The following is a 68309-nucleotide window of genomic DNA, read 5'->3' on the forward strand; positions in this document are numbered from 1 at the left end:
ATCATATGAATTTATAAAAATTGATAACCATCTGATGAGAAAAATCAAGTATTTGAACCCCTGGACAAACAGCAAGTATTCTGGCTCCTACAAGCCTGTTAGTCTTTCTTTAAGACACAGCCCCAATCCCAACCAATTATCTACATCAAATACACCTGCCTCACCTCGTTACCTGTATAAAAGACACCTGTCAACACCCAAACAACCAGCGTCCAACATCACCACCATGGGCAAGACCAAAGAGCTTTCTTCGGACATCAGGGACAAGATTGTTGATCTGCACAAGGCTGGGATGGGCTACAAGAGAATCGGAAAGCAACTTGGAGAGGTCAAAGAACACCGAGTACAACCCAAAGAACACCATCCCCACCGTAAAGCATGGTGGTGGCAACATCATGCTTTGGGGGTGCTTTTCAGCCAAGGGGACGGGACAACTCCATCGTATTGAGGGGAGGATGGAATGGGCCATGTATCGTAGAATTCTGGACCAACATCTCCTTCCCTCAGTGAGAGAGCTGAAGATGGGTCGAGGATGGGTGTTTCAGCACGACAACGATCCTAAGCACACCGCCAAAGCAACAGAAGAGTGGCTGAAGAAGAAGCACATCAAGGTTCTGGAGTGGCCTAGCCAGTCTCCAGACCTGAATCCAATTGAAAATCTTTGGGGGGAGCTTAAAATTCGAGTTGCCAGGCGACAACCTCGGAACTGAATGATTTGGAGGCTGTCTGCAGGGAGGAGTAGGCCAACATCCCTGCCGAAATGTGCACAAAGCTTGTTGTTAGGGTTTTCCAGGTTATCTTTATCATAGGATTATGTTGGAATGCAACAGGTAATAAATACCTTACCTTGTCCTCCTTATCACAAGGTCGTAAAACATCCCCTGAGATGTTTAGACTAGAGGACAAGGGCTTCCTATTCAGTCTACTCTTGCCCCCACTCTTTCTCTTAATAAATATGTCCTTGCAGTTGGGAGAGTTTCAGACTTCACTCCTTCAACGTGTGAGCTCTCCACCTGCAGGTGTCTAAAAGGACTTACTTGTCTCCCGTCTGGTTCTTGCAAAATAAGTTGGAGTGAGCAAATCTCTAACACTTGTCACCAACTATAAAAACCGTTTGACATCTGTGCTGGCCAATAATGGCTTTTCTACAAAATATTAACATGCTGTTTGTCCAGGGGTTCAAATACTTGTTTTTCCTCATCAGACGGTTATCAATTTTTATAAATTCATATGATGTGATTTTCCGGAATTTTCTTTGGGATTCCGTCTTTCACTGTTAGAATGTACATATGATTAAAATTATAGATCGTTGCATTCTTTGCAAGTGGGCAAACCTGCAAAATCAGCAAGGGGTCAATATGTACGTATGTATTTCGTTATTTGTTTATGTATTTTTCTCTCACATTTTCTTTCTCATCTTCCACTTCTTTCGGCTGCTCCTGCTAGGGGCCGCGACTGCAGAGCAATCGTTTCCATATCTTTCTGTCCTGTCACACCAACCATCTGCATGTCCTGCAACATCTTCATCTCTGCCACACTCTCCATTGTTTTAGCCAGTAGAGATTTCCAAGCCTCGCTTCTAACATTCTTTCCCATAACTTCATGCTTTGCTGAATCAACATAACAACACCTCTGTAGCTACTACACTTCTGCACATCGCCATGGCCTGAAATAAAGAATAGGAATCAGCACTTTTCCAGAAATCTTCTCGCTTTTTAAGAATCTCCCCTGCCATCTCTCCTTGATAGTTCCATGCTGTCACTGGAATGTCGTCTAGGGCAATTGCCTTTCCACTCTCCATCTTTTACAAATGTCTGGGTATGAATTTTATCTATATTTATTTTTCTCACTCTTTCGCGGCCCCACAGAGGGACTTGAAGCGGCTCCACAGAGGGACGTGGTGTGCCAACAGAGGGACCCTGGTGGTATCAATGGTTTTGGTGACCTCAGTTAAACTGAGGTCAACAGAGGGAGTGAAGGAATGAGGTCGAACAAAGAAAAGATATGGTTGAAAGCATGATTAAACTAAGAATGTGATGACGTAAGCAAGTACATGGAGTATCAAAAGAATAAACAAACAAAAACATGGTAAGTGGTGAGTACAAACTTTGCATAGTCAGGGAACATCAATAAATTGATGATGACACAGCCAAAAACTCACATAATTCCGTACAAAATGACAAAATTGAAAGAATGATGAATGGATGAGGTGCGACAGTGTATGTGCAAGAATGGAGGAGAATGTTTACAGGAAGGTCATTTGGAGATAAAACCAGCAGAGGTGCCAGAGGGAGAATGCCAGGCGGAAAACAGCCAAGGTGATCGCCAAAGCCGAAAGATAGGATGGAAAACAACAGCTCCCACACACATCGAATCGCCCATAATCAGCATCCAACCCCACAAAACCAGCTCTCACCGAACCAGCACCCACTCCCATGGAATCAAACTCTGCTGCGAACTTGCCCCACCCCAAAGACTCATCACCCATCAAACTCGGCCCACAATGTGCAACTGAATATAAGCTGACCAACGAACCTTGAACGTTGCCTTTCTGAATGGAGACTTTCTGCCCTTGAGCATGGTCGCACGAAGGGCCCAGCGCTGTATTGTACTTCCCTGAAAACAGAGCTTTCTCAACAAGAATTGTGATTGAACTCAACCAACCTGTTTAAGTCTAATTTCTGCTTCAGTGTCTTAGCATTTTCCTAAATCTGAAGAAATCAAACGAGCACGCAGTGAGTAAATTGGATAACAGGTGATCGGCAATGGCTTTTTCCGTGAGGCGCAGATAGCGCGCTCCCTAAATTGTAGACAAAATCCAACAAGTGCCAACAGCCTTTAAAACCGCTATCATTAAACCAATACTTAAGAGACCAAATCTCGACCTGGACTGTCTCAGTAATTATAGGCCAGGTTCAAACCTCCCATTCATAGCAAAACTTCTTGAAAAAGTAGTAGCGCAGCAGCTTATTTATTACATGGTCGCCAATAATCGATATGAATCTTTTCAGTCTGGTTTTAGAGCTAATTATTCCACTGAGACAGCACTTGCTAAAGTGACTAATGATCTCCTCATAGCTATGAATTTAAACACTTCATCGGTATTGTTATTACTCAATCTTAGTGCTGCCTTCGACACTGTAGTCAAGTCAAGTCAAGTTTATTTGTATAGCCCTAAATCACAAGCAGTCTCAAAGGGCTTCACATCGACAAAAAATGACAATTATTCTCCAAGCATCCCCTGATCTTAAGCTCCCAAAAGAGCAAGGAAAAACTGAAAAAAACCCTACCAGGGGAAAATGAGAAACCTTGAGAAGGGACCAGAGATGGAAGGATCCCCCTTTCAGGATCACACAGGTTGTAATGGATGCAGAGAGGGCACAAATAATACATAAAATGAAAATCAATGAAAAAGTGGATGTCCAAGTCAAAGCGAAGAGCTGCCGGAGGTGCCCTCTATTGACCTGGCAGTGTCTTCGAGGAGGTTGAGCTGCAGTTCCCTCATCCTGAATTGGTCCACGAGAATCCAGATAGCCACTGTCAGCTTGGGTGCCACCTAACCACCTCCCCATTCGGGGAAGGGTGGGGGGAGGGGGGTTGGGGAGAGGGAGCGAAAACAAACTCCAGCCGAATCGGCCACTACAGGTGAATTAAGGGCCATATCATAGAAATGTGTCTTTAAACGTGTCTTGAATGTTTCTACTGAGCAGTTCTAATAGCCCATTGGTAGGGCATTCCAAAGCTCTGGAGCCCGAATAGAAAATGCTCTAGACCCTGCAGACATTTTCTTGGCCCTCGGAAGGTCCATTAGAGCGTCTTAAAAGTTGTGTTGGTATTTCAGGGTCAGCACTAGGCTAGTTCTATTCTTATGTATCAGAAAGGACGCACCGAGTGGTCCATGGCAATGCGTCATCTGAGTTCTGTAATGTTACGTGTGGTGCCCCACAGGGATCGGTACTCAGACCAATTCTATTTAATATTTATATGATTCCGCTTGGAGACATAATACGTATGTAAATATGATATTAGTTTTCAATGTTACGCGGATGACACCCGATTATATATGCCTATCGATGACAGATCCGCGGGACTGTTGTAATCTTGAGGCTTGCCTTGCGGAGATCAAGCAATGGTTGTCTCTCAACTTCCTTCGTCTTAACCCAGAATAAACTGAGATGTTGATAATTGGTCCAGCTCGTTATCAACACTTATTTAAGGAAACCACTATAACTATAGATAACCGTACTATCACTCAGAGCGATACTGTGACTAATCTCGGGGTAATATTAGATCAAACACTCTCCTTTCAAAAGCACATTAAGAATATAACCAGAATTGCGTTTTTTCACCTTCGTAATATTGCTAAGATTCGTCCGATCCTCTCGACCGGTGATGCGGAAACTATTGTACATGCGTTTATCACGTCGCGCCTGGACTCCTGTAACGCATTATTCTCTGGTCTTCCTAAGTCCAGCATCAAAAGTCTACAGTTAGTACAAAATGCTGCTGCAAGGCTGCTCTCACGGACAAGAAAATTTGATCACATTACCCCAATATTAGCCAACTTACATTGGCTCCCGGTCCATTTAAGATGTGACTTCAAGGTTCTTCTATTAACCTATAAATCATTGCATGGCTTAGCGCCTTCATATTTCGTCGACCTAGTTGTTCCTTACGCCCTTTGAGACTGTTTGTGATTTAGGGCTATACAAATAAACTTGACTTGACTTGACTTGACTTACGTTCCGTCTCGTAACCTTCGTTCGCAAAACGCTAGCCTTTTAGTGACACCGAGGACCAAAAAAAATGTCTGCAGGGTCTAGAGCATTTTCTATTCGTGCTCCAGAGCTTTGGAATGCCCAACCAATGGGCTATTAGAACTGCTACCTCAGTAGAAACATTTAAGACTCGTTTAAAGACACATTTCCATGATATAGCCTTTAATTAACCTGTAGTGGCCGATTCGGCTGGTGTTTGTTTTCGCTCCCCCACCCCCCCACCCTTCCGGGCTGGGGAGGTGGTTAGGTGACACCCAAGCTGACAGCGGCTGTCTGGATTCTCATGGACCAAATCAAGATGAGGGAACTGCAGCGGATTACCCTCCTCGAAGACACTGCCAGGACAACCGAGGGCACCTCCGGCAGCTCTTCACTTTGACTTGGACATCCACTTTTTCATTGATTTTTATATTACGTATTTTATGTGCCCTCTCTGCATCCATTGCAGCCTGGTGATCCTGAAAGGGAGATCCTTCCATCTGTGGTCCCTTCTCAAGGTTTCTCACTTTTCCTCTGGCAGGGTTTTTTCGAGTTTTTCCTTGCCCTTTTGGGAGCTTAAGATCAGGGGATGCTTTGAGAATAAATGTCAGTTTGTTTGTCTATGTAAAGCCCTTTGAGACTGCTTGTGATTTAGGGCTATACAAATAAACTTGACTTGACTTGACATAACTAGGGCTGGGTTGACGACCTTGGAGATGGGAAATGGTCCAACATGGTCTCCTGACCAACAGGAGACAACGTGTGAGGCTCGGGAGCATCACATCTGACACCCGGACCACCAATACTGGCGCCCCTCAGGGGTGCGTCCTCTTCCCACTGCTCTTCTCGCTCTACACCAACGATTTCTCCTCAGGTGACTCTCCTGTGAAGCTCCTGAAGTATGCAGACGACACCACTCTCATTGGACTGATCCGGGACGGTGATGAGACTGCGTACAGACAGGAGGTGGAGCGGCTGATCCACTGGTGCAGCCAAAACCACCTGGAGCTGAACCCGCTCAAGACCTTGGAGATGACAGTGGATTTCAGGCGAGACCCTTCACCACTTTCACCCCTCACTATCCGCAGTAATACTATTCTCTCCACAGACACCTTCAAGTTCCTGGGAACCGCAATCTCTCAGGACCTGAAATGGACCGGCCACATAGACTCTGTCCGGAAGAAGGCCCAGCATGGGCTGTACTTCCTGAGACAGCTCAAGAAGTTCAACCTGCCGCGGGAGCTGCTGAAGATCTTCTACACTGCCGTCATTCAGTCTGTCCTCTGCACCTCCATCACTGTCTGGTTTGGATCGGCCTCCAAACAAGACAAGCATAGACTGCAACGGACAATCAGGACTGCAGAAAAGATAATTGTGATCAAGCTCCCATCATCTATCCAAGACTTGTACCTGATCAGGACCAGGAACATGCAAGTAACATCTCTACAGACCCCTCTCACCCAGATTGCAGTCTGTTTGAACTACTCCCTTCCAGACAGCGTTATAAAGCTCTGTATGCCAAAACCAGCAGACACAGAGACAGCTTCTTCCCCCAGGCTGTTGCACTGATGAACTCACACCACTCTTAGAATCTCAGAGTCACTGCTGTGCAAAACCATCCTACTCCCCACACCCTTTTTAAATTGTCTACACTATTTGTACTATGTGTCCTCTCTGCATCCATTGCACCCTGGTCATCCTGGAAGAGGGATCCTCCCATCTGTGGTCTCTTCTCAAGGTTTCTCATTTCCCCTAGTTGGAGTTTTGAGTTTTTCCTTGCCCTCCTGGGAGTTTAAGATCAGGGGATGCCTGAGAATATTTGTCATTTTTCACACGTCCTGAGTGTTGTTGGTCACCTAAATGTTGAACAGAGGTTGTGATGTACGGAAGTCAAATTCCTTGTTTGGCACGCCCAAACATGGCGAATAAAAATTCTTGAATCTTGAAAAAACGAGGTGCCAACTTTCTGGATTCCACCTGGAGGGGAAGGTCCTTCATAGACAGCCAGACTCGTTGGCCCTGCTGGTAGACTGGTGCCGGTCGTCTCCTGCGGTCTGCCATCCTCTTGACCCTGTCTCCTTGGCGGATCAAGGTGCCTCGTGCTGCAGACCAAATGCGACGACAGCGGCGCACCAAGGCGTGCGCCGAGGGAACGGAAACCTCTTGCTCAGTTTCAGGGTAGACCGGAGGCTGGTAACCAAACACGCACTGGAAGGGAGACATCCAGGTAGCAGTGATAGGGTTCCAGGGGCCGTAAAAAAACCTTCTCGCGGGCCGGATGTTGCCCGCGGGCCTTGACTCTGACATATGTGCCTTACGTGATCGCTAGTACTCCTGACAAGACAAGACGCACTGGCACAAGACAAGGGGAAGACGCTGACTAAATACACACAGAAGGGTAAAGGCACAGGTGCACACAATTAGGATCAAGGGCGCAGGTGCACACAATTAGGATCAGGGAAGACAATCAGACTGACGCACAGAGGAAGGGCCCACGAACTGAAACGAGAGGAGAGTTAATTATCAAAATAAAACAGGAAGTGACAATACAACAAAAATACAAGACAATAACAACCCACAAATCTTAACAGGATGACAGTCATTGCATAAAAGGTTTTGGCCTTTAGTAGGTAGTAAAGCATGGATATTCAATAAAAACTTTTTGAAAACAAATGCATTTATTAACAGCATTAAAAATACATATTTCACCAAAAAAACTACTATCACTAATTCTCATTAGATACGAGACTGTTATTATAAATAACTGTTTCCATCACTTCAGCGCCTGCAGGTCAGATTTATGAAAGATGTTTATCGTATGAGGCGAAATCACATCCATCCATCCATCTTCTTCCGCTTATCCGGGGTCGGGTCGCGGGGGCAGCAGCTATAGGAGCGACTTCCAGACTTCTGTTTCCCCAGCCACTTCATCCAGGTCATCCCAGGGGATCCCAAGGCGTTCCCAGGCCAGCTGAGAGACATAGTCTCTCCAGCGTGTCCTGGGTCGTCCCCGGGGTCTCCTACCGGTGGGACATGCCCGGAACACCTCCCCAGGGAAGCGTCCAGGAGGCAGCCTGATGAGATGCCCGAGCCACCTCATCTGGCTCTACTCCTAGTCTCTACCGGATGACCGAGCTTCTCACCTTATCTCTAAGGGAGAGCCCGGACACCCTGCAGAGGAAACTCATTTCGGCCGCTTGTATCCTGAATCTCGTTCTTTCGGTCACGACCCATAGCTCGTGACCATAGGTTAGAGTAGGAACATAGATTGACCGGTAAATCGAAAGCTTTGCCTTTTGGCTCAGCTCTCTCTTCACCACAACGGACCGGTACAGAGTCCACATTACTGCCGACGCTGCACCGATCCTTCTGTCAATCTCGCGCTCCATCCTGCCCTCACTCGTGAACAAGACCCCAAGATACTTGAACTCCTCCACTTGGGGCAGGATCTCATCCCCAATCCGGAGAGGGCATTCCACCCTTTTCCTACCGAGGAGCATAGTCTCGGATTTGGAGGTGCTGACCCTCATCCCAAACCCTCAGACTCGGCTGCGAACCGCTCCAGTGAGAGCTGGAGATCACGGCCTGAAGAAGCCAACAGCACCACGTCGTCTGCAAAAAGCAGAGACATGATGCTGAGGTCCCCAAAGCGGACCCCCTCAACACCTTGGCTGCGTCTAGAAATTCTGTTCATAAAAATTATGTACAGAATCGATGACAAAGGGCAGCCTTGGCGGAGTCAAACCCTCACTGGGAACGAATCCGACTTACTGCCGGAAATGCGGACCAAACTCTGGCATCGGTGATACAGGGCCGAACCGCCCTTATCAGTTGGCTCGGCACCCCGTACTCCCGAAGCACCCTCCACAGAACCTTCCGAGGGACACGATCGAACGCCTTCTCAAAGTCCACAAAGCACATGTGGACTGGTTGGGCGAATGACCATGCACCCTCGAGGATCCTGCCGAGGGTGTAGAGCTGGTCCAATGTTCCAGGCCAGGACGAAAGCCACACTGCTCCTCCTGAATCCAAGGTTCGACCTCCCGACGGACCCTCCTCTCCAGCACCCCTGAATAGACCTTACCAGGGAGGCTTAGGAGTGTGATTCCCCTGTAATTGAAACACACCCTCCGGTCACCCTTCTTAAAGAGGGTAACCACCACCCCAGTCTGCCAATCCAGAGGCACCGTCCCCGATGTCCACGCAATGTTGTAGAGACTTGTCAGCCATGATAGCCCCACAACATCCAGAGCCTTTAAGAACTCCGGGCGGATCTCATCCACCCCTGGTGCTTTGCCACCGAGGAGTTTTTTTAACTACTTCAGTGACTTCGACCCCAGAGATTGGAGAGTTCGCCTCAGAATCTCCAGGACCTGCTTCCACAATGGAAGGCGTGTAGGTGGAATTAATAATAATAATAATAATAATAATAATAATAATAATAATAATAATAATAATAATAATAAATCGGTTTCATATAGCGCTTTTCTAAACACTCAAAGCCGCTTTACGTAGAAAATTCACACACACACACACACACACACACACACACACACACACACACACACACACACACACACACACACACACGAAGTTAGGGGTTATATGCAGAGTTGAAGAGGTGGGTCTTGAGATGGTGCTTGAAGGAGTGCAGGGAATCAGCATTATGGATGGTCAGGGGGAAAGAGTTCCAGAGAGTGGGGGCAGCAATGGCAAAGGCTCTATCCCCAATAGTCCAGTATTTGGGCGAGGTAATGGGGGTGAGCAAGTTGGTGTCAGCAGAGCGGAGTTGGCGGGTGGGGGTATAGCGGAGCAGGAGTTCATATAGGTAGGGGGGGGGGACAAGGTTGTTTAGGGCCTTATATGTGGTGACTAGAATCTTGAAATGTATGCGCTGTTTTATGGGGAGCCAGTGAAGATGACGGAGGATAGGGGTGATGAGCTGTCTGCTGGGTGAGCAATCGGGGTGGAGAGAAAGGGACGTAGGCGTGCAATGTTTCGTAGATGGAAGAAGGATGCTTTGATGACGTGGTTGATATGTGGTTTGAAACAGAGTGTGGGATCCATATAAAGTCCAAGATTTCTGACTAGAGGGGCGGGAGTGACAGAGTGGCCATCAATGCAGAGTGTGAAGTTGTGGTAGGTGGGGAGGCTGGATTTAGGACTGAAGATGATGAATTCCGTTTTGTTACTATTTAGTTTGAGAAAGTTTTGGGTCCTCCAGTCTTTAATGTCTGTGAGGCAGCAAGTGAGGGTGGAGAGAATGGCAGGGGAGATGGTTTTGGTGGAGATGTAGTGTTGAGTATCATCAGCGTAACAGTGGAAGTTGAAACCATGGCGGCGGATGATGTATCCAATGGGAAGCATGTACAGAGTGAAAAGAATGGGGCCCAGAACTGATCCTTGAGGTACTCCGTGTGCAACAGGGGTGGTGTAGGATTTGTGTTGGTCAATGGTGATGTCGTGAAATCTGTCAGACAGGTAGGATTTGAACCAGGAGAGGGTGGTGTTGGTGATGCCGATGGATTCTAGGTGGTTGAGAAGAATGGAATGGTTTACTGTGTCGAAGGCAGCACTGAGGTCAAGGAGGAGAAGGATAGTGAGAGAACCAGAGTCAGAGGAAAGCAGGAGATCATTAGTGACTTCAAGTAGGGCCGTTTCAGTGCTGTGGTGTGTATGGAAACCAGATTGGAATGGTTCATACAGGTTATTTGAAAGGAGGTGGGTCTTGAGTTGAGATGTGACGGCTCTTTCCAGTAATTTTGATATAAATGTGAGATTGGAGATGGATTTGTAGTTGTTGGGGTCCTCAGGGTCGAGGCCAGGTTTTTTTGAAGAGAGGAGTGATGGCTGCAAGCTTAAGAGGTGAGGGGACTGTGCCAGAGGTGAGGGAGGAATTGATGATGTCTATGATGAGTGGGGCAATGGGGGTGAGGCAGTCTTTAACTAGTTGGGATGGCATGGGGTCCAGGGGGGAGTTAGAGGAATTCATGGTGGAGAGTATTTGGGAGAGGTCAGCAGAAGTTATGGGAGAAAAAGTTGATAGCCGGAGGACGGATGATGAAAAGAATGTGGGTTCAGGTTGTGGGGTACTAGAGGGGGAGGATAAGAGCTGGTGGTAGATGTGTTCTATTTTAGAGTTGAAAAAAGACAAGAGTGTCGCATTTCTCTGGGGTGAATGATGATGAAGTATTGTCGTGGGGTTTGAGGAGTTTGTTTATGGTCGAAAACAGGGAACGTGGGTATGAAGAACCAGAGTGGATGATACCAGAGTAGTAAGATGAGCGGGCTTTGTTAAGGGCTGATTTATAGTGATGCATAAGGTCTTTGAAAGCGAGGGCATGGACTGTGAGGCCGGTTTTCTTGCATAATCGTTCTCGCTGTCGAAGTTGTTTCTTAGGTTTATGGAGTTCCGGGTTGAACCAGGATGCGGAGTGAGTAAAGGTGACTGTTTGGGTTTTCAGAGTTTTCACTGTATTGAAGGAGGTAGACATAATGTTGTTGTAAGTGTTGACAAGGTCCGTGGGCGTTGGGTTTTCCGGGGGGGGGGGGGGGTGAGGTCAGAAAGGGTTTCTGATATGCAGGTGGAGAGAGTCTCTGAGCAGATGGACTTAAGGTTGCGAAAGATGATTGTGCGGTTTTGTTTTGGTTCGGGGGTGGGGGTGTTAATATCAAATAAGATGACTAGGTGGTCAAACATGGTGAGGTCAAAGCTAGAAATGTTGTGGATATGGAGGCCAGTGCTGTAGGGAAGGTAATGTGTTGAGTGAAGCTGGAGCAGTTGAGGAAATCCAGGAAGTCCATAGAATGTTTGCAGTCAGGGTAATCAATGTGCAGGTTAAAATCACCAAGAAGCAGGAGGGATGATGAAACAGAGAAAAGTGGAGTGATGAATTCTGAGAGGTCAGATAGGAAAGATGGGCTTGGTTTGGTGGGGCAGTAAATAATAACAGTAATGAGGGGTTTAGGTCCTGGAAGTTTAAAAGCCAGATGTTCGAATGATGGGGTAGAGGGTAGGGACAGGGCGCGTGGTTTGAGGTTTTGATTAAAAATAGCAGCGATGCCACCCCCTCTGCCCTTAATGTGTGGGTTGTGCAAGTAAGAGTATCCTGAAGGGGTGGTTTGATTTAGTGAGAAATAGTCCAGGGTTTTTTGCCATGTTTCATTTAGGCAGAGCAGATCAAGTTTGTTGTCTATGATGAATTCGTTGAGAATAAGGCTTTTATTGTTGAGGGAACATGTGTTGAAGGGGGCAATTTTCAGGGGCTTTAGTTTTAAAGCCGGTGGGGAGGTGGTTGGGATTGTCAGGAGGTTGAAAAGGTTCACAGAGGACGAGTTCTGATGACGTGGGTTGTGTGAGCTGCGGTCAGTCCAAATTGTTGGAATACAGTTTTCGGTATTTGAAGAGTAAATGAATTTTCGGCGAGATCAGCGGTGGATATAGGGGGGTGGGCGAAGAGGGGCAAGGTCTCGGAGTGCGCTGACCAACTCCCCGGAAGGAGGAAGCGCGGGAACGAGGCGGGGAAGCTCGGCGGGCATGTAATGGAGTACCATGACGGATGTGGAGAAGTGGCGGATCCTGGAGATGAGTGGAGGCGTCAGCCGCAGCCGAAAGCCAGAAGTGAAGTGCGAGTGGCGACAGCTTCGTCCTCGACAGTGTCGTCCTCGACGGTGTCATCCTCGACGGTGTCGTCCTCGACGGCGGCGAGCTGGGCAAAGCCCTGGCAGGAAGCTGCGGCAGCGCCGGACGGCAATGCAGCGCCGCCAAGGAGCCCACCACGTCCAGGTAGCGTGGATGGCTTCCACGCCAAGCCTCATGGTACCAACAAGTCCAGCCAGCACACAGCGCACACAGATCACACCGAGGTTTTTGAAGCTGTAACCTTGGTATTTTGGCAGGTAATCCGTCTTGAGATCGAGGTAAAAATCTGTTGGAGTCGGAGCAGCGAGAAGCGGCAGCCAGGTGCACCCGCGTCCTCACGCATGCTCCGTAATAACTTACTTGAATTGAATTGAGGAGGTCTTTGAAGTGTTCTCCCCACCGACTCACGACGTCCCAAGTCGAGGTCAGCAGCACGCCATCCCCACTGTAAACAGTGTTGACGGTGCACTGCTTCCCCCTCCTGAGACGCCGGATGGTGGACCAGAATTTCCTTGAAGTCATCCGGAAGTCATTTTCCATGGCCTCGCCAAACTTCTCCCACGCCCGGGTTTTTGCCTCAGCAACCGCCGAAGCTGCGTTCCGCTTGGCTATCCGGTACCTGTCAGCTGCCTCCGGAGTCCCGCAGGCTAAAACGGCCCGATAGGACTCCTTCTTCAGCTTGACGGCATCCCTTACCGCCGGTGTCCACCAGCGGGTTCGGGGATTGCCGCCACAACAGGCACCAACGACCTTACGGCCACAGCTGCCTCAACAATGGAGGTGCGGAACATGGTCCACTCGGACTCAATGTCCCCCGCCTCCCCCGGGATGTGGGAAAAGCTCTGCCGGAGGTGGGATTTGAAGCTCTTCCTGACAGGGGACTCTGCCAGACGTTCCGAGCAGACCCTCACAGAGCGTTTGGGTCTGCCAGGCCTGACCTGCTGGTTTGGACTGGCATCTTCCCCCAGGTGGTGATCAGTTGACAGCTCCGCCCCTCTCTTCACCCGAGTGTCCAAAACATGCGGCCGCAAATCCGATGACACGACTACAAAGTCAATCATCGAACTGCGGCCTAGGGTGTCCTGGTGCCAAGTGCACACATGGACACCCTTATGTTTGAACATGGTGTTCATTATAGAAAATCCGTGTCAAGCACAGAAGTCCAATAATAGAACACCGCTCGGATTCAGATCGGGGGGCCGTTCCTCCCAATCACGCCCTTCCAGGTCTCACTGTCATTGCCCACGTGAGCATTAAAGTCACCCAGTAGAACGATGGAGTCCCCAGAATGAGTGCTCTCCAGCACTTCCTCCAGGGACTCCAAGACGGGTTGGTACTCTGAGCTGTCGTTTGGTGCATAGACACAAACAACAGTCAGGACCCGTCCCCTCACCCGAAGGCGGAGGGAGGCTACCCTCTCGTTCACCGGGGTGAACCCCAATGTGCAGGCGCCCAGCCGGGGGGCAATAAGTATGCCCACACCTGCTCGACGCCTCTCACTGTGGGCAACTCCAGAGTGGAAGAGAGTCCAGCTCCTCTCGAGAGGGCTTGTACCAGAGTCCAAACTATGTGTGGAGGCATGTGTGTCTAGTCGGAACTTTTCTGCCTCACACACCAGCTTGGGCTCCTTTCCAGCCAGAGAGCTGACATTGCATGTCCCAAGAGCCAGCCTCTGGATCGGACCGCCAAGGTCCCCGCCTTTGGCCGCCGCCCAGCTCACTTTGCACCCGACCCCTTTGGCCCCTCCTACAGGTGGTGAGCCCATGGCAAGGGGGACCCTCGTTTTCTTTTTGGGCTATGCCCGGCCAGGCCCCATGGGCGAAGGCCCGGCCACCAGGCGCTCGCCTTCGAGCCCACCTCCAGGCCTGGCTCCAGAGGGGGGCCCCGGTGACCTGCGTCCGGGCAAGGGAAAACGAAGTCCATTTATGTTTTTCGTCATAAGGGGCTTGGGTGAGCCGTGCTTTGTCTGGCCCCTCACCTAGGACCCTTTTGCCATGGGTGACCCTACCAGGGACATGAAGCCCCAGACAACATGGCTCCTAGGATCATAGGGGCACGCAAACCCCTCCACCACGATAAGGTGACTACTCACGGAGGCAAAATCACATCAAACGGCAAACATTCTGACCAAATACAACATCTTGAAGAATCAGTGAAAGAATACATCTAAATAAAGTAATAAAGAAATCAAAACGGCAACACGGTGACAGATATCTGAAAATCAGAGCAGAGCTTTAACTCACAAACACCTCGTGACAGAGGTGGGGAAACGGGAAACACTTCCTTAAAGTCGGCCTTAAAAACTTTAAAAGTTAAGATTAGTCGAAAACAGGTGGTGCATCAAAAACCTGCCTCTGTACTTGAGTTTGTCTCGCTGTAGCCGCCCGTTCATGTGTTGACTGCTAGCACAGTTAGCATGCTTCCTAGCAAAGTGACAGCTAATATTGTACTCCTTGAATACTGCAACCGTTTATCATATCAGACAAACCAGCGTTGATCAGACTTCAGCAATTAAATATTTTGTTGTCCATTCTTTTTTAAACACTTGGCACTCAGTGTCCACCTTTCTTTTCCTAGGGCCACTCATTTTTATGGAAGGATTCAAGGGGAAGGTTTGTGGGTGGCTTTAACGTGAAACTGTATCTGAAAGCTCAGCATGCAAATTACGAGAATGCTAACGTCACAGCCCTCACTCAAAATTTGGCACTCATAGAAATTTTGCGCGGAGTGCGCCGGGTCCGTACTACAGAGTACATACAAGCACAGTGAGTGTGCACTGAGCTTTCTGACATGGCTTCCAGGAGTAAATGTACGGGCGGGCGGTTCCCCATCGACTGGGGAAACGTCATTGCAGGGAAAATGACCCAAAAAAATGTTTAATGATACAGTCAAACCTCGGTTTTCGAATGTCCCGGTCCTCGAACAAATCGGAATTCGAACGAAAAATTCGAGATTTTTTGCTTCGGTTGTTGAACAAAATTCGGAGGTCGAACCTTGCGACATGAGCCGAAAGGACCCGAGAAAACCTGGCCGCGCGCCCCGCATGCCCACTGACTCCGTTCGTTATTGTATTTTCTTTACTTTGAGGATTGTATTAACCAGAGATGGGGACTCGAGTCACTGTGACTTGGACTCGAGCCGACTCAAGTCGCTGTTTTGATGACTTGTGACTTGACTTGATAAAAAAAATGAAAAAACTTGAGACTCGACTTGGACTTGGAAGTTAAAGACTCGGGACTTGAGACACGATGACTTGAATGACTTCAGTGTTATTTCGTTTGTTTTCAGTTTGAATATAAAATGAATAATACATTTAAAAAAATAATATCGATAACACGGTAGGAGCGCAGGCTGAGGATGGCGTTGTCATGATTGGATCACTACCCTGTCAATCAATCAGTCGTGCCCTCTCTACCTACCGAACGTGTTTATTGGAGAATCACGCCCCTTTATATCAGACATGCGCAAACATGTCAGCGGGAGCGGTACCGCGAGTCATCACCTTCGGCTATCGCAATTACTTTTATGACGGCAAAAGACGGAAAGCACAGCGCGAGATATGCAACAAAAACATTTCTGACAATGTTGAAAATTGAAGTTTATAGAACTCTGGTGTCTCCAGATGTTACAGATGAAACATAAAATGTTTCTAATGCTCTTAGCGTTTCTTCTTTCAGATTTATTTCAGATTATTTTTTCATATTTGCAACTCAAATGTGTCAGACACTGTCGGCAGACGTTCGTTTGTTTAGATTGAGCTGTCAATAAATCATTGTATGAGGTAATTTCTTTTTTGTTTGATTCCACAGTGTATTTTACTGAATATCAGTAATTACAGTGCAAATCCAAATTATTGTCATACTTTTTAAACAGGTTAGACACATTGGACAATGATGGTTACTTAAAGTTACTGATATCTTGTCTTTTCACTACTAAGATCAGATTCTGCGGGTAAAATTGCAATAATAAGGTGACTTGACTTGACCTATTTAAGGACTTGACTTGACTTGCCCAAGAAAAAAAATGACTTGGGACTTACTTGAGACTTGAAGGTTAAGACTTGAGACTTACTTGAGACTTGCACATGTGTGACTTGATCCCATCTCTGGTATTAACCTCTAAGCCTCCAAAGAAAGCAAGTGGGAGCAGTAAAGCCATCCTAAAACACATAGACGCTCTTAAAGCAATGCGACAGTGAGCGCCCGGCGCGCTGCGGTTGCGTGATCGGACAAAATTAAGCTCCCTGCTCACTGAGGTCCACTTAAATTTTGGAAAGTACATCAGGACTTTAAAAATATTTTCTAAATTTCAGCGACGGCTCTGTCACAATAATGCGACCAGCGCGGTGCAGTTGCGCGGTCGGCGGCGCACTACGGTTGCGCGTTCGGCGGTGCGCTGCAGTTGCGTGATCGGACAAAAATGTGCAAATGAAAAAATGCTTAAAAAAGGCAGTATTTTTTTAGTCTTGGAACGGATTAGAATGTTTCCATTACCGTATTGGCCCGAATATAAGACGACCCCATTATTAGACGACTCCCTCTTTTTCAAGACTCAAGTTTGAAAAAAAGACTTTTTGAACACCAAATTTTATTTTTATACAGAAAATAATTACATCTGAAACAAATGATTATAACAATATATTCGAGAGAAAAAGCATGTTATTTTGCCTCATTCAAATCATGCAAAAGGTGTCGATCACATTTTAATATCTGAATATTTAAATATGTAAACGAAAGGGCAATCACATTTGTAAATGAATGGCTTCTGGTTTTTGAAATGAAAATAAACCAATCTACTGTGATAAAATAACAAAATCGCAATAACTGCATTAACCATCAAAGTGAAGTCTAACTGTAGTCTTGATACAAATCTGAATGAAGAAACACATTGCAATAAAATAATGCAAACTGCTACCGCTATTTTGGGGGAGCCTGAGGACTGTTTTGGGGTTGGCTCGGATGGTTATGCTCTTTTCACCCCCGGTCAGAATACAGGAGGGAAGACATGGTTCAGTTTTAATTGCTTTAATGAATTATTGGCAAAAAATATAATCATAATAACAACCATAAATAAAATACTCTCGGCAGCACACCAAACATAAGTCATCGAGCGAGACAATAAAATACATTTTGCTGGCAACCGTTAGTTGCCGTTCCGCTGCGTAACGGCTACTCGTACGATGCGAGGCAAACTTAAAGGAGTGCTCCGGAGTTGTCAATCAAATGGCGCGCACACGAAGCAAACCGCGATCGGACAAACGGCATAACAGTGGACAGTAGTAACAATGAAATGTATATACTCACTTAATGTTAAAGACGCACACGATCACAGCAACATACTCAGTCGATACCAGCAACCATTAACTTACCGCTGCGCAAAAGTGAAAATGGGTATAATGTCTAGACCCCGAATATAAGACGACCCCCACTTTTTCAGTCTTATTTCAATGCAAAAAACATCGTCTTATATTTGGGCCAAAAAATAGATTCGGAATTCGACTTATTCACTTCTCGAACCGCCTTCTGGAACGGATTGTGGTCAAAAACCGAGGTTTGACTGTACAATTTATTCAGGGTTGGCGGGCCGGATTAAACGGCCCAGTGCGCTAGATGTGGCCCGCGGGCCGTAGTTTGCCCATGTCTGGTCTAGACTATGTTTTGGTGTTTGACTAGACATGAATAGTACAGCCATCTAAATCAGTCTGAGTTTCATGTTCTACAACACCATTGTTCATAATAAACTTCGCTAGTCTGTGCTTCCGAACTTTTCCCGTACTTGGGTAGTAGACAAGATGGGCTGGGCTATACTTGTTGAACCCTGCAAACACTCCCTTTTCACACCTGGGGTCTAACTTCTTTTCTTGCTTGTATGCTTAACACACTGTTCCAAATGTCCTCCTCTGGCTGCTTTCCTGTTAACATGTGTGGTGAATTCTCTTCGATATTCTGCTGGTCTCCAAGATAGAACGGTGGATAGGTGGCTGGCTCAGGGAAGGAAAACTTCAGTGACACACGGCTGATTGGGGAAAGATTATATTCAATCGATGTCAGAATTTAAGTGTCTCTCTCTAGCCAAAAAAGAAGTCCCCCTGTCTTCTCCCGCCTTGAATCTTATACCCCGCGCCCCCCATTACTCGGGCGCATGCACACGAGGGCTGCTGGATGTCCTCTGCTGCCCCAGCCTGCCTTGTTGATTCTAACCAAATGGCCGATTCCTGTATCCTGGTGCCAGGAAGTCTGCCTTCCTAGCCCAGGCCCCATAAAATCCCATGTGCGCGTGACCTGGTCACCTCTAAGCTTAGAAATGAAATATACATTGCATGAGACCTAAATAAAAATACACTACACATGGAGTAGAGTGTCTGTTTGAATCTGTTGTTATAACATCTGTTTCGTATTATTGCAGCAGCCATAACAGTATAGGCCTATACTCCTTAGGTAAGTTGCTCTCCATTAACATAAATCTAGCCATCTCAAATAATGGTTGCCAATTTCTTTCAGCAGTCCCATTTTGATGGGGTGAGTGAGGGGCAGAGGTTTCATGCCGTATTTTGTTTCTGCACAGTAGCGCTTGGAACTATTTCCCTGTGTAATCTGTGCCATTATCTGACCTAATGCATTTGATTGCTCCAAAAGGGGCAGCATCAGCAAAGAACTTCTCTGTAGCTTTAGTAGTATCATGCTTTGATCTCAGAAAATACACAAACACAACACTAGAATAATCATCCGTAAAGGATAAAGCATATCTGAACCCATCTTTTGCTTCGGGTTCAATAAGGCCAGAAAGATCAGTGTGCACCAAGCGCTAGTTTTGCGCTCTCATCTGAATGCCGTTCAGACTCTGAGCAAACTTCCCATTTATAGAAACCTCGCAGTTTAGATCCGACCAATTTAGCGGCCTTTTGATTTTCATTCCCTTCACAACATGCTGCAGCTTACACACATCTTCATAATTACAATGGCCTAAAACTTTGTGCCAGGTTTGTACAGTAAAACAAGCATGACATTGATCATTCACACCAGTGCTGTAGGTATCCAGATAGTACAGCCTGTTGTACTCTTTAATGTCGACTCTGGTCCCGTCCATATGAATGAGCTGTTTACATCTTTGTTGGAAAGTAGCTCACACTCCGTTGGCCGTAGCAGTCTTGACGGAGAATATGTCCTGCAGATAGGATGGTATGTCACGACTCGTCCCCGGTCATTCCATTGTGTGTACATTTTGTCATAGTTTCTGTTCGCGTGTCTGTGTGCTTGCCCCTCCCCTCCTAAGTGCTCATGATCGGTGTAATTCCCCTCACCTGCCTCTCGTTGCATGTCTCGTATTTAAGTCCTGTCTGCGTGTCACTCCCTGTCGGATTGTTCTTGTTTCTTGTCTCCAGTCTCTGTCTTTGTCTCTGTTTCTGTTAGTTTCTTTTCCCATCTGCGAGTTGGTCTGTCTGTTCCCCTTCATCCTCCATTCCAAGTCCCTTTTGCCTTCAATAAACCCTGGTCCAAGCTGCATTTGGTCACCCTGCTCCACTCATTCCCGACAGAACAATCGGACCACTTCAGCGACCAGCGCCTGGACCAATCCTCGCCACCAGCTTCCGTATCCGCGACGCCGGACCCACATGCGCCATCAGGATCCACCCCAGCGTCGCCAGACCCGTAGCCGCCGTCGGATCTCATCCTAGCGGTGCCAGACCCGTGGCTGCCGTCGGAGCGCGTCTCAGTGCCATGAGACTCGCGGCCGGCATCAGGCCCCACCCCAGCGTCGCCGGACCCGCGGCATCGCCGGGCCTCGTGCCAACAATGCCAGACCCGCTATCATCCGAGACCCTGCCCCCACCGCTGAAACACGTGCCTGAGTCCTCCTGCTGCGTGCAGTCTTTAGTATCCTGGCTGTGACTCTTGCCGCTGCACACGGCTTTCACCTCCTAGTTGCCGCCGAGCGCGGTTCTGACTCTCCGTATGCCGCCAAGCACGGTTCTAACTCTCCGTTTGCTGCAGAGCGCGGCTCTGTTTCCCGAGTTTCGGCCGATTGCGGTTCTGTTACCCCGAATGCTGCTGATTGCGGTTCTGTTCCCGAGTTTCCGCCAATTGCGGTTCTGTTCCCGAGTTTCCGCCGATTGCAGTTCTGTTTCCGCCGATTGCGGTTCTGTTTCCGCTGAGTATGGTTCTGTTCCCGACTTTCCGCTGATTGCGGTTTTGTTCCCGTGTTTCTGTCGAGCGCAGTTCTGTTTCCCCATTTGCTGCTGTGTGCGGGTGAAACTTTGCTGCTCCCAGTTCGGACTTTGCCACAAACCAGTGGGGTAATTTGGACTGGTGCGCCTTCCCCCCCCGCGCGCAAACCATTTTGTCATAGTTTCTGTTCACGTGTCTGTGTGCTCACCCCTCCCCTCCTGTGTGCTGATGATCAGTGTAATCACCCTCACCTGCCTCTCGTTGCATGTCTCGTATTTAAGTCCGGTCTGATTGTCACTCCCTGCTGGATTGTTCTTGTTTCTCGTCTCTTGTCTCCAGTCTCTGTCTTTGTCTCTGTTTCTGTTAGTTTCTGTTCCTGTCTGCGAGTTGGTCTGTCTGTTCCCCTTTATCCTCCAACCCTGGTCCAAGCTGCATTTGGTCGCCCTGCTCCACTCATTCCCAATATGGTATGTACAGTGCTCTGTTCAGCAATGCCTTCACCCGTTGTCCTTGACTGTTCACCGGGAACACCTCCGCGTCTCCCCTCTTAGACGCAATGCCGCTCGTCCTGGTCTCGTCAGCCTGCTCCAAGATGTATTTTCCGACTTGAAGGTGTCATCAAACTTATTAAATCTCTCAATGATTATGTGAGACGTTGCCCTTAAATCCACCACAGGGCCCGTTGTCTGGATCCGTTGAGCTGTCCATCCGTAATCTTAAAACATTTGTTCTTACGCCTCAGTTACTCGCTTGACATCATCTCTCACGCCTGTATGAGCCATTTGGTCTTCTCGCATTGTTTTTGGGTTGATGTGGTTTACCTCCGCGCCACTAAAGAGACTCTCTTGTATTTGTAGACACTATACTGGGAAGCCTATAAAACCCACAGTGAATTAGGACACGGGCGGGGTTGACAGGAAGGATACAGTTTTCCACTGTGCCTAATGCCAAAAATATTATGTGGTTATTTTGATTGCCGTTGTGTTATTAGGTATTTACCGTGTCTTGGAAAAGGAAAATTCAGCATGCTGTAGGGCCAACGCCCTCCAGCACCATAAACCCCTGTCCCTCATGTAGCAAGACCTGCAGATCACGCATCGGCCTGCACAGCCACATGGCTATGCATCGCCGGATGGATGGATGGATGGATGGATGGTTGGATGGGTGGACATTTACTTACACAGGTACAACACATGCCTGATGAAATCACCACAGTGCATCCCTCCCCCAATTATGAGAACACACACCCCCACTCAAGTCAACGCACACTCTCCGTTTCCACTTTACCATTCAGAATGAGCCGGCACTGAACCACCACTAATTAGTATGCTACATAATTTTTCTAGACTAGTAAGGCTGTGCACAAGTTTATGAATGTTGGCACGCTACAATTAAACTGAAATATACATTCTGCACAAAATGTACAAAAATCCGGGACATCTCAGTGTCCCAGATTTTTTATTTTTTTTCTGGGATAGACCATAAAAATCCGGGACAATTAGGAAAATCCGGGACAGGTGGCAACACTATACGGAGCCCGTGTCAGCTCGCCACTATGCAACATTGAACATTGAGGAGGGGGAGCGGGGGTGACCACACGCAAACCTTTTAGGAGAATAAGAGAAATGAAAGCACAACTGTAATCTCAATAGCCTCATATTAGAAGCCAGAGGCCCACGAGATGATGGAATTTGATCAGACAGCACCTTCAGGCCGAATCTAATGACTGTGGTTTTGCAATTTGACTTGAACTGCAAAAACTCTGTAGTCAACCAATTTCCAGCAGCATTAAAGTCTGCATTTGATTTTATTAGTTCTCAAAAAAAAAAGATTGATTTAAGCAAAACGTGTACATGAAAACTGTAACAGATGTGACTCTAAATAACTATTAATATGAATTTAAACTATGCTACTAATAAAGACTTCATATAAAATATGTATGATTGCAAAGGAAATAAATAATACAAACTGATAATAAATAACTAAACTACGTAATATGGCCACCTAGTTTTACAGTACACGATGAGCTTCCTTGTTCAATGAATTCAACCAAGTCGGTAAAACTTGGTTTGGAGGCCTTTTTTGGGGGGTAAAATGCTCTAAAATCAAATAACTAAAACTGAGTCAAGAAAAAAATGGGTCACCATTTCATCAGCTTCTATGAATACAAACAAAGTGCATTTGATTAACTTCAGGGTTAAGGAACATTTTCAAGATTGATTAATTTGCTAGGAGCAAGAAAAACAACAGCAGAAAGAAAAAAAAAAGTCCAACGTGGCGCTCCTTCTCCTCCGGACCGGACCAGGCCCCGCCTCCTCTCGGCGCTCAGGAAACAAGCTGAAGGCACAATTACGTACAGTGTTCCAATTTCACATGCTGACGGAATGCTAACACGCTAACAGAGAACAACAAGTGAAAGTCTTTTGTTTAGCAAAAAACAAAAAGGCAGATCGATAGGTACTCAAATTTGTAACCTCTGTCCAAGTACCTACATTTTGAAAGTCAAATGCTAACTGTTGCTATGCTAACACACAGCAAGGATAGATCACCTTGTGATTGTGAAATTACATAAGGCCATTGCTAAAAGACTTAGGGTGAGATATGATGAAAAGGGACGAGGTGAGGGGTGTGGTGTGAAATGCGAGGAGGGGGCAGGAACTAGAGTGACATGCTAGCATGCTAACTGCTCTTTTACCTCCTTGTTAACCCAGGAAAGGCTAAAGGGGGTTGATATGATGAAAGAACAAAGAGGAGTCAGGGTTTGACTTTGACAGTACACACCTCTTGCTCTTCACTCAGAGGAGACGTGTGTTTGTTTCTCAAGGAACTTTCCCCAGAGGCACTTGGCTGACTTTTCACTTCGAGCAACACCAAGGCTTTGTTTTTCACCAGGGTAGACAAAACTGTGAACAGAGCACAGCAGGTCGTGGAGCCAATGTGGACTGATCTGGACTGCCCTAAACTGGTCTAGACACGTCTGTAATGGATTTGTCCAGTCGGGTCTGAAGTGTACAGAGCAAAGCAGCAGTCCACGCAGGTCTAGATGTGTGAGCATCGCTTAATTGAGAACCAGATGGCAACAACGCAGTACGTGCAGGTCCAGACTGGCACACGCACGGACCGGACCGTCTGATGTGGAGATGATGCGTGCCGGTTTGTATTGGACAAAAAGGACCTGGGCTGTAGCAACCCTAACCATAAAAACCTTCTCCAAATGTTTGTCAAGAAAACGCTGAAGGTGCTCCTGACTGGCAAAAAACTGATTGCCTACCTAAACTGATCACCTTGACTACAGATCCTCATGATGGAGGTGTTTCTCTAGAATCCTTCAAAACAAAAGAGGGATTATGAATCCAGTGGAATCTGTGAGTGAGAAGGCTAAATGAAGTCGCTGTCCTGATAAGTTGTCCCGCAAAGATGTCAAGTGAGTTGCAGCGGAAACCACGCATAGAAACTAGAAAATGTAATTCCTGGAGAAACTGCGTGTGAAAGCGAAGACTTTGAATCACTTCTTGGGGAATGATGCCGAATGATGTTGAAATGAGTTGAATTACTTGAGAAATGTGGAAAATAGAAGTGTAAAACGAAATTTTGGAGAATTTGTTGTGAAAATTTTTAATTTTTGTTAAGTGGGAAGTTGTGGAATACGTAGGAAAATGATGAACAGTTGAAAGTTTGAACGGGTTGAATCAGTTGATGAATGTAGAATTTAGAATTGACAAATTAAGTTTTGGAGAATTTGGTGGAATTTCAAATTTGAAAGTTTGGAGTTTTTGGTCCCCTCCGCAAGTCGTCACCTTATCGTGGTGGAGGGGTTTGCTTGCCCCTATGATCCTAGGAGCCATGTTGTCGGGGGCTTCATGCCCCTGGTAGGGTCACCCATGGCAAACGGGTCCTAGGTGAGGGGTCAGACAAAGCACGGCTCACCCAAGCCCCTTATGATGAACAACATAAATGGACTTTGTTTTCCCTCGCCCGGACGCGGGTCACCGGGGCCTCCCTCTGGAGCCAGGCCTGGAGGCGGGGCTCGAAGGCGAGCGTCTGGTGGCCGGGCCTTCGCCCATGGGGCCCGGCCGGGCATAGCCCGAAATGGAAACACGGGTCCCCCTTCCCATGGGCTCACCACCTGTGGGAGGGGCCGAAGGGGTCGGGTGCAATGTGAGCTGGGCGGCAGCCAAAGGCAGGGACCTTGGCGGTCTGATCCCCGGCTGCAGAAGCTGGCTCTTGGGACATGGAATGTCACCTCTCTGGCTGGAAAGGAGCCCGAGCTGGTGTGCGAGGCAGAAAGATTCCGACTAGATATAGTCGGACTAGCCTCCACACACAGTTTGGGTTCCGGTACAAGCCCTCTCGAGAGGGGCTGGACTCTCTTCCACTCTGGAGTTGCCCACGGTGAGAGGCATCGAGCAGGTGTGGGTATACTTATTGCCCCCCGGCTGGGCGCCTGCACATTGGGGTTCACCCCGGTGAACGAGAGGGTAGCCTCCCTCCGCCTTCGGGTGGGGGGACGGGTCCTGACTGTTGTTTGTGTCTATGCACCAAACAGCAGCTCAGAGTACCCACCCTTCTTGGGGTCCCTGGAGGAAGTGCTGGAGAGCGCTCCTTCTGGGGACTCTATCGTTCTACTGGGTGACTTCAGTGCTCACGTGGGCAATGACAGTGAGACCTGGAAGGGCGTGATTGGGAGGAACGGCCCCCCTGATCTGAACCCGAGCGGTGTTCTATTGTTGGACTTCTGTGCTCGACACGGATTTTCAATAATGAACACCATGTTCAAGCATAAGGGTGTCCATGTGTGCACTTGGCACCAGGACACCCTAGGCCGCAGTTTGATGATCGACTTTGTAGTCGTGTCATCGGATTTGCGGCCACATGTTTTGGACACTCGGGTGAAGAGAGGGGCGGAGCTGTCAACTGATCACCACCTGGTGGTGGGTTGGCTCCGATGGTGGGGGAAGATGCCGGTCCGACCTGGCAGACCCAAACGCTCTGTGAGGGTCTGCTGGGTACGTCTGGCAGAATCTCCTGTCAGGAAGAGCTTCAACTCCCACCTCCGGCAGAGCTTTTCCCACGTCCCGGGGGAGGCGGGGGACATTGAGTCTGAGTGGACCATGTTCCGCGCCTCCATTGTTGAGGCGGCCGACCGGAGCTGTGGCCGTAAGGTCGTTGGTGCCTGTCGTGGCGGCAATCCCCGAACCCGCTGGTGGACACCGGCGGTAAGGGATGCCGTCAAGCTGAAGAAGGAGTCCTATCGGGCCGTTTTGGCCTGCGGGACTCCGGAGGCAGCTGACAGGTACCGGATGGCCAAGCGGAACGCGGCTTCGGCGGTTGCTGAGGCAAAAACCCGGGCGTGGGAGGAGTTCGGTGAGGCCATGGAGAATGACTTTCGGACGGCTTCGAGGAAATTCTGGTCCACCATCCGGCGTCTCAGGAGGGGGAAGCAGTGCAACGTCAACACTTTTTACAGTGGGGATGGCGTGCTGCTGACCTCGACTCGGGACGTCGTGAGTCGGTGGGGAGAATACTTCGAAGACCTCCTCAATTCCACCTACACGCCTTCCATTGAGGAAGCAGGGCCTGGAGACTCTGAGGCGGATTCTCCAATCTCTGGGGTCGAAGTCACTGAGGTAGTCAAAAAACTCCTCTGTGGCAAGGCCCCGGGGGTGGATGAGATCCGCCCGGAGTTCTTAAAGGCTCTGGATATTGTGGGGCTGTCATGGCTGACACGCCTCTACAACGTTGCGTGGACATCGGGGACAGTGCCTCTGGATTGGCAGACTGGGGTGGTGGTTCCCCTCTTTAAGAAGGGGGACCGGAGGGTGTGTTCCAATTACAGGGGAATCACACTCCTCAGCCTCCCTGGTAAGGTCTATTCAGGGGTGCTGGAGAGGAGGGTCCGTCGGGAGGTCGAACCTTGGATTCAGGAGGAGCAGTGTGGCTTTCGTCCTGGCCGTGGAACAGTGGACCAGCTCTACACCCTCGGCAGGATCCTCGAGGGTGCATGGGAGTTCGCCCAACCAGTCCACATGTGTTTTGTGGACTTGGAGAAGGCGTTCGACCGTGTCCCTCGGGAGGTTCTGTGGAGGGTGCTTCGGGAGTACGGGGTGCCGAGCCAACTGATAAGGGCGGTTCGGTCCCTGTATCACCGATGCCAGAGTCTGGTCCGCATTTCCGGCAGTAAGACGGATTCGTTCCCAGTGAGGGTTGGACTCCGCCAAGGCTGCCCTTCGTCACCGATTCTGTTCATAATTTTTATGGACAGAATTTCTAGGAGCAGCCGAGGCGTTGAGGGGGTCCGGTTTGGGGACCTCAGCATCATGTCTCTGCTTTTTGCAGATGACGTGGTGCTGTTGGCTTCTTCAGGCCGTGATCTCCAGCTCTCGCTGGAACGATTCGCAGCCGAGTGTGAAGCGGTCGGGATGAGGGTCAGCACCTCCAAATCCGAGTCCATGGTCCTCGATCGGAAAAGGGTGGAATGCCCTCTCCGCATCGGGGATGAGATCCTGCCCCAAGTGGAGGAGTTCAAGTATCTTGGAGTCTTGTTCACGAGTGAGGGGAGGATGGAGCGTGAGATCGACAGGCGGATCGGTGCAGCGTCGGCAGTAATGCGGATCCTGTACCGGTCCGTTGTGGTGAAGAGAGAGCTGAGCCAAAAGGCAAAGCTCTCAATTTACCGGTCGATTTACGCTCCTACCCTCACCTATGGTCACGAGCTATGGGTCGTGACCGAAAGAACGAGATCTCGGATACAAGCGGCCGAAATGAGTTTTCTCCGCAGGATGTCCGGGCTCTCCCTTAGAGATAGGGTGAGAAGCTCGGTCATCCGGAAGAGACTCGGAGTAGAGTCGCTACTCCTCCACGTTGAGAGGAGCCAGATGAGGTGGCTCGGGCATCTTATCAGGATGCCTCCTGGACACCTCCCTGGGGAGGTGTTCCGGGCATGTCCCACCGGTAGGAGACCCCGGGGACGACCCAGGACGCGCTGGAGAGACTATGTCTCTCAGCTGGCCTGGGAACGCCTTGGGATCCCCCGGGATGAGCTGGATGAAGTGGCTGGGGAGAGGGAAGTCTGGGAGTCCCTCCTAAAGCTGCTGCCCCCGCGACCCGACCCCAGATAAGTGGAAGAAGATGGATGGATGGATGGATGGAGTTTTTGGTAAATGGGAAGTTGTGGAATATGTAGGCAAAAGATGAATAGTTGAAAGTTGGAATGGGTTGAATCGGTTGAACATTGTAGAAATTAGAGTAGAAAAATGAAATTTTGGAGAATTTGGTTGAATTTCAAATTTGGAATCTTTGGTAAGTGGGAAGTTGCGGAATAGGTAGGCGAAAGATGAAGAGTTGAAAGTTGGAATGGGTTGAATCGGCTGAAAAATGTAAAAATTAGAGAACAAAAACACAATTTTGGAGAACTTGGTTGAATTTCAAATTTGGAATTTTTGAACGAAAAAAATGTAAGCAGCCGTGTCATGAATATTTGGAATCAGTGAAAAGTGGAACGGAGTGAATCGGTTGAAGTATGTGGAAGTAGTTAAGCGTCAAAAAAGTGAGCGGAATAAGTAGAATAATAATAATAACTAGAATTTGCAATTCCTGAAGAAATTGCGTGTGAAGGTGAAGAGGTTGAATAAATACTTGGGGAATGCTGCAGAATGATGTTGAAAAGAGTTGAATCGGTTGAAAAATGTAGAAATTAGAAGGGAAAAAGCAAATTTGGGAAAATTGGGTGTGAATTTCAAAATTGAAAATTTGGAATTTTGGGTAAGTGGGACGTTGTGGAATAGGTAGGAAAATGATGAACAGTTGAAAGGTGGAATGGGTTGAACAAGTTGAAAAATGTAGAAATTAAGGTAGAAAAACAAAATTGTAGAGAATTTTTGGTAAGTGGGAAGTTGTGGAATAGGAAGGCAAAAGATGAACAGTTGAAAGTTGGAACGAGTTGAATCGGTTAAAAAATGTAGAAGTTAGAGCAAATCTTGAATCCTAATAGAGAATGAATGGGAATTAAAAGAAAAAAAAATTGCGCCAAAATTTTTTTAAATTTGGAACAAAAGGAAAAAAACGGCTTCAGGAGGTTTACTTTTGGGGTTAAAATGTTGAAACGGGTTTAATCGGGAAAAATTTGCAAAAGTTAGCGCAAATGTAGGTATTTTGGGCACTTAATGTTGAAATATGGTCACTTCCGGTTTGATTTGGGTCACTTCCGGTCTATTTAGGTCACTTCCGGTCTGATAAGAGGCACTTCCGGTCTAGCTGAGGTTACTTCCGGTTTATTTTGGGTCACTTCCGGTTTAAAAAGGTCACTTCCGGTTTGATTTGGGGTCACTTCCGGTTTTATTTGGGGTCACTTCCTGTTTACCTAAGGTCACTTCCGGTTTGATTTGGGGCACTTCCAGTTCATTCTGGGTTCATTGGGGGCACTTCACGGTCAATCCAAGATGGCCGCCATACTGGAAGTGTGGGTCAAGGGGGTGAATATGGTAAGCATAAAGTGAACAAAGTGAATAAAGTTGGAATGGGTTGAATCGGTTGAAAAATGTAGAAATTAGAAGGGAAAAACTAAATTTTTGGAAAATTTGGTGTGAATTTCAAAATTGAAAATTTGGAAATTTTGGTAAGTGGGAAGGTGTGGACTAGGTAGGCAAAAGATGAACAGTTGAAAGTTGGAACGAGTTGAATCGGTGGAAAAATGTAGAAATTATAAGTGAAAAACTAAATTTTGTGAAATTTTGCAAAATTTTGTGCAAATTTTAAAAGTGAAAACGTGAAATTTTTGAATTTGGCAAGTTTGGGAATGTCCCCAATGTGATTTGAATGTGTTGAAATAAGTGAATTTCAAACTGGAACAACAAAAATGTGAAATGTTGAATCTGCCATTAAGAATGAATGGGGAAAAAAATGCCACAAAATCGTGAATTTTGTGAAAACGGAAAATTTTTTGAACGAAAAAAATGTAAGCACCCGTGTCATGAATATTTGGAATAAGTGAAAAGTGGAACGGAGTGAATCGGTTGAAGTATGTGGAAGTAGTTAACGGACAAAAAAGTGAGCGGAATAAGTAGAATAATAATAATAACTAGAATTTGCAATTCCTGAAGAAATTGCGTGTGAAGGTGAAGAGGTTGAATAAATACTTGGGGAATGCTGCAGAATGATGTTGAAAAGAGTTGAATCGGTTGAAAAATGTAGAAATTACAAGGGAAAAAGGAAATTTGGGAAAATTGGGTGTGAATTTCAAAATTGAAAATTTGGAATTTTGGGTAAGTGGGAAGTTGTGGAATAGGTAGGAAAATCATGAACAGTTGAAAGGTGGAATGGCTTGAATAAGTTGAAAAATGTAGAAATTAGAGTAGAAAAACAAAATTGTAGAGAATTTTTGGTAAGTGGGAAGTTGTGGAATAGGAAGGCAAAAGATGAACAGTTGAAAGTTGGAACGAATTGAATCGGTTAAAAAATGTAGAAGTTAGAGCAAATCTTGAATCCTAATAGAGAATGAATGGGAATTAAAAGAAAAAAAAATTGCGCCAAAATTTTTTGAAATTTGGAACTAAAGGAAAAAAACGGCTTCAGGAGGTTTACTTTTGGGGTTAAAATGTTGAAACGGGTTTAATCGGGCAAAATTTGCAAAAGTTAGCGCAAATGTAGGTATTTAGGGCACTTAATGTTGAAATATTGTCACTTTCGGTTTGATTTGGGTCACTTCCGGTCTATTTGGGTCACTTCCGGTTTGATAAGAGGCACTTCCGGTCTAGCTGAGGTCACTTCCGGTTTATTTGGGGTCACTTCCGGTTTAAATAGGTCACTTCCGGTTTAAAAAGCTCACTTCCGGTTTGATTTGGGGTCACTTCCGGTTTACCTGAGGTCACTTCCGGTTCATTTGGGGACACTTCCGGTTTGATTTGGGTCACTTCCGGTCTATTTGAGTCACTTCCGGTTTGAATAGAGGCACTTCCGGTCTAGCTGAGGTCATTTCCAGTTTATTTGGGGTCACTTCCGGTTTAAAAAGGTCACTTCCGGTTTAAAAAGGTCACTTCCGGTTTGATTTGGGGTCACTTCTGGTTTACCTGAGGTCACTTCCGGTTCATTTGGGGTCACTTCCGGTTTGATTTGGGTCACTTCCGGTCTATTTAGGTCACTTCCGGTTTGATTAGAGGCACTTCCGGTCTAGCTGAGGTCACTTCCGGTTTATTGGGGGTCACTTCCGGTTTAAAAAGGTCACTTCCGGTTTGATTTGGGGTCACTTCCGGTTTACCTGAGGTAACTTCCGGTTCATTTGGGGTCACTTCCGGTTTGATTTGGGTCACTTCCGGTCTATTTAGGTCACTTCCGGTTTGATTAGAGGCACTTCCGGTCTAGCTGAGGTCACTTCTGGTTTATTTGGGGCCACTTCCGGTTTAAAAAGGTCACTTCCGGTTTAAAAAGGTCACTTCCGGTTTGATTTGGGGTCACTTCCGGTTTGATTTGGGGTCACTTCCGGTTTACCTGAGGTCACTTCCTGTTCATTTGGGGTCAATTCCGGTTTGATTTGGGGCACTTCCAGTTCATTCCGGGTTCATTGGGGCACTTCAGGGTCAATCCAAGATGGCCGCCACTCTGGAAGTGGGGGTCAAGGGTTGAATTGTGGAAGTGGGGGTGAAGGGGGTGAATATGGTAAGCATAAGGTGAACAAAGTGAATAAAGTTGGAATGGGTTGAATCGGTTGAAAAATGTAGAAATTAGAAGGGAAAAACTAAATTTTTGGAAAATTTGGTGTGAATTTCAAAATTGAAAATTTGGAAATTTTGGTAAGTGGGAAGGTGTGGAATAGGTAGGCAAAAGATGAACAGTTGAAAGTTGGAACGAGTTGAATCGGTAGAAAAATGTAGAAATTAGAAGTGAAAAACTAAATTTTGTGAAATTTTGCAAAATTTTGTGCAAATTTTAAAAGTGAAAACGTGAAATTTTTGAATTTGGCAAGTTTGGGAATGTCCCCAATGTGATTCGAATGTGTTGAAATAAGTGAATTTCAAACTGGAACAACAAAAATGTGAAATGTTGAATCTGCCATTAAGAATGAATGGGGAAAAAAATGCCACAAAATCGTGAATTTTGTGAAAACGGAAAATTTTTTGAACGAAAAAAATGTAAGCACCCATGTCATGAATATTTGGAATAAGTGAAAAGTGGAACGGAGTGAATCGGTTGAAGTATGTGGAAGTAGTTAACGGACAAAAAAGTGAGCGGAATAAGTAGAATAATAATAATAATAATAATAATAATAATAATAATAAAGGACAGCAATAACAATAGTGTGAAGGTCTTCACCTTCACACTAACTAGAAAATGCAATTTCTGGAGAAATTGCGTGTGAAGGCGAATACTTTGAATCACTTCTTGGGGAATGATGCCGAATGATGTTGAAATTAGTTGAATTTCTTGAGAAATGTGGAAAATAGAAGTGTAATACAAAATTTTGGTGAATTTGGTTGAATTTCAAATTTGAAAGTTTGGAATTTTTGGTAAGTGGGAGATTGTGGAATAGGTAGGCAAAAGATGAACAGTTGAAAGTTGGAACGGGTTGAAACGGTTAAATAATGTAGAAGTTAGAGCAAATCTTGAATCCCCATAGAGAATGAGTGGGAATTAAAAGAAAAAACAATTGCGCCAAAATTTTTTGAAATTTGGAACAAAACGATAAAAAACGGCTTCAGGAGGTTCACTTTTGGGGTTAAAATGTTGAAACGGGTTCAATCAGACAATAAATGCAAAAGTTAGCGCCTAATGTAGCTATTTAGGTCAGTTAATGTTGAAATAAGGTCACTTCCGGTTTGATTTGGGTCACTTCCGGTCTATTTGGGTCACTTCCGGTTTGATAAGAGGCACTTCCGGTCTAGCTGAGGTTACTTCCGGTTTATTTGGGGTCATTTCTGGTTTAAAAAGGTCACTTCCGGTTTAAAAAGGTCACTTCCGGTTTGATTTGGGGTCACTTCCGGTTTTATTTGGGGTCACTTCCTGTTTACCTAAGGTCACTTCCGGTTTGATTTGGGGCACTTCCGGTTCATTCTGGGTTCATTGGGGGCACTTCAGGGTCAATCCAAGATGGCCGCCACACTGGAAGTGGGGGTCAAGGGGGTGAATATGGTAAGCATAAAGTGAACAAAGTGAATAAAGTTGGAATGGGTTGAATCGGTTCAAAAATGTAGAAATTACAGTAGAAAAACAAAATTGTAGAGAATTTTTGGTAAGTGGGAAGTTGTGGAATAGGAAGGCAAAAGATGAACAGTGTAAAGTTGGAACGAGTTGAATCGGTTAAAAAATGTAGAAGTTAGAGCAAATCTTGAATCCTAATAGAGAATGAATGGGAATTAAAAGAAAAAAAAATTGCGCCAAAATTTTTGCAAATTTGGAACAAAAGGAAAAAAAACGGCTTCAGGAGGTTCACTTTTGGGGTTAAAATGTTGAAACGGGTTTAATCGGGCAAAATTTGCAAAAGTTAGCGCAAATGTAGGTATTTAGGGCACTTAATGTTGAAATAAGGTCACTTCCGGTTTGATTTGGGTCACTTCCGGTCTATTTGGGTCACTTCCGGTTTGATTAGAGGCATTCCCGGTCTAGCTGAGGTCACTTCCGGTTTATTTGGGGTCACTTCCGGTTTAAAAAGGTCACTTCCGGTTTGATTTGGGGTCACTTCCGGTTTGATTTGGGGTCACTTCCGGTTTACCTGAAGTCACTTCCTGTTTACCTAAGGTCACTTCCGGTTCGAATTGGGGCACTTCCGGTTCATTCTAGGTTCATTGGGAGCACTTCAGGGTCAATCCAAGATGGCCGCCACACAGGAAGTGGGGGTCAAGGGTTGAATTGTGTAAGCATAGTGGAAGTGGGGGTGAAGGGGGTGAATACGGTAAGGATGAGGTAATCAAAGTGAATAAAGTTGGAATGGGTTGAATCGGTTGAAAAATGTAGAAATTAGAGTAGAAAAACGAAATTTTGTAGAATTTGGTGTGAATTTCAAAATAAAAAATTTGGAAATTTTTGTAAGTGGGAAGGTGTGGAATAGGTAGGAAAAAGATGAACAGTTGAAAGTTGGAATGGGTTGAATCGGTCAAAAATTGTACAAATTAGAGGTGAAAACGGAAATTTGTGAAATTTTGTCGAAATTTTTAACGTGAAAACGTGAAATTTTTTGAATTTGGGAATTTTGGGAATGTCGAGAATCATTCCGAATGTGGTTTGAATGTGCTGAATGAGGTGAATTTAAAAGGGGAATGACGTAAATGTGAAATGTCGAATCTGCCATTGAGAATGAATGGGGAAAAATTTGTCGTAAATTCGCGAATTTTGCGAAATCGGAAAATTTTCGGAACGAGAAAAATGGAAGCGCTCATCTCGTGAATATTTGGAATACGTCAAAAGTGGAACGGAGTGAATCGGATGAATTATGTGGAAGAAGAAGCGGGACAAAAAAGTGGCGGGAATAAAATAGAAGAAGAATAATAATAGAGAATGGTGTAGAATAACATATGTGTGAAGGCCATCGCCTTCACACAATAATAGAGAATGGTGTAGAATAACATATGTGTGAAGGCCATCGCCTTCACACAATAATAAAGGACAGCAATAACAATAGTGTGAAGGTCTTCACCTTCACACTAATAAAGGACAGCAATAACAATAGTGTGAAGGTCTTCACCTTCACACTAATAAAGGACAGCAATAACAATAGTGTGAAGGTCTTCACCTTCACACTAATAAAGGACAGCAATAACAATAGTGTGAAGGTCTTCACCTTCACACTAATAATAAAGGACAGCAATAACAATAGTGTGAAGGTCTTCACCTTCACACTAATAAAGGACAGCAATAACAATAGTGTGAAGGTCTTCACCTTCACACTAATAATAAAGGACAGCAATAACAATAGTGTGAAGGTCTTCACCTTCACACTAATAATAGAGAATGGTGTAGAATAACATATGTGTGAAGGCCATCGCCTTCACACAATAATAATAATAGAGAATGGTGTAGAATAACATATGTGTGAAGGCCATCGCCTTCACACAATAATAAAGGACAGCAATAACAATAGTGTGAAGGTCTTCACCTTCACACTAATAATAACAATAATAATAAAGGACAGCAATAACAATAGTGTGAAGGTCTTCACCTTCACACTAATAATAATAATAATAATAAAGGACAGCAATAACAATAGTGTGAAGGTCTTCACCTTCACACTAATAATAAAGGACAGCAATAACAATAGTGTGAAGGTCTTCACCTTCACACTAATAATAATAATAATAATAATAATAAAGGACAGCAATAACAATAGTGTGAAGGTCTTCACCTTCACACTAATAGTAATAATAGAGAATGGTGTAGAATAACATATGTGTGAAGGCCATCGCCTTCACACAATAAAGTGAATGGAGTAGAATAACAAATGTGTGAAGGCGATGGCCTCAGGCAATAATAATAATAGAGAATGGTGTAGAATAACATATGTGTGAAGGCCATCGCCTTCACACAATTAGACAATATGATACAAGGCAACTTTATTGATCTGGCGCATTTGCCTCGATTTGTCAAGACCTGCGCACTCTCACTTTGACTGTTCTGTGCCCATCCAGACTTGCCCCAATTGATGTAAAAGCGCACTGCTGGGACACTGTGGTCTTTACTGGCATAAAGTTTCATGGGCTTTTGCGAACCTTCCTTGGCTGATCTACGGAGCCAGATTTCATATCTGCTAGCTTGAAGTGGAATTGGTTTGGGCTGGTCTGGAATGACCCGCCCTAGACCTGAATGGACTGACAGGTTTAGGCTTTAGGTGGGAGTCGACCCGCATAGTACCTTCCCTGGTGAGGTTCTCTGCTGCGCTCATGGCCTTCCCACTGAGGTCGCTGACCATGTTGTCCACGGCGGCTTCATGACGGAGGAAAATGGGTCGGACTACACGGTCGTAGAGGACCTGGGATCCATTCCAGGCCACGGGGGCCATGCACCACAACAGGAACAAACACTGCGGCCAAGGCATGAGACCAGGAGAAGGGTGTGGCAAGGCGTGGCGAAGGAGGCAGGGAGGTTGCTTACCTTAAAGGCGTAGTAGAAGGGGAACCAGTAGAGGAAAATGTCAGAGAAGAACTCGCCCAGACTGAAGACTCCGTAGACCACCCAGTAGGTCAGCCATTTTGTGTCGTCTTCTTTGCTTGGACTCTCGATGGCTTTGACTCTGAACACACAAATATCATGGACGGACTTCCCGCGCTGGGAGAAGCTGTTTGGACTAGCACACAAAGCCTCAGCTGGACTCCAAGGATATGGAGTATGCACTTAGTCAAGTGTTCTAGTCTAGTCCAGATGGCGGACCTCCGAGGGACTCACGAGTAGTACGCCGGGTAGACGAAACCGATCAAGTTGCAGAGCAGGGCAGCGCCATAACCGTAGACCAGGTATAAGCCCGTCACTGAAACCACACCTGAGGGAAGGGCGCAGGACAGCGGGTCATTTCCACAAGGGCTATCATGCAGGCGCCGACGGCGACTCGAAGCTGGCGGACGCAAAAGCTCAGCGCGTCCTGTGTGCCCAGACAACCGTGTGTGCTGTGTATGAAGAAGTCCACAGGAAATAAGCATTCTGTTGGACAGTGTTTCATGTTCCTACACATGTTCCTTTTATTGGTTCCTCGAATGTTCAACGTTGATTCCACATTTGGATGTTGATAGGCCCCAAAGTACACCTTACGGAAAGTGGTTATCAAATGAGCATGTGAGCACTTCTTTTCAGTGTCCATTAGTTGCCTCCAAAGGCTACATGGGCTCCACCGACACAGGTGCCACGCTGGCGTAGCGCGTCTTCTGGCCACGTATGCATATTGATTTTTTTCTTCGCCACTGAGCCAAACTCTGCTTGTGATGTTCGCTTAGCACACGCGCACCCAATTAGCTGGGTCATGGTAACTCCGTCACACTTAGCACACGCGCAATATATGAGAGCGGCGCTGCCATGTGGCCTCGTCTTTGGCAGATTAAGGCAATCCTCTTGGAACCTCAGCGCACACACAAACATACACACTCACACAGACTCGCACATGCACTGGAGCATACCGGCCGCAAGGATTTTCTTCTTGACTCCCGTCTTCTCCTCGACCTTCCCCAGGAAGTCAGTGACGACATTCTTTTCATTGAGGAACCTCTCGGCACGTTCTTTGGCTGAAGATAGGAAGCTGAGAAGGCCCATGTCTTCGATGTCCTCTATGTCTTTGACGGGGGAGGAAAACGAGCAAGCGGCTGACGATGAAGAGAACCTGATTAAACACCTGCCACACGGCAAGGGATGGGGCAGGGTTAAGTCTGATGCAATCAAAGCAGGTCACTTCATTGGGCCAAATGAAAGATGATGTCACGTTGCCATAGTGAGCCAGAGGCTTTGCCACTCTTAGCCCTCTCAGCTGAAGTTGATTAGAACACGGTCTTGTTGACTTTGAAGAGCTAAAACCCTTGTACCCCCCCATAGATTCTTGCTAACACACATTGACGGGCTAATTATGAGCATGTTTCACATTCAATTTTCCTCGCTCTCTCGTCTTTCCTTTCCTTCTCCACTGTTGATCAAGTTTTTAGGCACGCAGAACCAAGGTTAGGAACGGCGTGTGTGTTTTTCTTCCTAGCAGCGTTGAAACTGATGTCACTTGTTGAGGTTTGCTTAAAAACATGTCGGCTCAATGTCGGGACGCTGTCATTACACCTGAAAAGATAAGGCAGATTTGAAAAGACAATGACTTGATAAATTGTCAAAGTCCCAAAACTCAAAGTGCCTTCCTCCCCACCGGTGTGGGTGTCTCGTGAGCAGGAATGCAGCACAGGCCGCCACACGCCCGTTCGCAAGTTCCTCTCAGGAGGGGCCTCCCCATCCCTCCCCACTTCAAGCTCAGCCACCGCCGCCGCCATGAGAGGATACCGTGTCATCAAGTACTTGCTGTTTATCCTCTGCTACGTCTTCTGGGTCAGTACAATGCAGCTTTTCTTCTATTTGTCACACTGCACTCAAAAGGTCTTCCTTCCTCCCCGGGGCGGGGCCCCGTTGCTCATCCAGCGTGTGTGCAATGTCTTTTTTCACATCTCCAGCACGTTTTGGAGACGAATTGTGTCCGCAACTGGACAGACGTCTCAGAGTCAGATCAAGTTGCTTAGTTTGCTCCGAATCACAAAAGAGCTGGTAAATATTAATGTCACGGAAAGCCCTCCGCGCAAGGCAACGTGACTGAGGCTACACTGGCCCGTTGGAACATTGGAGACACCTGCACTAGGGTACGGGCTAGCCACCCTTTCCAGCACTTACGATAGGCGGGATGAGCACCATCCGGGTCTACAGACTCAGAGCCACTTTGCATTTTCATCCATATTTGAAAGAGGACGCTTCGCTGGTCCTTTTTTAAGTCTCATCGCTTGTGAGAGTCTCATCTACCGAGCGTCCGGTTTGAAGAAATCCGATATTCCGTCGGTACTGTCGCTGTGAGCACCAATATGAACTGGAGATAACAAAGGTCATCCAGTAAGGTTGTGGTATTGTTCAGGTGTTGAGCGCCGTCCTCATTGCGGTGGGAATCTACGCCAAGGTGGCCAAGGAGAAAGGTCAGAGCGCCTTGCGCACGTCGACGTCACTTGACCAGCACACAGGCAAATGTGAGCGACTTGCATTTGCTGCTCTAACCTCAAACCAGTTCATAGTTAGTCTAACTTGCCGGCAAGGAAGGAGCGCAACCTTGCGCAAGTCAGCGCTAAATTTGACAGCGCGTTGGTGACGCCCAAAGGCCAGCTAAGCGACGGCCGTGTTGGTAACCAACGTGCATTGAGAATGAGTGGCCACGTCCTTATTGCATTTATTTTGTCCACGTCAAACTGTGCGCTCAAGACAAAGCATTAAAAGACAGAATGATGTAGTATTTTGAACGCCATCCTTTGAGCTGAGTCATCACGCCACGCCGACTCCTCGCTCAGCATACTCGTGGGCTCAAAAGGCCAGCCCGCCCATGTCCTATCTTGCCGTTCAAATGAGTGTGACGTTGCAGATGTGGTGGATACCCTGACATTGGACCCCGCTCTGCTCCTGATGGTCATTGGCTCCCTTACCTTCTTCATCACCTTCCTGGGATGTCTGGGCGCACTGCGCAACGTCACCTGCCTGCTCAAGACGGTATGACATTACACCTCAGAGGACTTGGTGTGGTTGTGACATCCCCTCTTCCTGCGGCTGTTTGTAGTTTGTGTGCATCCTGGCGCTGTTGCTCCTCCTGCAGCTGACAGCGGGAGTTGCAGCCTATCTCTTCACCGACACGGTAGGACGCCTTACCCATGCCTTGGGGGAATGATTGCGGATGAATGCTTACCTTGGTGACGTGATAAGAACTTTGTTGTGGAGGTGATGGAGCGGACGGAGCGGCTGATGATGACGAGCGTTGTTGGCTATCGGGAGGATCGCGACTTGGAGAATGCCATCGACTTCATCCAAAAGAAGGTACGAGCACTCGGGGCAGGGCACGGGCGGACATGGTTTCACACAGCGATCTGTGTATTCAGTTCCAGTGCTGCGGCGTGGAGGGCTACCGGGACTGGTCCAGGAATGTCTACTTTGATTGCTCCGACGCCAATCCCAGCGTGGAGGCCTGCAGCGTTCCCTTCTCCTGTTGCATGGCCCCCGGCAACCAGGTCACTCACTCAATTGCTAACTCCCTCTTACATCACTCCGTCCCAGAAAGTAGACCCATAGTGAGGACACGGCTGGCTGGAAGTGGAGTGAAACCGGAGGGTCGGTCGAGGGTGGGCGGGGGGAGTGAACGTAAGAAAGCATGGGAAGCGGAGAAAGGCGGAGAAAGAGGGTAGCCAGACCGTGTGAGAGAGTGCTTGGGTTCCACTTTTTGTTTGAGCTGAAAAGAAGAGCGAGGGAGGGCTACTCCTCAAGCCCGGTCCTCTGAACAGTTCCTCAGGGCTGCTCCTCAAGCCCGATCTTCTGAAAGGTCTCTGTGTGTCCTCACTAGTTGGTGCTGAACACCATGTGCGGCTTTGGGACCCAGCGGCAGGAGCGGTCGCTGGCCCAGCAGGGAGTCTTCCTGGACGGATGTTTAGACAAGATTGCTCGGTGGCTCAATCAAAACGCCAGGATGGTGGGCGGCCTCGCTGGAGGGCTGCTGCTTCTCCAGGTAAAAGGCCTTCATCATCATCGTCACGCAGATTGCTGTCATTACATCCGGATTGTTGCCGATTGGCTGGGAGTTTTGACTTAGGCATGCATACATCAAGGGTGGCCAAACAAAAATCATGTGCCGCAGTCACAATACAGCCATAAAAAGTACAAATCAACGATTCAACCTCATTTTTAACATATTGGCACGATGCCTGAAAGAAAGTAGTTTGACTTTTTTTTAAGTCAATACCTCATGACATTAGGGGAAAATGGGTGTCTTGTGGCTCCTTTTGCTTTGTTGCGAGTGCAAATCGCTCAGCAGCGTTGTTTGACAGCGAGCAAGATGTTCCATTTCCTATTGTGTGACGCAAATTCATTGGCAATGCTACTGTAGCATATTTTCATTAGTATATTAATTCGGCTCTTATTCTATGTATATTCTACTCTTAAGGCCTGGTTTGCTTATCAGATCGAGCACTGGTCAAGTCGTACGAGATATCAGTGCCTGGTATGGGATGTCAGCGCCTGGCTCCAGGAATGTAGACTTACTGGCGCCAGAAGGTATAAAGAAAACAGGTTGACGTAGTCAGGAAAGAATCCTGGGAAGACCATATAGGGTCAGCAGGATGGACTTGCGAGTTACCAGTAGCCATCGGTATAAAGGATGGAGACCTTTTTTCTGGGCGTGAGGCACTTCAGTTTGACACTGGTTGAATAAAATCTTTTCCCAATCAGCCGTGTGTCACTGAAGTTTTATCTTCCCCAAGCTAGCCACCTTCTACAGCGTGTTCCCAAAGAACAGCTGACCACCGAAGACAATTCACTACAATACTTTGTTGTGTGTGTGTGTGTGTGTTGTTGTTGTGTGTGTGTGTGTGTGTGTGTGTGTGTGTGTGTGTGTGTGTGTGTGTGTGTGTGTGTGTGTGTGTGTGTGTGTGTGTGTGTGTGTGTGTGTGTGTGTGTGTGTGTGTGTGTGTGTGTGTGTGTGCGTTCTCAGACTTGCACGATGTCGCTGGCGTGGGCTCAGGTGTGCTGGATTAACAAAGTTGGCCGGCGCAAGGCAATGCCAGTGAGCAGGATTGCTTCGTTGCAGAAAAAAGACCACATGTGGTTTCCCGCCTTCGCTGACTTTGACGAGCAATGACGGGAAAACCGTTGCTGCGCTGAGCTGCACCAGCTGCTGTTTGCACCTGGTTACCAGATAGCACACACACGCCCGGAATGAAGTAACTCAGCTTTGCTGCATCCCATAATACACTTGGCCGACAGCCACAGAACCGCTGAGGAAAAGTCAAAATAAAGAGAAAGATGAAAATTCAGGCAAAGTAAAGTATAAAGTAGTGCTTTTGCTACCACCTTTGTCCCAAGTAACAAAGGAGAAGAGCTTCGTTTGGACAACCCCAGCGTTCTCGCGGCATCTCTGTGCCAAGAAAGGACGTTTAGGTGTTTTACTCAGACAAAAGGAGTTCTTTTGACCGAGATGAGTATGGCGACGTTCACCTTTGCCGCTTGATAGGCGGTGACCTCCTGGAGGTGAGCTTTGCCGATCATGCCCACCACCCACTTGCCATGGCAAAATCTCCACTCGCTTTCCTTTCCTACTATGAATAAGAAAACAGCGATGTTTTAAGATTTTGCTTCTTATTGGACAACAAAGAGATGTCATGTGATCAACCTCACAGAAGTCCATTTTGCACATTGACTCAAATGGAAAAAGGCTCCCCAAACGGGTACATTAGGGATTGATGTTACAACAAAAGCCAATTGTGAGTTTTTAGTTGGAAAAATAGAAACTGGGGTTTGAAAAGTTAGGAGACTGCAGAGTGGAGGAGATAACGTTCCTACTGGCAAAAATGAGAAGAGGGCCCCCATCTGATCCGCGGTTGCCGAACCTAAAAGCAAGGCAACGCGGCTACGGAAAACAAAATCCTTTTTGGGGTGAATGGCCACCGCCACCATCTGCCGCTGAACCTCCGAGGTGCTCACTTGGACATGTGAAAGAAGCGTATGGATAAAAGTTAAAAATAAAAATTTTAAAAAAGCGTATGGTGAACGAACCATCTAAAATTGCTGGTATTAACGTCAGCGCGACGGGTTGAAGCAAATCGACTCCTCAAAATACCAGCCGGCAGGCAACGTCAAGTTAATGTGTCATCATTGACCTTTGAGCGCCCCCTACAGGCTAAATGCCACTAAGGGCGTTATCGCCTTTGTCGACAGCTGCAGAGCTGCAGAGGAAAAGTCCAAATCAAGAAAAAACGTTGCCAAAGCGTGTTACAAAATCTTTTAATGTCACACAGTATCATCAGAACAGTCATTTAAAAATGCGTAGAAAAAGTCAACATGAGTTGAAAACTTGGCAGACGGAAGACCCCGACATTAAGGCAGACAAATGCAGTAAACGCAAACCCGCACACACAGACCAGGCCTGCTTCAAATTGTGCAATTGTCATTTTACAAATGCAGAAAATGCAAAGCCGCATACACAGGTCTGCTACAAATTGTACAATTATCATTTTAGGTAGTTTTGATTTCGTGCACGAGTTTGGGGTTTCAAGGGCTATATAGTAATGGAATTTTATTGTTTTGAGATTTAAATTTAGTTCGTTTTCAGGGTGGCTTAGTTGTTTTTTATTTGAGTTTTGTCAATAACATGGCGTTTTAGTTTGTCTTTTTTATAAATTTGCTAAATTGTGTGAAAGATTAAAACAACATGCAATATCGTGTCATCAAAGTCCGACAAAACGTGATTATTCAGGTACTTGTCCGCAGACTGAATCGCATCGTTAACTTGAGAGGCAAAGTTGGATGCACGTCAAGCCTTGGCAAACAGCAAGGAAGCCTTGTTGCCCAAGTGGCAATGTGGATTTGTGCCTTGGATCAAGCCCACTTCCACATTTTTTTCGGGATACTGACGGTATTTCTTCCAAATCTGAGTAAAACATTTCTTTGCACTTCTTAGTGAGCGTTACATTTCCGGCTCAGTTCATCGACAAAAGCCAGGGAGCAATTTGGGCCAAGAAGTAAATTCGTCGCCGAGGCGCAACGTCATCCGGTGGTGCTTCAATTAGCAGCTGCAAGTTGACGTCATTTGCGAGAACTCCCCAGTCACAGCTTGAACATTCTTCATTCGTGCAGTAACACCGAAACGAACACGTTTCAAATCAAGCCCAAGCTCGTGCATTAACGACTAAATTTTTGCTACGATTAATATTACTTTTTACTTTTGTGAACGTTTTTTTTTCCATGAACAAAAATGTTTTTCAATGTCAATTTGAGTTACTTTGTTTTCGTGACCTAAAATAACCCTGGCACAAACTAATACTAAGAAAATCAACGCGAGGGTTGACGTGAGCTGCTTTGTCGACATTGACACGGAAACGGGAAGTAAAGCGCCAAAGCTCGAGAATGGGCCCTAAGAGACGCACGCCAGCGTGCGCCCTGGCCACTGCCACCAACGCTCACTCGTTGTCAGAAGAGACGCGACCATCTTGCGTGGTCAGTGGCTAAACCCGCGCACGCGCACACACCCAGAAGATTGGTCGGGTGACATGGAGGTCGTTGGAATGTTCATGTCGCTGCGGAAACAGCGCCTAACCGCGTTCGCACTCACACCTGGCAGATGTTGTAGTAGACTGTGTGCGCGTGCCTCTCAAATGCCGCGTCGCCGTCTCCGTGCGTGTGTACGTGTGTCAAAGGCACGTCCACGTGCTGGGCGCCGTTGCTGCACTCGTGTGTGCCGTACGACGGGACAGTCTGCGGGAAAAGAGCCGGCCCTTCGCCATTAGCCTGCTATCAAATTCATTTTTCCAGACGGATCTTTCATCATTCCTCGTCAAGTGTGTGTGTGTGTGTGTGTGTGTGTGTGTGTGTGTGTGTGTGTGTGTGTGTGTGTGTGTGTGTGTGTGTGTGTGTGTGTGTGTGTGTGTGTTGGGGGTGGGGTAGGGGGGGTCAATTAGGAAAATATAATATTGTACATTCAATTTTAAAATTTGCAATGGGTAGTGGCTCGGTTTGGCGTGTGATTGTTTTTTGGGTTCAAATGTGGAAAGTTTTGCCAGACACCTTCTGGCAATTCAGTGGAAATTGTGTGTGTACCTTTCCCTCGCCACTGAGGGGGAAGTCCTTGCGACACAGGTGTGCGATGATGCCCGCCGCCAGCGCGTCGCCCAGCACGTTGATCATGGTGCGAAATCGATCCCTGCGTGCCCACACACGTACGCACACATCACATGAGCGGCAGATCCGACGGCGCGTCGCCCACATGTGACTGAAGGGAGACGAGAATATGCACGCATACGGAAATACACGTGAGTGGAATGACACAGAGGGGTCACTGATGACCTACAGGATCCAATCGATGGCCACGATGAGCGTGATGTCGTCGGGGGGCAGGCCCACGGAGGTGAGCACAATCACCATGGTAACCAGGCCCGCCTGAGGGATGCCGGCCGCGCCAATGCTGGCGGCTGTGGCGGTGATGCTGGTGGGCACACACGCGCAAGCATGGTCAAGCATGCGGACGCAGGTCGAGCCGACAGCGACGGGCCTCACCTGATGGTGACCAGCTGGCCAAAGTCCAGCTCGTAGTCATTGACCTGCGCGATGAAGATAGCGGCCACTGCCTCGTAGAGCGCCGTGCCGTCCATGTTGATGGTGGCGCCCACGGGTAGCACGAAGCGGGCGATCTGCCGGTCCACGTGGCACTTCTCCAGGAGACACTTCATGGTGATGGGCAGCGTGGCCGAGCTGCACGCAGACACACAAGAACAGACCTTTTTTTTTTTACCTCACAGTCAATCGTGGCAAAAAGACACTCCGGGAATTTCGACCGCGTCTGGAGAACTACACTGGAACGTTTTGTCTTTGAGCAAGGGAGACGGAACTCGGACTTCGAACCGCGACAATGCGCCCCTTCCCCACTGACCTGGACGAGGTGGCCAGGGCGATAACCAAGGCCTGCAGCAGGCCGCGGATGAAGGTGAACGGGTTCTTCCCAGTCAGCAGGAAGTAGAAGAGGGGCAGCAGCAGCAGGCCATGCACAAAGAGGCCGGCCAGCACGGTGACGCCGTACCAGCCCAACTTGCGGCCCAAAGTGCTGGGGTCCTGCATGTCCAGGATCTTGCCAGCCACCAAGAAGATGATCCCGAATGGGAAGTACCTGCAAAGGAAGGCAGCGGCGAGCATCAGGCCATTATCTTTGGACGGGCATCAGGCCATTATCTGTGGACGCTAGCCTTTGGCCTCCCGAGCCATTGACTCACCACACAGCAGCGTTGATGATCTTCATGACACACTCGTTGATGCACTGACACACGTTGACCAGCGGAGCGCCGCGCTCGCCCATCCTGCCCAGCAGCAATCCTGCGCACGCATGCGCACGTGCATGCGCACGCACGCACACACACACGCACACACACACTTGCAAACTGACCCGCCTCAAAACAAGACGGGCAAAGCGCATTGAAGAGCACCTTTACGCCACTCACCCATGGTAGCTGAGAAGATGACGATGCCGAGCACGTTCATCTGCTGGCTGCTTCCCGGGTTGGTCTTGTACGTCACTTGGGGCGACGGCGTCAGCTCCAGCACCACCGTTCGGCCCTCGGCGGCAGGCAGCACGTACACAAAGTTGGGCGTCACCGTCCGGGCAGGCACTTTCAAAATGGGCACCAGGTCTGTCTTGTACTGAAGGTGTAAACGGCAAGCGTGAGGGCAGGCGAGCGGCAGCAAAGGCACGACAATTGGGGCGACGCCGGTCGCACTCACCTGCTGGAAGGTTGCCTCGATCAGATTGGACGGAACCATATTTCTGTGGGCGGAGCAGCCAAGCAGCACACGTCGGTGATCAGCGCACGCTCAAAGCTAAGCTGGCGCTCAAAGCTAAGCTGGCGCTTAAAGCTAAGCTGGCACTCAGCTGCGCAGATGACTAAATATAGGGCCGTTAGTCTCTGAGCTAATTGGATTCACGCGACAGTAGAGTCCTTGTGTTTGTATGCCAATGTAACATCTTAGCACGTGTGGGTGGATGTCAGCACTCAGCGGATGGTGGGCAGGGCGGACCCACCTGATGAGGTCAAGGAGAGCGTCGGCCGAGGTCATGACGGGCCCGCCCCCCAGCCGGTTGCTCTCCATGTCAGTGCCGGCGCCTGGCTTGATGATGATCACCAGCACGATGCCCACCACCACCGCCATGAAGGTGGTCCACAGGTAGTAGGTCACCGTCAGCACGCCCATGCGGCAGCACGCACGGGACTCCATCGACGAGAGGCCCGACATCAAGCTAAGCACATCAAGCATGCGTCGGGCGTTCCCATTCCACTGTTGCTTTCTTACTGGATTGCTTTTTAGAGTCCTTTTGTTAGTTTTTTTTTTATTTTTTTATTGGAAAATCTTTTGTTGTATTTCTAACATTAGTATTTTGGAATCTCATATTTGCTGAGCGCAAGTTGAGTCGAACCTTCCCTCTTGTGTCGGGCCAGAAATCAATTCCGATTGTGTATGCTGTTATTGAAAACACAATGTCTCAAATGTGCTTTTATGGTTTGTTGTAGTTAGTTTTCTTCAAAAGCATTCTTGTTTTGACTCAAATGTTTTGTTGTTTTCAGTTTTGGCTGGAGCTCTTCCAGTGACCTGCATTGGCCCAGGCACGGGAGGTCGGTCCTACCTGGAGGTGATGAGCGGCAGGATGAGCATCTTCAGCATCCTCATGAGAAGTTCGCCAGGAAAGGAGAAGTAGATCTTGGCCTGCCGTGCAAAACAAAAAAGAAGCCCCGTGAGCGCCGCCCGCCAAGTTGCTCACTAATCAAGCTCCCGGTCCACGGTCCGGCTTTTGCCTCCGTTTGCACTGGCCAATGGTGTGCAGTGCTACTCTTGAATTGTCTTGAAAAGCTGAAGTAAAAACGCAACAGTTCTCGTATTCGTTACGTGACAGCTTAATAGTCAAGTCCCATCTGATGTGGCAGCAACCTGCCTAAGATGAAATGTCAAAGTTCTTGGGGTAAAAGGTAAAATGTGCTCTCGTGCTTTCTTCCGCTATGGCACCAATGTGGCAGCCAGTTTGGTTTGGAGCCAACTCTTTGCGTATTGGCGGCGGCGGGTAGACTGTTAAAAATGGCTGTGAAATCTACAGTTACTTACTGTATTAAACACAATAACCTTACTGTGTATGATTATTACAGTAGAATGCTGTAAGTGTTACAGTTACACCTCGTAAACATGACAAAATCACAGTAGGATAAGTATTACAGTGAAAAACACAGTAGTCGAAGCATTACTATAAAAAATCACAATAGCCAGTATAGTACTGTAAATAGAAAAGTAAACTTATTGTAATTTTATTGTCAACGTCGACTGTTAAAAATGGCTGCGAAATCTACAGTTACTTACTGTATTAAACACAGTGACCTTATTATGTATGATTTTTACATTAGCTTGCTGTAATTGTTACAGTTAAACTTCGTGAACATGACAAAATCACAGTAGGATAAGTATTACAGTGAAAAACACAGTCGTCGAAGCATTACTGTAAAAAAATCACAATAGCCGGTATAGTACTGTAAATAGAAAAGTAATCTACTGTATTTTTATTGTCAATGTCGTTGATGAATGAACATTGAAAATTCCTATTTAAATATATATATATATATATATATATATATATATATATATATATATATATATATATATATATGTGTATGTATTCATATATATATATATATATATGTATGTATGTATGTATGTATGTATACATATATATGTATACAGATATGTATTAGATATAAAATATCTCATAATAAAATCAATAATTATCATATAATTATCACATAATCATTATGAGTTTTAACTCATAATGACTTACCATGGCATTTTTTTATTCCCAACATTAAGTTTTTCCCTTTTCTTTTTCACTGGCGGACAAGGGCTTACATGGGTGACGTGATTTATCCAATGAGGATCAAGAAAGTTCAACGGTCTTGCTTCGAATGGCCAATCACGTCAAAGTAAACGGGACAAATCGCGATCACAGCGATTGCACCTCTGGATCCCACAACATTTCTTACACAAGGCTTTGTTTTGTGTTGTGTGTTTTTTGTTGTGTTTCTATGTGTTTGCGTCGTCTGTGTTCATTTGTTTCAGTTTGGCAGCGAAAACGGCTCCGAGAGAGCGCTGTTTTTCTTTAACTGACCAGATTCTCTTTTTTTTAAAACTTACTGAGGCATTAGCAGCGACAGTACGACGGTCGTTACTGTGTCGTTATTTTATATTTTTCTGCTGCGCGCGGGAGAAGATTATTTTCCCGCCTGTTTTTTTTCTCCACCTTCTGCCTTCGTGTTGGTTTTCCTCCTGGCGGCTCCACCACCAAGCACACGTCGCGACGTCCAGAAACTCGGTAAGTAGGCCTACTATCACTAAAAGTCATAAAATAAAATAGTAATACACAAGAAGTAATCAGTGTGCTTGCCATAAAAATGAATTACTCATGCAAGTACTGTAATTTCACCACAGCTTCAATCCCTGCATTTGTTCGTCATTTGAGGATTCACAGAAATTTAGCTAACTTCAGATTTCCATGTGGGGTAGCAGAATGCTTTGCCACTTTTTACACACGTGGCGCCCTTCAAGTTCACATGTACTGCTCTCACAAGAGGGCAGCTAAACCAGGACTTGAAAGGCAAATTGATGGAGTTGCCTCGGCTTCCACTGTTGAAGGTTGTAGCTTTATGTCAGCTCGGTCAACTCGTATACATTTCCGGCAAAAAAGACAACTTGTGGGGCAGGATCAGCCTATTTCTGGGTTGAACCACACCCACTTCCGGGTTAAGTCCCATTCAGAATACGGATGTTGATAATCTAGTTGATTGAACAGATACAGATAATGGTGTACTCACTCATCCCTAGTAGCCAACTCGTTTGTCATTGCTGCTATTTCAGCTTGCTTGCTATACATGTGTCACTTTTTGTTCATCTTTCACCAACTCAGTTACTATATCTGCTCCTTTTATCTGTTTTATGTACTGCTTGGAAGACATGTATACTCCCTGCCCTGTTTTTACAGTCATTCATCTGAAGCAGATCATTTATAAAATGGATTGCTGTGAAATATGATTTTTGTAATGTCTGACTTTAAGGAGAGACAATCCTGACTGCAAAAAAGTGGATGCTGTCGATCGAGGGGAGGGTCATAATCCCACCTGCTGCTCACCTGGCTGACTTCACCACTGCCTTGGCCACTCTCTTCGCCTGTTACTATGTTTTCAACCTAGAGTATCAGGTGGAAGCCTGCACTCTCTTCACCTGTTCCTATGTTTTCAACCTAGAGTATCAGGTGGAAGCCTGCACAACATTGGAGTTTATTCAGAGGTATTAACTGATGAAATTATATACCTAACTTTATTCCCACTGGCATTTTCTAAATCTCTCTTCTATAAGTGTTATTCAGGCAGTTTTATCACCCCTTAATAGTAAAATAAATGTAATGCAAGTATAAAATACTGCAATATTTTATTTATTTAATTAAAACAATTTATTTTTATCGATTCTTTTAATTAACCCCCCCCTCGCAATCACAGTTGTGATTTGCTAATTGATTACTCGTTGACATGTACATAATGTCTCAACCTCTAACTCCTATACTCATTTCATAGGTTTTTGGTCAGAACTAATCCTGACTCCACCAAGTGCAGTGCCAAGGAGCAGATGAGCCGGAAGACTTCATACATGAACCCCCATGTGATCTCCTTCATCAGGGACTTCATGGAGTTCGATTGGCTAACTGACTAGGTACAGGTGAGGTTCAGATAATAACTTTTGCATAGAAAGTTCAAGATGGTTTATTTAAAGAAGTCATCTCAAATAGTTATGTTAACTCATGTGGTTGTTTTTTCCCCCATTCATTCTTAATGGCACATTCAACATTTCACATTTACGTCGTTCCAGTTTGAATTTTTTTTTCTCCGATTTAACTTGCGACATATTCCAATCGATTTTTAACCGTCTCACGAGTAATCGTTACATCCCACAATAATATAACTCCAACCTTGCTAATTGCATGAGCGTTCCTGCAGCCAGTGACACACTTCCTATCAGGAACAAGTATCTTAACATGACACCGACATCACCATCATAATTCTTAATGTGTTTTCTTCTTTAATTTCAGGGCTCCTGTTTTGTCCAAGCCCAAGGAAGTTTTGTCTAAAAGGTTTGGTAATGTGCTTTATGTTCCTGTTCACCAAAAAATACATAATCCCGTTAACACATTTTTTGTCTGTAGTTAATTGAAATATTTTAGAATATGGGTCATTCTATTAATGATTAATATTAAATCACTGATTCAGCATTTAAATTGTACAGTGAGAAACTTAATTTACAATGATTACCTACTGTTAATAGTACTGCATTGCCATATACAATACTGTTGTATGTATTGTATGTTACATTGTATGTTGTAATGGCCACTTCATTTGTTTGTACAGTAAATAAACCAAAAATGTAAATATAACTGAAATCGCAGTATTTCATTGATATTCATTCTGCAGTTAAACAACTAATACTGTAAATGCAACTGACATCACAGTATTTAACTGTTATGTAGCATACAGTTAAACTACCCAATACTGTATATACAACCAAGACCACAGTATTTAACTGTTTTTTGCTTTACAGTAAATACACCAATACTGTAAAGTACATCTACTGTAATATGGATTTACAGTAAGGTACTGGTTAATTGCTGCCAGTTAATTACTGTAAAATGTTTTTACAGTAAGTTACTGGTTAATTGCTGCCAGTTAATTACTGTAAAATGTTTTTACAATAAGTTACTGGTTAATTACTGCCAGTTAATCACTGTAAAATGTTTTTACAATAAGTTGCTGGTTAATTGCTGCCAGTTAATTACTGTAAAGTTTACAGGAAGTTTTTTACAGTGTACCTGCGTGGAGAGCTGCGTGGCCCTCAGCACAAATCCCAGTGCGCAGCCAGTCAGCACGGCCGCCACCGACAGGGTCAGGAGGCCGTTCCTCTTGGCAAAGTTGCGCAGCGTCAGGCGGACGTCACGACTGGCAGCGGCGCAAAGGAAAGACTTGGGGCGCTCCGCTGTTCCTGCTCCATCCCCGGCCGCGCAGGACGAGCGTTCCGAGCAAGCGTCCTCTTCCTCGCCGCCGCTGGCCAGCAGAAGCTCGTCCATGACTGTAGCTGGAAAACGGCAAGCGACGGCTCGGCAGCTTCTCCTGCGGAAGGATTAAGTCGACGCCGATTTAGCGGGGCTAAGAAGCTTAGCGTCAGGTACCACGCTCACACCATCTCCTTCCTCCGCGTAGCCTGGGCCGCTTGGATTCAGAAGTCAACTCAGGCTCAAGAGAGTGCAACACTTAGCGTGATTACTACAAAGCAATGGGAGAAAGCCAAGCTACGGATATCGGAAGGAGCTGAGTGTGTCAACAGTGACTCACTGCCGTTTCAATGAAATGATAGTCGTCGGTGATAGGTGTACTGATGACAACCGACGACTGTCGTATTAGTGCGGCTCGGCGACCATCCCTCTCTGGCCAAGTTGCCGCTCCGGGTGATAAGATGGAAACTGAAGCCGTTGCTCCATCGTCTCTCGAGTTGGCTGGGAAAACCTCTTCTGTTCTGAAGGCCTCTCCGGTCAGGTGTTCCGGATGCGTGCCGCCAGGTGAAGCCCGCACGGCACGCCCGCCTCGGACAGTGACGGCCACCGTTGGTCTCCGCTGTGCGTAGAGGTTTGCCCTCACATCCTTTCATCATGGCTGGTCAAAAGTAAGCTAGGTTAAACCTTTGCCAAACCTTACAAGTCACACCAAACATTATCTTGACATGTTCTGTGGGCCCCTCCACTAGTCTTCGCACCGCTTTCTGGGGACTCTTGCCTTGGTTTAATAGCAGGCTGCTTTTACTCTGGAAAGTTGCTTTTTTTTTTTGCCCATTTCCTGAGAGATGTAAATGAGCCATCATTAATTTCTTTTTGTGCATTTATACCACTGGCAACTTGGTTTTTGCTTGGTGTTTTTCTTGGTTAATCGATTAAAGGATGACTAAAATAGTGGTTAGTTACAGCTTTAGCTATAAAGTTTTATCAGGTCAGCTGACCAAATAAAATGTCATCATTGTGTAACGGATTTTGAGCCAAGAGCAGATAAGTCAATCCATTTAATTGTTCTGCCTAGTTGACCAGGCTCGGCACGCACGTGCACACACAACGTGGTGGTCAGGAGGTGGGAGGGCTTTCCTTGAGAAGGCGTGCTAGGCGAAAGCGTGAAGGCTCCTCTCATGCGCGAATCGTCGGCTGACCAATTTGACTCCCTTTCCGTCGCAACAATCGTCCAACACTCAGCGAAAAAGTCAACGGCGGCTCCTCTGTTCTTACGCGGCCTGCCTGGAACACACCACGTGCACACACGCACACACTCATCTCTGTGGTCATCATCATCGTAGGAAGAAAAGGTGGGAGGGCCGGCGTCACATGGTCAGGCTTAAGTGGGCCATTTGAGCTTGGTGCAAAACGGATGAGGCGCTGCTTTCCCTACTGAATGGAACACAAATGCCAGTCAAGCGCTCAAACGACAAATCAAAAGCCAGTCTAAAATGTTTTCGCCGATTTAACGAACACGACTGGCTGGCATTTGGACATAAGCAAAAAAGCTGCGCATCAAAATCATTTGTGAGCCTGAGGTCAGATTTCGGACGGCTCATGGGTTGGAACAGTGACTCAATGTTCTCTGGCTGATGACAAAGGCAAAGTATGTGCAAAGGGTAGCGTGAGAGTCCAATTTCATTTGGGAGCCTGTATCTCAAATCATAGGAGCCCATCTTGGAAAAAGCAGTGGAAATGCTTGAGAAGGGAGCAGGAAAGGAGCTCAATGACGTGGCAGCGCAAGGCCGCCCCAGGCCACCGATGGCTTTGCTGGAGATGTCGTCACCACCATCTGTCCTTCCCAATCACACGGTGAGGTGATAATTTGGTGCCCTCCTTCCAACCCGCATGTGACGACTTCCTCCCACCTGTCTCCAAAAGCTTTCTTTGATAGGCGGAGCTACCGGGTGCGGGCGTCAAGGCTGCTCCTCGTTCCCGGCGCTCGGCGTGCGATTGCGTATTTGACTCCTGAGCTGCTCAATGAGTTCTGGATTTTGTTGCTGCATCTGCTGAGCAAACTGCTGACCGCTGAAAGCCACCAAAACACACACACGTGCGTCGGTTAGCATCGTCGCGTGTATCCATGGCACAGACGTCTTTCTGGACATAGGTGGTGACATTATTTGGAATTGCACTTTGTCGAAAACGTCCAGACCAATGCAGCGGCCGCACAGAAGAACGATGGATGACACATAGGGCAAATCCCTCTCCATTGCAAGGCTACGTTTTTGTCGACTTTGATTTCTTGTTGATTTCTGTCATTTTGCCTTCAAATGCAAAGTGAAAAATCTTTTCACGTGTCCAACCCATAAAGACGCAACTTTTGGATTGACTGCTGTCGCGTCACATCACTACTGAAATGAAAAGGTACAAAGTAGCGGCATTTGATGCAGTGTACGTACGCCTGGATGAGTCCTGATAGATCTCCGACTGGCGCAGGACCAGGAGCTCCTCCCGGGACTCCACCGCCTCCTCCCGCCGCGCCGCCACCTGCGCCGTACGCTCCCGACATCATTCCTGACATCCTGACACGAAAGCCAGATGCGCCCATCAGCCGATGCAAGAGAGATACAGCCAAATGCGCGCACACTTACATCTGCTGGACCTGTGGGTTGGTCATCAGTGACGACGCCTGCGACAAACAGCAAGTCAGAACAAGAGAAGGTAGCGCAAAACATGCAAACAGGCCTGTGTTATTCTGAGAAGCCGTGATGTCACCCATCGGGCTTCACGGCGTCAGTGGGAAACGCACAGGATCCGTCTTTGGACGGGATCAACAATGGGGGACAGTGGAAACGTGCTCAGCCAACGCAGTATTGCTCACCATGTTCATGAAACCGGGATTGCTGAGCAGTCCGGCCAGGTCCACTCCACCCATTCCCGCAATCTGACAACACACATACAAACATGTAAGATGCGGCCAAACCCCTACAAGCGTGCCAGAGAGAGAGGGCGTCACGTTTGCGGGACTGGTGGCGTCCATCTTTTCCTCGGCGATCTTCAGGTTGGACTTGTAGGTGTCGTTGTCCGGGTCAAGTTCCAGAGCTTTCTTGTAAAACGTGATCGCCTCGGAGTGCTTGTTGAGGCTTGCCAACGCCAACCTGCGTGAACGCGTGCACGCAAAACAGGTTGCCACCTTACTCTGACGGCATGCCATATTTGCTACCTCCTGGACGAAATTGGTCGGACTTTTGCAAAGCCAAACGCTTGCTCGGACACGTCCTTCTCATTAACGGCAAAAGACGGGACCGGTGACGGTCGGTCCGAGCCTCCGTGCCAGAATGGACGGCAAGCCGCTCAGCGGGACGTTTGGGTCAAAGACATGACCAATTTTGCCGACTCCCATACCCGGCAGAAAATGGGTGGGCCCAATTTCAGCGGGTAGATGGAACGCGGAACATTGCGGCGGGGCTTCTCACCCCATCCTGCCATAAGCTTTGCTGTAGTTTGGGTCGATGCCGATGGCCCGCTCGCAGTCCTGCACCGCCCCCGCATAATTTCCCTGTTTGCTCAGTGCCGCCGCTCTGTGTGCAAGTCATCGAACATGCCGTCAAGTCCGACGTTCACCTCTCCGATGTTGCTGGCAATCTCCCCGGCTACCCACACACCTGTTGCAGTAGTAGACGGCGCTGTGCGGGTTGAGCGCAATGGCTTTGGAATAAAACTCCACGGCGGCGGCGTAGTTGTCAACCTTCATTTGGTCGTTACCTGCACGGGGATCACGTCAACACGGGGGCAAGCGGGCAGCGGCGTGAGCGTACCCACCGTCTGCCTTGAGTCGTTCGGCCTCGCTTCGCTGCCCTTCGCCAACAGTCGCGTCATTGTTGTTCTCCCACGACTGTGACACAGCAGAAAAGACATGACACTCGCTGACGCCTGGCTGTCTTGAGCCAGGCCCGCATGAGCAGACATTTCGCATCATTTCGACAAGCGTCGTGTCCCAAATGTCGAGTTTGTCGCAGTGTCTTCACCTCGACAGCCGCTGAGTTGCGAGCTCCAAGGTCTTTTCTTCTCTCAATTATGCCAACCCAAAGGGCTTGTTAGCACTGCTGTGCTCACCGCGATTGCTCTATCTGATCAAATCGCACCCCGGTCCGAGAAGCCGTGGTCATTTTCACCCATGGACTCAGAGAACCCGCGGGAACGTATTGGCGGAAGACCAATCACGGTGGGCGGCTCTCACCGATGTCTGGAGAGTGGCGGAGGCGAAGATCTCGGGTAACGCCAGCGGGACGTCAAGGCTCTGGTCGTCCGCGGACACTTCGAAGGCCGTCTCCAAACATTGGACGGCCACTGCAGGGGGACGCAAGTGAGAAGGCGCCGTTCGTCAAGCGCGTGGCCGGCGGCTCACCTTCCAGGCTCTCCTGCGCTCCGGACGACAGATTGCCTGACTGCAGCTGCTCGTGGAGGTAGCGGATGATGGAGAAGGCCAGACGCTTGCTGTCCGTCATGGCGGCACGGACAGTCACGGCTAACCCAACGACAAAACACAACTTGGCCAAACGCATGACATAAAGGGCTGTCGTGACAACAGATCCGAGTCAGGTAACCGTTGCGACCCAAACAAATCGTTACGTTCTGAAACGCATCATCTAAGAATCATATTGCTCCTCATCATACGCATCGACTCGTCTCCGTCTGAGAGGCACATCGGGTTGAAAGACTCTAGGGATGGCCGGAATCTAAGGAGAAATTTGTCACTTCATGCTTTGTTGCTTTCTTTTTTGGGGGGGAGGAAACGTCCTCTCTCCCTAATTGAAATTGAAATGACAAAGTCTTGGCAAACAGTCAAATGATTTGCCTGGAATTTGTATCTTTTTTATTTGGCCTGATTAATTGTATTAATTGTTGAGGGTTTTTTTTTTTTTTTCTGTCAAACATCGACCGGCCTCGAAATGTTTTCTTTTAAATCGTCTGGACTATGTCTATTTTTTTTAAATATCTAAATGAAATCTATTGGCGCAGGCAGCAGATTCTGGCCTTGGTCTTATTACTGCTTGGAGAAGAAGGTCCTAAGATGCGATCAGTTCTTTTTTTTTTTTTTTTTAGATTCATAGTTAGAGTTTAAAACTCCAGTTTACGAGAAATTCTCCACTAAGATTTGCATTACGAAGTGGGCCAAAAATGGCTGCATTATTTTCCACCGATTTAACATATTCACGAATCATAACTTTAATCGTATTTTCCACCGGACAATGGGACTGATAGCACCGAAATCGTCTTAAAAAGCACCAAGCTGAAAACGCTGCTCTCGTTTAATTAGTCGTTGAACACCAAACTCGATAAAACGCGTCAGTGCAACTTAGTCTAATATGACTCAAACCTGCCAGAAAACAAGAGCCGATCTTCTTGAAACCAGCAGCGTTTGATGAATGTTTGGGTTGTGACGGACGATGAATACTGGCGTGTTCGTGTTAAAAATTGTGCTCCGAGAAAACGATTCTTACTTTGAATATGAACTGTAATGTGGTTGACCATGCAAACAAGTCAGCCATCCAGCAAGGCCACGCGCAAAGCTAGAAGCTAACCGGACAATTGAGCGCATTTGGTTCGCGGTCGACACCTGCTTGCCGAGCTAAAAAAAAAAAAAAAAAAGAATAAGTCAAACTAGAGCATTTTTTGTCTCACCAACTGTGGTAAAGCTTCAGACGCGAGCGAGTGCCAGACCGCGGTGCGAGAAATGTTGATTGCTGCTTCTCCTTCTTTCCGCTCGGCAAACGGCGCGTGGTTCTGACGTCAGACACAGCCACCCAGCACTCGCTGAAACTCTCAACCAAATAAGCCTCTTGGGCGTCGACGCTAATGCCAGAGCAATGTTTGCCAACAAAGAAATTCGAAAAAATATTGAAAAATGGCAGAAATAAAGAAACGTTTAATGACCTATTCAATCGCGAATCAATCGTCTAAGACAACAGGTGGCGCTAAACAAAGCCAAAATGAGCGTGACAGTCAAGTAAAGAAGAAATTCGGCAACGAAGTATATTTCCAAATGGCGTAAGAATCACTCTTCGCCTCAAACGTGCACTAATGCTTATTTACGGGAGAACTTTCAAATGGACAAGTGAATCTGATTGAAGAAAACGCGTAGATAAACAGTGACGTCATTCGAGCTGCCAAGTTCCACGAAGCCAAGAGAAAAGGTAACACGCACACACGCTCGTTTGAAGATTGCTAGTCAGTGTGGCGCATAACCGGAGGCGTGCTTGTCTCGGATGCATTGAGACGGTTAAGTGTGACGCGGCATTAATCCTTCACGGACATCATCCTCATCAGCACTGAACTCGCCAACTGGCAAAGCATTAACATGAACCAAATGAACGTCGTGGTGTGTCGTGTCCAGGCAGACCGACCGTCACCCTGCTCGTCCAGGTCAACGCGACGATGAACGTAAGCTTGAAAAGCAAAAAGCGTGTGGTCCTGCCCAGCAGACCCTCTCCACCCAGCGTGGTCCTCATCCTGGAGGACATCAGCAGCGCCATGGCTGACGACCCGGTCTTTACCGTCCTGCAGCATCTTCAACCGCCGCTGCTGCCACATCAACAAGAAGGTGAGGCTTTACCACACGCTTCTACTTGACATGGATGTTGTCATTTCATGAGTGCAGCCAGCTGCAATTGAAATTGCAAAGGATTTTTCAGCTCGCGGCTCGGAGGTCGTTGCCGTTTGCGATCATCACGGGTAACATAAAACGTTGCTCGTTCTAATGCAAAGCTTTTCACGTTTAGCCTAAAACTTATCACATTCTAATGTGTCTTTGTGGTTTGACAGCAAGGTGTTCAGCAGAGCAAAGAATTTTGATGGTGGGGGCCGGGCGGACCTCAGGTGCCCGCATCACTAGGCTCTGTTTTTAGTCACAGAAAAAAAAATCTCAGCGCCCGGACCCCATATTTGAAATAAGTCTCAGCTTGTACCTTTTGGGGTCTTGAAAGACAGGTGGTCCAGCCAATATGATTGATATTGCAACATTGTTTCGTCAGCCGGCGAGGCAGAGCGGACCTTCCGACAATGTCGGTGTCATGCGGATCTAAAGCGCCAGCTGCAGGAAGTGGAGATGGTCCTTACACGCCAGCGGGCCCACCTGAGGGCGTCAGGCCAGCGACTGGACCTCCACGTGGCGGAGGTCAAAGGTGGACTTTGCTGACTGCTCTGGAGCTGCCGCATCAACCTGCGAGCCGGAAGTTGATTGAGGCTGCAAAGGCTGCTTGCGTGATGTTCCCCATGCTTCTTATCACGGTTCGATGCTCATTTCAAAATTCATCTGCAGCGTTAGGAGGGCAAAGGGCGCTGAGACTTCGACACCCAAGATGAATGAAAATTTATTAAATAATCGTTTCAATTGTTATTCCACAAACACAAAAGAACATCTCGAGTCTGGCCGTGGCGCATACATTGTGAAGGAAATGGGGTCAAAATACAAAAAGTCCTGCCTAGCTACAAAAACAGATGTGCTCAAACCTCATTGAATAAAGTACATAAGCAGACAAGTATATCCACATATTAAATAAATAAAAGAAACATTTTAAGCATATAATTATACCTACACACCAAATCAGTAAAGAAGACATAACTAGACATTTTTGATAAGTGGTAGGTAATGAGAAAGGTTTTTATAAACTTTATAATCTGATCTATATTTCTGAGCACTTTTAAATATTAAATGTCTTTTGATATATTGCCTAAATAGCTTAATGACCCTTAAGGAACTGTGTAATGCATGTCTGATGTTTTTCTCTAAATCATGGACACGGCCAGAGTCGTCTTGACCGTTCAGTACTTGATTGTATCTTATGTTTTGACTAATGCTAGACGCCAGTTTTTGATTACTACTGAACGCTCTGCACAGAGGGAAATATTTTGCCTAACAAAGAAAAGATACGGTTGGAAGCATGATTAAACTAAGAATATAATGACGTAAGCAAAGACATGAAGTATCAAAAGAACAAACTTTACATAGTCAGGGAACAGCAATAGATTAATGATGTCACAGCCGAAAGCTAACATAATTTCGTACAAAATGACAAAATTGAAAGAATGAGGTACGGCAGTGTATGTCCAAGTTTGGAGAAGAATGTTCACAGGAAGGTCACGTGGAGATAAAACCAGCAGGTGCCAGAGGGAGCCAGCCAAGGACTCGGGCCAAAGATGATCGCCAAGGCCGAAAGACAACAGCCCCCACACACACCGAATCGCCCATAACCAGCACCCACTCCCATGGCGAACTTGCCCCACCCCAAAGACTCATCACCCATCAATCTCGGCCCACAATGTGCAACTGAATATAAGCTGATCAAAGAACCTTCAACATTGCCTTTTCTGAATGGAGACTTTCTGCTCTTGAAGGGCCCAGCGCTGTATTTTACTATCCTGAAAACAGAGCTTTCTGAACAAGAATTGTGATTGAACTCAATCAACCTGTGTAAGTCTAATTTCTGCTTCAGTGTCTTAGCATTACCCTAAATCTGAAGAAATCAAACGAGCACATGGTGAGTAAATTCGATAACAGGTGATTGGCAATGGCTTTTGCCGTGAGGCGCAGATAGCGCGTTCCCTAAATTGTGCACAAAATCCAACAAATGTATTCTTGCATATTGGAACAAAAAAAACCAAAATAACGGGGGGAATCCCTCTTCATGTACTCAAATACAATAACACAAGATTCAAGGATTTTTATTGGCCACGTTTGAGCATGACAAACAAGGAATTTGACTTTGGTACATCTCAGCCTCTGTTCAACATTTACGTGACTAACAACACTCAGTACATATGCAAAAATTGACAAATATTCTCAAACATCCTATGATCTTAAACTCCCAGGAGAGCAAGGACAAACTCAAAACTCCTATTAGGGGGAATGACAAACCTCGGGAAGAGACCACAGATGGTAGGATCCCTCTTCCAGGATGACCAGGCTGCAATGGATGTGGACTCATATATATAATATCGACAATTCAAAATAAAGCATCGAGAGCAGGATGTTATTGCACAGCAATGTCTCTGAGACTCTAAGAGTGGTGTGAGTTCATCAGAGCGACAGCCTGGGGGAAAGAAGCTGTCTCTGTCTGCTGGTTTTGGCGTACAGTGCTCTGTAACACAAGTACACAAAGTTCACGCTGCATCCAGTAACCATAGTTTTTGTATGCTAAATGACTTTTTATTGGGTGAAAACATGACAAATCACATCAACATCGTCCCACCTATTTAACACGTTTTTTGCTGTGGCTTGAGCTTGCACGTAAAGGTCTTTTTGCCACGACGACCGACTCACTTTCAAAATGAAATTCAACGAGTTGAATTGAAAAGAAGAGCAGCTGGCTATCCTTGATTAACACACGAGTGGAAGAGACTTGACAACCAGATGTGAATGCAATGCGTTGAACACATACAAACATTGTACGAGCGGCTTGTACGAGGAAGATGTACCCTTCGGAGTCTGACCTGGTGTTACATGTCAAGTTGCTCCCATGTTATCTTGCTCCCCGCCTCGAGTTACGACTGGAGATTCGTCACACGAGACTTGGAACTTTCCTGACTGCGAAACTGTTCAAATTCTCAATAAAACGCTGAACGAAACGTCTCGTTTGCAGTTCCAACTGTCTTCAACACATAGCAAACACTAAAATTGATTGATTGATTGATTGATTGATTGATTGATTGATTGATTGATTGATTGATTGATATCTTTATTTCGAACATCCAAAACAAAAAAGAAAAAACAAAACAAATAACACTCTAAAGTGCCACATATAAGTCCATACAACAAACAAACAAAAAATAAACCAACAAACAGAATAAATAAATAAATAAATAATACATAAGTAAATAAGTCAATAAAGAATGCTCGAAAAGGAGTAGGAGGAAGCATAGCTTTTTAGATTCCTACCCATTTCTGACTTTATCCATGAAATCAATGATTCAACATATACTGTAATTCTACAACAGAACACAAGTAGAAACACTTTCACACTTATTTTTCTGTTTCAATTTTACTTGTGTGTAGCCCTTTGGCACTTTTAGCCTTTGTACCCGCTAAACAACATATTTTTGTACATTCTTTTAAACTGGTGGATATTTGGACTTTGCTTGAGTTCCTCACTTAGATTGTTCCATAGTTTGACCCCGGTTATAGTGATACAGAAACTTTTTAAGGGTGTTCTTATGTTTAAGATTTTGAAGTTGTGATTCCCCCTTAATTTATAATCTCCCTCCCGATTCCTAAATAAGTTTTGGATATTTTCTGGTAGTTGTTTTGCTTTTGCCCTATACATGATGATTGCTGTTTGATATAAGATACTATGTCAGTGAATTTCAATAGTTTGGATTGTATGAAAAGTGGATTTGTGTGTTCCAGGTAGTTGACTTTATGAATAGTCGTTATTCCTCTTTTCTGCAGAATGATAAGTGGCTGTAGCGAAGTTTTATAAGTATTCCCCCAAACCTCAGCACAGCAATGCAAATAGGGCAAGACAAGAGAACAATAAAGTGTACGAAGTGAATGATAATCCAGTAATTCTTTTGCTTTGTATATGACTGCCATGCTTCTTGAAATTTTAGACTTTATGTTTTTGATGTGTGGCTTCCAACTCAGCCTGTCATCTATTATAACCCCAAGAAATTTGTTTTCCTGAACTCTTTCAATTTCAGTCCCATCTATTTCTATTTGTATCCTTATGTTCGCTTTGCCAAATACCATAAACTTGGTCTTACTTACATTTAATGATAATTTGTTCCAGTCGAACCACATTTTTATTTTTTTCATTTCCTCATTCAACACTGATTCCACTTGTTGGATGTTATCACCTGAACAAAAGATCTGCAAAATTGATGAGTTTTAGTTCTTTAGAGACTTTGCACATGTCATTTATATACAAAATAAGCAATTTAGGGCCTAAAACTGACCCTTGTGAAACACCACAAGCTATGTCCAAATATCCAGAGCAGTGATTACCCAACTTTACATACTGTTGCCGTTCTCGCAGATAATCCTTTATCCAGTATAATACTAATCCCCTTATCCCATATTTTTCTAATTTATTGAATAGTATATTATGATTAATTGTGTCAAAAGCTTTTTTGAGGTCAATGAAAACTCCTACTGCATGTCATTTGTTATCTATTGCATCTGTGATTTCCTCGATTGATTCCATTAATGCCTGTGCTGTTGATCTGTTTACTCTAAAACCATATTGATTTTCTGCAAATAATTTATGTTTTTCCAAAAATCCATCCATTCTACTGTTAAAAAAACGTTTCCAATATTTTTGAGAGTTGTGGCAATATTGAGATAGGTCTGTAGTTTGTAAAGTTGTGTTTGCTCCCAGTTTTATAAAGAGGAATAACCTTAGCAATTTTCATCTTCTTTGGGAATGTACCAGTTAAAAATGACAAGTTACAGATGTACACAAGTGGCTTTGAAATCCCCTCAAAGATTTGCTTAACTAACATCATATCAATCTCATTGCAGTCAGTAGATGTTTTATTTTTGCATTGTTTTACAGTGTTAATGATTTCATTTTCATCAACTGCCTTCAAAAACATTGAGTGAGGATTCCTTTCTATTAATTTATCTCTGTTGCCTACATCTGGCGCTGGAATCTGTATGTTTTTTGCTATTTGAGGCCCAACATTTACAAAGAACTGATTAAAACTGTTTGCCACTTCTTCCATATTATAATTTTCAGTATCATTTATAACAAAATATTTAGGTAATTTGTGTTGTTCGGTACCTTCTCTAATAATGTGGTTTAGGAGAGTCCACATCCCCTTAATATTATTTTTGTTATCCTCTAATTTATGCTTATAATATTCTTTCTTACTTAATCTTATAATATTGGTTAATTTATTCTTATATCTCTTATATTTATCTTCAGCGCCTTCTGTTCTGTTTTATGAAGTTCCTATAGAGTAAATTTTTCTTTTTACAGGCATTTCTTAAGCCTTTCGTCAACCATGGACTGTTCTTATATTTAGTTTTTTTATTATATTCCTTGATTGGACAATGCTTATTATATAATGAAGTGAATATAGTCATCAATTTATGGTATGCATTATTTACATCTTTTTGTTTATATATTGCATCCCAGTTCTGTTCCATCATGTTTTAGAGTAGCAATTGTCTCATCTGTCCTAATTCTTCTTTGTTGTTTATACACCCCAATTTCAGATTTGAAATTATTGTCATATACTGTGAACACTGAAAGATGGTCAGTAATATCAGTAATTAATAACCTGCTTGTTGTCCTGTTTTCTATTATATTGGTGAATATGTTATTTATCAGAGTAGCACTCTGTGATGTTACTCTCGTGGGTCTAGTGATTGTAGGAAAGAGACTCAGGCTATGCATTAAATTTAAAAAATCATCAATATTTTGTTGCTTATTTGGATTTAATAGATCAATGTTATAATCCCCGCAAATAAAAATATTTTTGTTGCCTTTTTGTATAATCACACTTTCTATCCATTCTGTGAATGTCTCAATGCTAGAACCAGGAGCTCTATAGACACAGCTTATAATAATGTCTTTTTTCTTTTCAACACAAATCTGTATCGTGGGACGTTCAAGAGGATTGTCCACCACCTGTGTCTTAGCCTCTACAATCTTGAATTTTATATTCAAATCAACATAGACTGCAACACCACCCCCACCTTTACTCTGTCTGTTATTATGTATGAATTCATAGCCTTCCATCTCAAAGTGCATTCCCTTCTCAGTCATAATCCAGGTCTCAGAAATAGTTATTATATTAAATGGTTGTTTGAATGTGTTTAAGTAATCCCGAATGCTACTAAAATGTTTATATAGACTCCGGCTATTGAAATGGATAATAGATAGCTTATCTTTTGTTAAGCTGTCCATATTGTACTGATCATTGCTGTAATAATAACATGTGTTGTTTGTGGTGGAGAAGAAATTATTATCTGGGTCAACGTCCTGATCTATGTCCAGAGTGCTGCTTTCACTGTAATGTTAGTTGGAGTTGTTCATGTTCTTGTATCCACTGTGTTACATGTCCATTGTTACTTGATGTAGGTTGAGTAGTGTCCCTGAGCATTATGTTTGTGTTTTGTGTTGTTACCTCCATTCAGTTCCAAGTCCACTCCAGTTGATTTTCTATTGAGGATACTTATTCGAGCTTTTCCAGTTCCTCAATACTCCTCACCATTAGTATCTTGGCCTCTTCTGGTGATCCATTAAGCTTGATGTATATCTTGCAATTTCTGGTCCATGTACTCTGTATTTTTTTCATTCTTCTCAAGTGACGTGCTTTCTTTGCAATATCCACATTGGTCTTTGTCAAATGTTCATTGATGTACGTAGATGTCTGTGCCTTTGAGCAACTTACCCTGCTTTAGAAGTGCAACTTTGTGCTTCCTGTTGACAAATTTCAGAATGACTGCTGGCTTGTCATTACTGTTTCTTCTGGGCAGTGGATGACATGCTTCAACCTGGTTGGAGTCCATAGTTATTCCTTTAGTTTGCAGAAACTCAGCTACCTGTTGCTCGGCTGAGCTTGCATGTTGCTCACAGCCATCGTTACCTGCCGTCACTGCCCTTGCATAAGATATAGGTTTAATTGCTTTTCCCGTGATGACAATGTCATTTATTCTTGTATATGTCCGCTACCTGTCCGTGTGTATATATGTACTGATATGAATGAGACCCAGGACGACAACTGTTGCTCAAGTCTCTGTCTGTATTCAACTGCCGCCCCTGCGTCATGACGTCACACAACCCAGCATAACGTCTATAACATCTCCCCTTTTATAGATGGTAACTTAAACATGAAGATCAAATTTAACTTCCAACAATATGTCTCCCCCACTTGTCTTTACATATCAGCAAACACTTAAACAACTCCTAACTCACATTTCAAAGAACAGAGTACAACATGTATTGGTTTTTTTTTGTTTTTTTTTCCACACACATTTGTTCCCGTCAACAACCCAATTGACCTCAAGGCCCCACAGTACCCACACAGCTCACAAGTCCAGTCTCTTCGGCACTCTTACAAGCCTGCCACTGGCCGTCCTGCGCCCTGGCACAGGTGTATGTAGAGGCGATCCATTCTGAGGCTGGTGGACGTCACTCTGCCCCTGCAGTGTGACCTCCTGGGCGACTGTGTCAGTGTCATAATTAGTGCCAATCGCGTCGTCAGGTGGATCCCCGGATTGGTCAGCTGGTGGGCTGTTGTGCTGCACTCCGTGCTGCCCAGGCATTGCGGCGTTACTCTCCGCAGGTCGCAGATCCACCCTGTTACGGCGGTACAGTGTCCCTTCGACGTCCACCAGGTATGACCTGGGGCCCACCAGCTGTAAGCACACTCTTCTTCGCCACCTGCCCATCCTGTCCCCAGGCAGGGGCTTCATCCCTATGTCCTGTCCAATACACAACTCAGGCAGATCTCTGGCTGATTTGTCATACCAGAGTTTGGCAGTCTGGTGTTTCACTCGCAGCCTGTCTGGAACCCCCGCCACCACACTCGGCTCCAAGAGTGTGGCGTTCTCAGCCTGCGAGACATCAGTCTCTGCGCGGGGCTGCTCAATCATGCCTTCCGTAGGCGTATTCCTGCACTGCAAGATGGCCAGCCAAGGGTCAGTCCCCGCCCTTGCTGCCCTCTTGCACAGGCTCTTGACAATCTTCACGGCTGACTCAACCTTCCCATTTGATTTTGGGTACCTGGGAGAGGATTTGACATGGTCAAAGTCCCAGTCTCTCGTAAACCTCCTGAACGTTTTGCAGTCGAACTGGGCACTACAGTCTGTAATTACCCGGTCAGGCTGACCGTGCCGTGCAAACTGGGCCTTGCACCTCAGCACCGTGGTCTCAGCTGAAAGATCTGGGAGCAACTCTATTTCCCAGAAATCCGAATAATGATCAACCATGATCAGAAAGTCCTTGCCGGCCTGCGTGAACAGATCCATGCTGAGGATCTGCCATGGTCGTGTAGGGAGTGCATGGGACATCATCCTCTCCCGCTGTTGTCCGTGTGCATATTCATTGCAGGCTGAGCACTGGCTCACATAGTCCTTGATCTCACTGTGCATGTTGGACCAGTATACCGTGTCTCTGGCCTGTCTGTAACAGGCATCTCCTCCTACATGGCTGGCATGGATGCGTTTCAACATTTCAGCACACAATTATTTGGGCACTATGACCCGCTGACTCTTGAAAAGCACTCCATCCTGTGCGCTGATCTCGTCCCTGATTGACCAGTATTCTCTGATTTCCAATGGAGTGTCCTCCCGGCGATCTGGCCAACCCCGGAGCACTACCTCTTGCAAAAGCTGAAGACTCCCATCACCCACTGTACGCAATTTTATCTGCCTCAGCCGCTGGCTGGTGACGTTCAGATGCTCAGCCTGATTTATCTGTTCAGTGTCCACTTGTGCTCTCTGCATGCAGCAAACAGTTTGTTTCGTATATCTCGTGCCAGGCCCCTGCGGTGAAGCCGTGGCCCTACTCAAGGTGTCACCGATGTGCATGTCGGGCCCTGGCTTGTACACCACCTTCAGATTGTAGCCCTGTAGTGTGAGCAGCATGCTCTGGAGTCGTTTGCGCGCTGAGAGGAGTGGCTTGGTGAAGATGGAGATGAGTGGCTTGTGGTCGGTTTCTGCTGTGATCTCCCCCCGCCCATACAGGTAGTAATGAAATCGCTGACACGGGAACACTATGCTCAGACATTCCTTTTCGATTTGTGCATAGTTCTGCTTCGTATGAGTAAGTGCCCGTGAAGCAAAGCTTACCGGCTGATCCTCCTGCAGTAGGCAACAGCTAAGTCCCTTCTGACTCGCGTCACTCTGTATGGTGACTGGCTTGGTCACATCGTAGTATCGCAGGATCGGGGCCAACGTGACGAGTCGCTTAATCTCCTCGACTGCTGCGTCGTGTTTTGGCAGCCAATGCCATGGAACATCCTTGTCCAACAATCTCCGTAGTGGCTCACACACCTCAGAGAGGCGTGGCGTGAACCTTGCGAGGTAGGTCACAAACCCAATGAATCGCTGCACGGCCTTGGCGTCCTCGGGGTGTGGCATGTCCTGGACCGCTCTGATTTTATCCGGGTCTGCTCTAAGGCCTTCCGCTGATAGGATGTGTCCGTGAAACTTGACCTCTCTGACCCTGAACACTAGTTTCTTTAAACTCAGTCTCAGCTTTACCTCCCTGCATCGTTGCATGAGTGCTAACAATTTTGTATCATGGTCCCGTGTGGCTATCTCATCTGTCCCCCCCACACCCCACAATCAATATGTCATCTGCTATAGGTTCCACCCCATCTAGCCCTGCCAGTAGCTCATGCTGCTTTCGCTGGTAAATCTCTGGGGCCACAGACACTCCAAACGGCAGCTTTAACCACCGCTTCCTGCCCCACGGTGTCCAGAACGTGGTGGTGTAACTGCTCTCTTTGTCTAATCTGCACTGTAGAAAGGCATCTCTTGCATCTACTAGTATAAAGACGCGGGGCCTGGACAGCTTATGCAACACATCTTCAAGTGTTGGCATAATGTAGTAGGACCTCTTTAGAGCCTGATTTAATGACTTGGGATCTATGCAAATTCTCAACTTTTCTGCCTGCCTAACAATCACCATGATGCTAATCCACTCAGTAGGCTCAGACACTGACGTTAGGTGGCCATCTGCCTCATACCTATCCAACTGGGCCTTGACTGCCTCCCTGAAGGCCACCGGGACATTGCGTAGGGAAGCCTGCACTGGGGGTACATTAATATCTAACTCAAAATGAACATCCCCTGAGAGTGACTCAACTGAATTGTTGAAAACATCTGCGTACGTCTGTACAAGGTGCTGTCTGGTTAATGGTCCTGAGCTTCTGTGTCCTACCATAAGAAGTTCTTCTGGGATGGTGAAGTGCACCAAGCCTAGCCGCTCGCTCGTTTCGCCTGACAACAGAGGTCTCTGTCCACTTCTCACTATTTCGAACTTTAGCCTGTGTACTCTTCCCTTCACTACGCACTTTGTGCGGAATATGCCCGTGGATTGCATGGATTGGCCTGAATACAATACTAGCTTGGTCTGGCTAGGTAGTAGCTTTGCCCCAGGGTCAAGTCTCCTCATGTCTTTTATGCTCATGACATCACATGTGGCCCCCGAATCTTTCTGGCACCTCTGAAACCCACTATTCATTTTTAAGTTAACAAACCATTTCTTCCCCTGCCCCTGAACTGCCCCTATGCTTTCCGCTGTGTAAATGTGTGCCTCCATGTCAGACCTGTCCATGTTCCCAGGTACTTCACCATCTGCCGCATGCAGCTGTGTCGTGGCTTGGCCCCTCTTCATGCAAACTTTGGCAAAATGATTTGCGGTCCCACAGCTCCTACAGTTTTTTCCAGAGGCTGGGCAAAAATCATGCCCACGCCTGTCCGTGTTGCCGCAGAATCTGCACGTAGCGCTGTCATATGTGTTCGGTGTCTG

At 46.4% G+C, this 68309-nt stretch overlaps 5 protein-coding genes, 1 long non-coding RNA gene and 2 pseudogenes across 17 annotated transcripts; 3 read left to right on the forward strand and 5 right to left on the reverse strand.

Annotated features, from left to right (window-relative positions):
* Nucleotides 1-9351: 9351 nt before the first annotated feature.
* On the reverse strand, nucleotides 9352-11251 carry LOC148388032 (uncharacterized; annotated as a pseudogene).
* Nucleotides 11252-20767: 9516 nt separating this feature from the next.
* Nucleotides 20768-42332, forward strand: LOC148388033 (tetraspanin-33). 7 transcript variants are annotated; one of them, XM_088393226.1, is made up of 10 exons: nucleotides 20768-21031; nucleotides 21556-21748; nucleotides 37395-37547; nucleotides 38119-38227; nucleotides 38614-38738; nucleotides 38806-38880; nucleotides 38949-39059; nucleotides 39122-39250; nucleotides 39580-39741; nucleotides 40723-42331. In XM_088393226.1, the coding sequence occupies exons 2-10, from the start codon at nucleotides 21701-21703 to the stop codon at nucleotides 40867-40869; spliced, it is 1059 nt and encodes a 352-aa protein (XP_088249352.1). In that variant the 5' UTR covers nucleotides 20768-21031; nucleotides 21556-21700; the 3' UTR covers nucleotides 40870-42331. The 7 variants fall into 7 exon arrangements, with proteins under 7 accessions (XP_088249352.1, XP_088249358.1, XP_088249353.1 ...); XM_088393228.1 differs by having other exon boundaries at nucleotides 20770-21031; nucleotides 38119-38176; nucleotides 40723-42330; XM_088393229.1 differs by having other exon boundaries at nucleotides 20802-21031; nucleotides 38119-38176; nucleotides 38964-39059; nucleotides 40723-42316.
* reep6 (receptor accessory protein 6) lies at nucleotides 22341-37825 on the reverse strand. Of its 2 annotated transcripts, XM_088393239.1 has the most exons (6): nucleotides 36650-37813; nucleotides 35928-36021; nucleotides 35637-35775; nucleotides 35397-35565; nucleotides 23346-23467; nucleotides 22341-22901 (listed from the first exon to the last, which is right to left on the reverse strand). In XM_088393239.1, exons 1-6 carry the CDS (start codon nucleotides 36780-36782, stop codon nucleotides 22890-22892), a joined length of 669 nt encoding a protein of 222 aa, XP_088249365.1. In that variant the 5' UTR covers nucleotides 36783-37813; the 3' UTR covers nucleotides 22341-22889. The 2 variants fall into 2 exon arrangements, with proteins under 2 accessions (XP_088249365.1, XP_088249364.1); XM_088393238.1 differs by lacking the exon at nucleotides 23346-23467 and having other exon boundaries at nucleotides 36650-37825.
* slc1a8a (solute carrier family 1 member 8a) lies at nucleotides 41995-51727 on the reverse strand. 2 transcript variants are annotated; one of them, XM_088393225.1, is made up of 12 exons: nucleotides 51179-51727; nucleotides 50659-50956; nucleotides 46393-46472; nucleotides 45793-46008; nucleotides 45495-45537; nucleotides 45215-45413; nucleotides 44990-45089; nucleotides 44653-44886; nucleotides 44280-44474; nucleotides 44074-44208; nucleotides 43824-43926; nucleotides 41995-43481 (listed from the first exon to the last, which is right to left on the reverse strand). In XM_088393225.1, the coding sequence occupies exons 2-12, from the start codon at nucleotides 50911-50913 to the stop codon at nucleotides 43335-43337; spliced, it is 1707 nt and encodes a 568-aa protein (XP_088249351.1). In that variant the 5' UTR covers nucleotides 50914-50956; nucleotides 51179-51727; the 3' UTR covers nucleotides 41995-43334. The 2 variants fall into 2 exon arrangements, with proteins under 2 accessions (XP_088249351.1, XP_088249350.1); XM_088393224.1 differs by having other exon boundaries at nucleotides 43824-43995.
* LOC148388036 (uncharacterized) lies at nucleotides 47726-50211 on the forward strand. The gene is made up of 4 exons (XR_015861973.1): nucleotides 47726-48117; nucleotides 48857-49088; nucleotides 49373-49514; nucleotides 49885-50211. It is a non-coding gene; the product is annotated as an uncharacterized LOC148388036 (long non-coding RNA).
* A 156-nt stretch (nucleotides 51728-51883) lies between the features above and the next one.
* On the reverse strand, nucleotides 51884-56678 carry sgta (small glutamine rich tetratricopeptide repeat co-chaperone alpha). 4 transcript variants are annotated; one of them, XM_088393237.1, is made up of 12 exons: nucleotides 56509-56678; nucleotides 55232-55351; nucleotides 55064-55173; nucleotides 54646-54718; nucleotides 54489-54588; nucleotides 54300-54404; nucleotides 53840-53981; nucleotides 53705-53767; nucleotides 53475-53512; nucleotides 53283-53405; nucleotides 52785-52908; nucleotides 51884-52122 (listed from the first exon to the last, which is right to left on the reverse strand). In XM_088393237.1, the coding sequence occupies exons 2-11, from the start codon at nucleotides 55329-55331 to the stop codon at nucleotides 52797-52799; spliced, it is 966 nt and encodes a 321-aa protein (XP_088249363.1). In that variant the 5' UTR covers nucleotides 55332-55351; nucleotides 56509-56678; the 3' UTR covers nucleotides 51884-52122; nucleotides 52785-52796. The 4 variants fall into 4 exon arrangements, with proteins under 4 accessions (XP_088249363.1, XP_088249360.1, XP_088249359.1 ...); XM_088393234.1 differs by lacking the exon at nucleotides 56509-56678 and adding an exon at nucleotides 56328-56478 and having other exon boundaries at nucleotides 51884-52118; XM_088393233.1 differs by lacking the exon at nucleotides 56509-56678 and adding an exon at nucleotides 56328-56476.
* Nucleotides 56647-59287, forward strand: c13h19orf25 (chromosome 13 C19orf25 homolog). Its single transcript, XM_088393240.1, has 3 exons — nucleotides 56647-57020; nucleotides 57221-57427; nucleotides 57858-59287. Exons 2-3 carry the CDS (start codon nucleotides 57262-57264, stop codon nucleotides 58019-58021), a joined length of 330 nt encoding a protein of 109 aa, XP_088249366.1. The 5' UTR covers nucleotides 56647-57020; nucleotides 57221-57261; the 3' UTR covers nucleotides 58022-59287.
* A 3343-nt stretch (nucleotides 59288-62630) lies between these two features.
* LOC148388039 (uncharacterized) lies at nucleotides 62631-66913 on the reverse strand (annotated as a pseudogene).
* Nucleotides 66914-68309: the final 1396 nt, after the last annotated feature.

This window comes from Syngnathus floridae, chromosome 13, assembly GCF_059516105.1.
Source record: "Syngnathus floridae isolate MCC-2025c chromosome 13, RoL_Sflo_1.0, whole genome shotgun sequence".
Classification (NCBI taxonomy): Eukaryota; Metazoa; Chordata; class Actinopteri; order Syngnathiformes; family Syngnathidae; genus Syngnathus; species Syngnathus floridae.

What these genes read in the sequence shown, in the direction of transcription:
- sgta (XM_088393234.1), bottom strand. Translation starts at nt 56,358, where the DNA reads ATGGTCAACCACATTACAGTTCATATTCAAA. An exon ending in AGCGCAGGAGAGCCTGGAAG is followed by an intron (nt 55,174 to 55,231) that starts GTGAGCCGCCGG and finishes GTCCCCCTGCAG; the next exon opens with TGGCCGTCCAATGTTTGGAG. An exon ending in ACGCCACCAGTCCCGCAAAC is followed by an intron (nt 53,768 to 53,839) that starts GTGACGCCCTCT and finishes GTGTGTTGTCAG; the next exon opens with ATTGCGGGAATGGGTGGAGT.
- LOC148388033 (XM_088393226.1), top strand. Translation starts at nt 21,701, where the DNA reads ATGGATGGATGGATGGATGGTTGGATGGGTGGACATTTACTTACACAG. An exon ending in TCCTCTGCTACGTCTTCTGG is followed by an intron (nt 37,548 to 38,118) that starts GTCAGTACAATG and finishes GGTATTGTTCAG; the next exon opens with GTGTTGAGCGCCGTCCTCAT. An exon ending in TCGACTTCATCCAAAAGAAG is followed by an intron (nt 39,060 to 39,121) that starts GTACGAGCACTC and finishes CTGTGTATTCAG; the next exon opens with TTCCAGTGCTGCGGCGTGGA.
- slc1a8a (XM_088393224.1), bottom strand. Translation starts at nt 50,913, where the DNA reads ATGGACGAGCTTCTGCTGGCCAGCGGCGGCGAGGAAGAGGACGCTTGC. An exon ending in CTGCCGCTCATCACCTCCAG is followed by an intron (nt 46,009 to 46,392) that starts GTAGGACCGACC and finishes TGATGTGCTTAG; the next exon opens with CTTGATGTCGGGCCTCTCGT. An exon ending in GCTCTCCTTGACCTCATCAG is followed by an intron (nt 45,538 to 45,792) that starts GTGGGTCCGCCC and finishes CTCCGCCCACAG; the next exon opens with AAATATGGTTCCGTCCAATC.
- c13h19orf25 (XM_088393240.1), top strand. Translation starts at nt 57,262, where the DNA reads ATGAACGTAAGCTTGAAAAGCAAAAAGCGTGTGGTCCTGCCCAGCAGA. An exon ending in GCTGCCACATCAACAAGAAG is followed by an intron (nt 57,428 to 57,857) that starts GTGAGGCTTTAC and finishes TTGTTTCGTCAG; the next exon opens with CCGGCGAGGCAGAGCGGACC.
- reep6 (XM_088393238.1), bottom strand. Translation starts at nt 36,782, where the DNA reads ATGGGCCTTCTCAGCTTCCTATCTTCAGCCAAAGAACGTGCCGAGAGG. An exon ending in GAAGAAAATCCTTGCGGCCG is followed by an intron (nt 36,022 to 36,649) that starts GTATGCTCCAGT and finishes CCCTTCCCTCAG; the next exon opens with GTGTGGTTTCAGTGACGGGC. An exon ending in GTCTACCCGGCGTACTACTC is followed by an intron (nt 35,776 to 35,927) that starts GTGAGTCCCTCG and finishes TTGTGTGTTCAG; the next exon opens with AGTCAAAGCCATCGAGAGTC.